General features: G+C 47.3%; 2 protein-coding genes and 1 long non-coding RNA gene across 8 annotated transcripts; 2 read left to right on the top strand and 1 right to left on the bottom strand.

Annotated features, from left to right (window-relative positions):
- The first annotated feature begins 499 nt into the window (after nt 1-499).
- Nucleotides 500-7,431, top strand: LOC308614675. Its single transcript, XR_014015420.1, has 4 exons — nt 500-914; nt 1,991-5,031; nt 5,864-6,004; nt 7,349-7,431. It is a non-coding gene; the product is annotated as an uncharacterized lncRNA (long non-coding RNA).
- A 2,061-nt stretch (nt 7,432-9,492) lies between these two features.
- ANKRD16 (ankyrin repeat domain 16) lies at nt 9,493-21,305 on the bottom strand. 5 transcript variants are annotated; one of them, XM_081229221.1, is made up of 7 exons: nt 20,976-21,305; nt 18,885-19,105; nt 17,382-17,424; nt 14,089-14,197; nt 13,215-13,376; nt 12,029-12,107; nt 9,493-9,667 (listed from the first exon to the last, which is right to left on the bottom strand). In XM_081229221.1, exons 1-7 carry the CDS (start codon nt 21,293-21,295, stop codon nt 9,591-9,593), a joined length of 1,011 nt encoding a protein of 336 aa, XP_081085347.1. In that variant the 5' UTR covers nt 21,296-21,305; the 3' UTR covers nt 9,493-9,590. The 5 variants fall into 5 exon arrangements, with proteins under 5 accessions (XP_081085347.1, XP_081085346.1, XP_081085348.1 ...); XM_081229220.1 differs by lacking the exon at nt 9,493-9,667 and adding an exon at nt 10,017-10,321; XM_081229222.1 differs by lacking the exon at nt 9,493-9,667 and adding an exon at nt 10,017-10,150.
- A 599-nt stretch (nt 21,306-21,904) lies between these two features.
- Nucleotides 21,905-66,167, top strand: FBH1 (F-box DNA helicase 1). Of its 2 annotated transcripts, none has more exons than XM_081227915.1 (21): nt 21,905-22,026; nt 31,607-31,762; nt 33,846-34,429; nt 38,461-38,591; nt 38,698-38,833; nt 40,358-40,548; nt 41,052-41,144; nt 41,499-41,593; nt 43,367-43,535; nt 44,222-44,444; nt 45,066-45,153; nt 45,232-45,318; nt 46,008-46,144; nt 50,196-50,295; nt 50,385-50,506; nt 52,453-52,528; nt 53,081-53,278; nt 53,815-53,940; nt 55,237-55,343; nt 65,058-65,189; nt 65,678-66,167. In XM_081227915.1, coding segments are annotated over exons 1-21 (3,123 nt in total). In that variant the 5' UTR covers nt 21,905-22,025; the 3' UTR covers nt 65,849-66,167. The 2 variants fall into 2 exon arrangements, with proteins under 2 accessions (XP_081084041.1, XP_081084042.1); XM_081227916.1 differs by having other exon boundaries at nt 21,912-22,046.
- The last annotated feature ends 3,667 nt before the right edge of the window (nt 66,168-69,834 follow it).

Here is a 69,834-nt window from a genome sequence, read left to right as displayed (position 1 = left end):
TTCTCTGCCGCCCAAGCCTGGTTCCTGGCGTTCATCCTACACACCTGCTCTGACTCGGCATGGGTGAGCTTGGGGGCACCTGAACATGGCATCTTGAGGGGCTGAGATGCCCACAGAGGAGTCACATGACTTTTCACACTGTCTCTGTCCCCGGTTTGTGAGACGGGAAACAAAGGGGCCACTGCTCAGCAGAAACTGCCCAGCAGAGGCAAGGATGCTCCGTGAACTGGAGTCTCACATAGGGTCACCAGACCCGGCAAGTGAAAACCCGGGACACCCACTTAAACCTAAATTTCAGATAAACCACAAATACTTTGTTAGTGTAATTATATCCTGTGAAATATCTGGGACATATTTATACTAAACAGTACCTGTGGTTTACCTGAAATTCAGATGTAACTGCATCTTCTCTGGCAGCCCCAACCTCATGATGTCATATCGTTGTTGTGGACTCCGCTCAGAAAGCCCACAAATCAAAATTATATCCATCCTTCAAGCCCCAGCCCAGATAACACGTCTTCCACGAAGCTGTCTCCTCTCCCGGCCCCTAGCACACTGTGCCTGTCACGTAGTCACAGAACAAGCCTTGCTCCTCTCTCAGACATCAGACTCGTGAGGGCGGAGGCTGGTCCTTTTCCCACAGCTCCTCACTGTGGAATTCATTCATTCCACACTATGCCAACCGCAAAGCAGATGTGGATGCTGATCTTGTGGGGTTTTGTTTCGTAGGAAAGCACTGCATTATCCGGGCAGTTATGAACAGCTGCGTGAAGGGATGGGACAAAGTGCTGCAGAAGGGCTGCTCTGAGGCTGGGGTCCTGCAAGGCTTCTCTGGGGGGTGGTGCTCAGGGGCCAGGATGAACAGGAGGAACCCACATGACAAGTCAAGAGAAATTTCCAGAAGACACTGAGGGGTAAGAAAATCTGGTCAGTTTGGGGAACTGAAGGCAGGCCTTCGACATGGAAGTGGGACCCAGAGAGGGGTTTTCTATGCAGTGGGTGGCGTGGGACTGAGCCCCACCCCAAATGAAGATGGTGAGTTGGCGGTGGGTAGTGGGGCCACGATATAATGTTATAAGCTTTTTGGGCTGCTTGTGAGAATTACACAAAGTGAAGCACCAAAGTGGAAGAAGCAAGACCAGTCAGAGGCCATTATAGGAATTCAGGTGAGAGAGACATGGGGGAGGCAACGTGGAAAGGGGCTCACTTGCTGTCCCACCGGTTCTGGAGCTTGTCCACTCCCCCCAAGAAGTGGAGGCTGTCTCCCTTGGCTCCTGGGTGAGATTTTCCCAGCCGGCCTTGACAGATGGCAGGTGGGGAGGTGATGCTGCGTGACTTTCCCAGGCAGGTGGGGAAAGGCAGTGTGGATTCTGCCCGCCCTGCACTCCCCTCCCTGCATGCTCACCCCTGGGACCCCAGTCTCACTCTGTGAAGAAGCTCACACCAGCCCACAGGGAGAGGCCTCCGGTGGAAGCCCCTGCGAAGACCTGTGGCCGCCAACCAGCCACATGGATGCCAGACGAGCCAACCGCTGTGCCTGGTCTGAATCCCTGACCCACGGCATCCATGAGCGCAGGAAACGTTGCTTCGAACCGTTAGACTCTGGGGTAAGATGTTGCGCAGCCATAGTAACTGGAACAAGAGGATCCTGGTTGGAACTTGAGTGGGTAGCAGGGGACCTGGAGAAAAGTGGGCCCACCTGAGATGCTGAAAGGAGACAATGTTAACAAGACATAGTCATGAAAGGGATGGAAAATGTCTCAAGTAGGAAGATAGGAGGAAAGGCCCAGATGGAACACATTTTTTAAATCCCTCTTTACATTTTGAATGGTGCATGCATTTCAGCTTGAGAGCTTCATTCGTTCAGTTTAATAATTTGATCCCTGGTAAAATGCAGATTACTCAGGGACTGATAAAATTTGAGTTTTTCATTCATTTATTAACATCTTAGCATGGATAAAGTTTTTTTTTTTTTTTTTGCGGTACGCAGGCCTCTCACTGCTGTGGCCTCTCCTGTTGCAGAGCACAAGCTCCGGACGCGCAGGCTCAGTGGCCATGGCTCACGGGCCCAGCCGCTCCGCAGCACGTGGGATCCTCCCGGACGGGGGCACGAACCCGCGTCCCCTGCATTGGCAGGCGGACTTTCAACCACTGCGCCACCAGGGAAGCCCATGGATAAAGATTTTGAGATGAAATTTTCTTTTCAGTAAAGAAAATGGAGGGGGACTTCCCTGGTGGTGCAGTGGTTAAGACTCCACGCTCCCAATGCAGGGGGCCTGGGTACGCTCCCTGGTCAGGGAACTAGATCTTACACGCATGCTGCAACTAAGAGTTCGCATGCCGCAACTAAGGAGCCCGCAAGCCACAACTAAGGAGCTGCCAAGCCACAACTAAGGAGCTCGTGAGCTGCAACTAAGGAGCTGGTGAGTCGTAACTGAGGAGCGCGCTTGCCGCAACTAAGACCTGGCGCAACCAAATAAATAAGTAAATTAATTAATTTTAAAAAAGAATGATTAAAAAAAAGAAAATGGAGGCACCTGAGGGCCAAGTGGGGAGATGTCCCCAGGGAAGGAAGAAGAAAATTCGGGACACAAACTACAAATGATGCCTCCATAGGGCATCAGCCCTGACTCTTTATCCTGCTGCTGTTACCGGGGAAGATGCCCGCAGCTGACATGCATGTGCTTACCATGTGCTGGTCACCTCAAGCACGACCCCACTGAATCCTCACGATGAACACGGAAGGCAGTGCCACTGCCACACCTTCCACCAGGAAACCGAGCGCAGAGAGGGGAAGTAACTGGCACAAGGACCCGTGCGTGCTCCACGCGGGACAGAGCCTGCCTCTCCCCCCACACCGTCTGCACAGGTGGCCTCTTGTGTCTGTCCGTCACGCATCTGTGAACGAGTGGGCTGGGCTCTGCTCCTCAGGACTTGAAAAACTGGGGTTAGGGAGTGAGTGTGTGTGTGCGTGCAGGGTGGGGGGACAGGTGACTGCACACAAACAGCCCTCATCAAGGCAGCTCTGAAAATGGCAGGTGGCAGAGACCCCATCTGGCCCCCAACTTTGATTCTCTGCCAGCTATCATGGCTAAGCTGTGGCCAGCGGGACGGGAATGGAAATGATACACCTGCCTTCCTTTGTTTTTAATTTTTTAAAAAATTTTAAAAAAATTTTAAAGGTTTTTAAAAACATTTATTTATTTTTATTTATTTATTTTTGGCTGCGTTGGGTCTTTGTTGCTGCGCGCGGGCTTTCTCTAGTTGCGGTGAGCGGGGGCCACTCTTCGTTGCGGTGCGCGGGCTTCTCATTGCGGTGGCTTCTCTTGTTGCAGAGCACGGGCTCTAGGCGCACGGGCTTTAGTCGCTGTGGCTCGTGGGCTCTAGAGCGCAGGCTCAGTAGTTGTGGCGCACGGGCTTAGTTGCTCCGCGGCATTTGGGATCTTCCCGGACCAGGGCTCGAACCCGTGTCCCTTGCATTGGTGGGTGGATTCTTAAGCACTGCACCACCAGGCAAGTCCCTACACCTGCCTTCCTAAAACGGGGGTGCAACTCCCTTTACAGGCTGGTGAGCAGTCTTAGGGCCTGGACCACTGACACCAGGGGTCGGTCTATCCTCAACTGTCCTAACCTACCCTAGGTTGGCTTTGCCCAGGCTTTTACCTGGGAGAGAAATACACTTGTGCTTATGCCTCTGTTATTTTGGGTATTTGCTATGGGAGAATTTATATTGTAACTAATGAAGGCAACAAAGGAGGTGTGAATAGAGTGGATGGAAACTCTGAGAAGGAAAAGTTATGTGTGTAAATGTTTTATTGATCTTCCCTCCCCACATGCATGTGTATAAGGTCAGGAAGGTGTTTTTGAGAAAATATGGGATCCACACTAATGGAGGTTCATTCTTCTTTGCTTTTGGAGTATGTGTTTTTCTTTACTTGGGGACCTTTTTTTTTTTTTTTTTGGCGGTACGCGGGCCTCTCACCGCCGTGGCCTCTCCCGTTGGAGAGCACAGGCTCCGGACGCACAGGCCCAGCGGCCATGGCTCACGGGCCCAGATGCTCCACGGCATGTGGGATCCTCCCAGACCGGGGCACGAACCCATGTCCCCTGCATCGGCAGGCAGACTCCCAACCACTGCGCCACCAGGGAAACCCAACTTGCGGACCTTTCTTACTAAGCGATTTTTGTTTCAGTCTAATGTTAAATGATTAAATTGAGCTAGCTAAGCCCACGTCAGCTGGAACAATGGGGAGAGAGCGAGACCAGAGCTGTGGACCAAGGGACAGGGTAACCTGCAAGCTGGACTTTGTTCCTAGGTCTTTTATGTTCATCTGAACCTTAGTTGATTGTGGATTTTCAGCAAAATGGGGAAAAGTAAAGTCCATGCATGCTGTAGTCTGGCACAGGTGAATGCTCTAGAACCTGAGAGGTGCTCTGAAGTTATCAGAGACTAATCCAAACAGACATACTCCACTGCATCCAGGCGGTGTCTTTCCACTCCAAGCACTTTAGTTAGCCTCTATGTACGACCATATCTATTCAAAAGAGGTTTTCTAAAAAAGGAGATATGTAGGAAATTACCTCTGCAATGCTGTAGTCTGTTTTTTCTTCACTTATAAATGCACACCAAAAATTGTAGTTACCACGTGAATTTTGTGTAGAGCTAATTCACTCAATATAAAAAAGGCTCTTACAAATCAAGACAAACAAAACAGTCAAATATAATGCAAGACGTTGATTTCACCAGTGGTCTCAGTCAATGGCCTCCTAGTATCCAGGCTCTGGGTGGTGCCCTCTGGCGCATGCTCTGCTTGGCAGGAGGACTTGCTTTGGCTGATGGGATGGGAGTGTCTGCACACACAGGGCAGAGACAGAAGGGCCCTGGAGTCTCTTTTTCCTCCATCCAATCCCTGCCACTGTCAGGAGAGCAAGCCCGGGCCAGCCTGACTGAGGAAGGGACCCACACAAAGCAGAGCCGACTCCATCCTGCACGGCTGGCTCAAGCGACAGGACGCCACCCCCCTGGCTCAGGTAGGATCAGCAAACCACCGGAGGACCCGAAGCCTCTGGAGAAATCAACAGTTGTTTTCTAAGCCACTGAATTTTGAGGTAGTTTGTTGTTGACTAGGTCATAGCTAACTAATGCTGATAAAAACTGAAAAAATGTAAATGGCCAGTAAATCAATCTAAAGATCTTCGATCTGATCCATAATTAAAGAAATGCAGGATTACAACAGTGAGATGGTATATCAAGTTAGTAGAAATTAAGAATGTGGTAGCACAGCTCTGGTGATGGTGTGTGGGAATCAGGCACTTACCCAGGTGGTAGATTTTAATTAATTAATTAATTAATTTCAATTTTTAAATTTGTTTCAAAGTTAAACTCAGGACACATTGACTTCATAGGAAATCCACTGGAATGTTTTTCTAGGCTGAACACCTGTTTCCCCTTAGTCTCCCCTAACAGAGCACGTACATGCTAATTACTTTCATTTTGCAGTCACTGCTGTCCCACTCCTACCAGTCATACTAAGACCACCTAAACTGTGTGTGTGGTATTCTGAATGTTCTTAGTTATGCCCTAATTTCAATAACTGAAAAAGATTTTCTGCCATAAGCTGTCACTTGAATTCTTTGGCTACTTTTGAAGTCCAAAGAACACTGAAATGATTCTCCTTTGGGGGGATTATTTTACAGGCATTAGTGACTAGCCCCTGGGGCTGTGCTGGTCCCAGGTGGTAGATTTGCTAAGTATTCCGAGTATGGTGGGTGTGTGGACTCAAATGCCACCTCCTCATTATGGGATTTCCTATGCTGCAGAACCAGGAAGATTATAAACCACGTTTCCTGGGCTCCCTTCCAGCCACACTTCTGGATGTGAGTTGGATTCTGCTAACTGCAGAGCCTGGAGAGGCGCCCTGATCCTGCCAGCAGCACCGCTGGTCCTCAGGCCATCCTGGTAACTGGGCGAGGAACGCCTGGAGCAGTGAACCCTGAACAAGAGGTAATCACCACTCTGCGGTGTTTTTCATCTTGTTTCATGTGCCCCCTGGGATGCCACCCACCCTTAAGTATGCTCTGAGTCTTCCAGAGACGGGCAAGAAGGAAAAAGAGGTTTAGCTCACACCACAAGGCTGGCTGAAATGCCTGCATCCACGCTGAGGTTGACGTTCTCGGGCCAGAAAAGGCCCCGTGGCAGCGCCTGGGTGGCTGATGAGTGTAAATATTCCCCAGCGCTCTTCTCAGGAAGGCCTTGGCCTGTCCATGTTACAAAGTCAGTCACCTTTCTGGGGGATGTTACAAATGCTTTCCCATAGGCCTTCCTCATGCAGGCCAAGCAAATCCTACTGTCACGGCTCAGGTCAGAGGCCAGGCCCCACTTCTACTTCGTTTTTCTCGATAAACATCACATCCCTCTTTCAAATTGGGTCTTGAACCCTCCACACCCTTGCCGGCTTATGAAAGCAATTTTAACAAGTCTACAGACCGTCAAATGTAAGTTCACATTGTTATTCGTGATGGTAGAAAATGTAACACACGTGTTCCACCAACCCCACTCCCTCTAAATACCGATGTCAGTTGAGGTGTTGGTGTGGGTCCACCTGAAGCGGTCTCCTTACCCTCCCTCCGCTCTCCTATGCCCCTGGAGCTTGGCCTCCACGGGCTTCCGGTCCCCCTCCCCCACCTCCCGCAGGACCCGCTCCCTAACCCTGCTTTTTCAGTCGAATTTGACAAAGCTTCACTGGTTATCCCATCTACATCTCATCTTAACGAGACAAAAGAACCCCAAAATGACAACATAAAGGAATAAGTGTGGACAGTCATACGATGGGGCATTAGACAGCCATTAAAGTAAAAGGTCACAGAATTCTGAAGAGTATTAGGATGTGCTTGAGATGTAAAGTTGGGGTAAACCGCACATACAGCATCATCTCAACTTTGTACATTTACAAAGACTAGGAAGAAGTAAGGGTGGTCATTTCAGGGCAGCGGAATGATCGGTTTTGTTTTCTCCTTTACTTTTTTATATTTTACAATGGGCTCTATATATATATAAAAAAAGCCTGGATGAATAAAAGGGACATTGCTCTGTGCCGCCACCTGCTGGCCGATCTAGGAACGGCAGGCTGGATAAAGTGCTGCTCCCCCCCAACAGCAGAGCTCTCATTTTCTGGGGGTGAGTTTTGTGCTTTCTTTTCCATGTTGCAATCCCTTTTCTACTTTTGTCTTGTAAGTACTTTCTTGTATAACTTTTTCTGGTAATGTGTGTTGGGTCCCAGCTATTTTCAAATGACAGCAATTCTTTGTATCCCTTCCGGCTTCTGCTTTGACCTCTCACGTGGATCAGCTGTGCTCTCCGAAGGACCAGCCACGGTCTCTGGACTTGGGTCGTGGATGAGGCGCTGGGAACCCTGGTGAAGGTGGCGGCCAGCATCGGCGGTCAGTGCCCTTGGTCACATCAGAGCCCCGACGGCTGCGTGGGGAATGCATCTGAGGGGGCGCAGGAGGAGAACTTGGGGGGCTGTGGCAGCAGCGGTCTGGATGTGAAGCCGAGGCCCGAACCAGGGAGTCACCAAAAGGATGGAGCCGACCAGACTGGCCGGGCCTCCTGGAGAAGGCAGGCACCCGGGGAGGCGGAATGAAGGGTGGTGTCACAGCTCAGGCAGCAGGTGCAGAATGAATGTACACAGTTTGGGGGAGGCTAGGGTTTTTTCTTGGTTTTTTTTACAATTTTTTATTTTATATTAGGGTATAGTTGATTTACAATTTTTTTTTAAAAATTTTATTTTAGGGGGAGGCTAGGTTTTGAGCGAGTTGAGTGTGGGGCAGCCTTGGGACGTCCATGCAAAAATGTGCAGCTGGCAGCAGAGGGTCAGGGCTGGAGGGACTCAACAGTCAGGGGGCAGTGAGATGAGAGTGGATGAGACGGGTGGAGGCACACTCGGCACAGGGACAGTGCTGAGCGGGGACAGAAGCATGTATGGGACAGGCCCTGACAGAGGCGCTCGCGAAAGAGACGGAAAAGGAAGGTCAGAAAGGAAAACCCAGAAGCGTGTTGTCGGAGGTGACAAGAAACGAGCTTCCGGAAAGTGGGAGTGACTGATAATTGAACTGAAAGGATCAGTAACATGAGGGCTAAAGGCATGTTACTTGATTTGGCAATTGGGTCCCGGTGACCTAAGAGCAGCAGTGAGGAAGCCGGGCGGCAGGGGCCGGCAGTGCCCATGAACCAGGAACTAAGCACAGGCTCTTCTCTAAGGAGGTCGGGATGAGAAAGGATGCTTGAGATGGAGGATAATCAGGAGGGGCTGCCCCTCGTAAGAGCCAGGGATGGAACAAGACGGGCCAGGAAAGGCACTCGGCACAGCATCCAGGACACAGTAAGTGCTCAAGAAACAGAAGTTATCGTTCACTTGCTGGCTATCTCATGATCTACAACCTTACCATGTGCCAGGCATTGTTCCGGGTCCTGTGGATATAGTGAGCAAGAGACACAAAAACCCTGGCCAAGGAGCTTACATTCTCGTGGGGGAGACAGACAACAGAGAAAATAAATAACTCAAGACAGCTGGTATATTCCACAGTGGTAAATGCTATGGAGAAAACATGAACTAAGGGAAGAAGATATAAAATGTTGAAGGAGGGAACGAAATTCTAGATCTGGTGGCCAGGGAAGGGCCCCACTTTTAAGACCCAAAGGAAGTGAGAAAAGTACCTATAATTAGGAAGTGAGGGAATACTACTAATGATCACCACCATTGTCATTAGCATTCTCAATATATTACTCCTGCGGTAATAGGTTGTAATTATATCATCACCACTATCTTTGCCACATGAATGTTACTATCATTACTGCCCTCTCTGGCTCTCGAGTAGCTTTGGCAGCAGCATCCAGCAGCCCTGTCCACGCTACAGGGGCGTTTTCAATGGAGAGCCGTGTACTGGAGAACCAAGCATAACCTGACAGACCATCATCATGGGGAGTGTGTAAGGCAGAGGCACAGCTCGGGTGGAAACACACCTGTGTGTAGTCACTGCAAAGAGAAGCTGCTTCACGTGTGTGTTGAGGGGAGAAGCGCAGCCCTAGACCGGTCTTTCTGTCCCACCTGCAAGTAGGGATGCATGTAACAGGCCATCCTCAGCCCCAAAGGCAGGGACACGAAGACATCTCTGGAGCAACAGGAAACGGTAACTGCAGCTGGAGGAGGTGCAGATGGAGACAGTGTGTGATTCAGAGGTACCAGTTGTGTTTCTACCAGAACATTTATCTGGTTGTTAGGGATAAAAATCAGCCAGTACCACCTGGGAATAACAGAGAACTGGACATTCCTGCTATTTGCCCAGCCTGGCACAATGCTGAGAACGGGGGTGAGGGCGTGTGATGAGTTCTTACCAGATGACACTGAACGAGGGGACTGAGTCTTTCTTGTGATCGATGCAAACGCTTTTTTAACAGATTGACTTGGACTAATAATTATTATTTGCATATAAAGAAAAAAAGAAAAGGAAAAGAAACAGGAAAAGAATCCAAATGCCTGAGGACTTATCCTTTCTTCAACCTGTTTAAGTTGCTACAAAATTTTTCTAAGTTACAATGTCGAGTGTTTCACTTCTCGACAGCCACAAGCTTCCGTGGGCAGGTGGCAGGTGGGACAGGAAATGTGACCTGTGGGACAAACCCCATTTTTCAAATGAGGTCGTGGAAAAGCTTTGTAAATATCTTCAATGCGTTTTGAGATGCCTTTATTATCCAAAGGGAGCCAATACAGAACTTGTCATTAAAAAAATAATAACCTCAAGATTAAAACATTATAGCTCCAGTAGCAGTGCTTAGACTATAGAAACGTTTCCATTCCTTGTAAATGTCTATGTAAACAGATCCCAGCATTTCCTTCCAGGCTTTGAAGCCAAAAGTTAAACCATTGCAATGCCAATGAAAAACCCATGAAAGAAGAAAGTATACAGGCCAATTATGTTTTACCGCTCAAGGTGATAGGAACTTGCTATATTCTAAATATTATTATCATGGCCTCACCACACACTCTTTATTATAAAACATTTCACACCCATACATAACAGTATGTACACTGTATTTTCATGCTCCTCTAAGGATTCCAGACACCGACTTCATCAACATTATCTGACTCCACTGGAAGGGCAGAAAAAGTGAATCAGAGATTATGGAAAGATTCCAATCGTGTGATGTGCAGTCATACAGCCAGGAAGACAGCCGCCTCATCCCCAGGGAATCCGCCACCAAAGTGGGGAGTGCAGGAGAGGGAGGGCAGAAAACACTGGCAACTGGCCCATTTCACTGCGTCTGCAAACGGATTCAAGCAGCAGGACGGGGATTACTGTGGGTTCACTGTTTTCCTCTGGAAACGCCCTCAGCTGTTGCGCTGTGGTTGAAGCACTGAAGGACGTCCGGACTCCGTGTGAGCTGCTGAGCCAGGGTGCCCGTCATGTCCAGAGAGTCCCCAAGCCCAGAGCACAGGAGGAACTTGACGCAGGCCGCGTGCTGCCCCGCGCAGGCCAGGTGCAGGGCTGGGTGGGGACAGAGGCACCCAGCTCAGTGCATCACCTACAGCAGTACTGACTGGGGAGCAGGATGCCCCTGATAAAAGCACTGATTCTTTCAATTGCACAGATTTCATAGTTCCATATTCTTCCCTATGACTTTGCCTATTCTGGATCAAAACATTTTTCCTTTTAACCTGACTTGGTCACAAATGGTTTTAAAAGTCACCAAACCAGTTGGAGAGAATTTGAGAGACTTGTCTAAAACAAAGTAAGTTAATGAGAAATCGGAGACTTTAAATAGTACAGGAGACATTTTCAAAGTTTTGTGAATTCTCTGTGTAAGTAAAGATATCACCATGAGTAAGAATGATGTAACAGAAAGAAAAACTGCAGACACATCTTCCCATTCTGGTTGGAAATTGGCGCTGAGGGTTTCTGATGTGCTGTAGCCATGATCCTGGGGCCTGCTCCCCTGTCGTTAGGAGAAAGTTTGTGTCCTGGGACTTAGTGACCTTCCTCTGCAGCCCTGGAGTGAGTTGTGAAGCATCACAAGGTCCTACTTAACCCTTGCAAGATGGACACTGGTGCACAGAGTGCTACTGAGAAGGTTTATTCTAAAGTCCAAGTCTAAGGAATTAGCTCTGAAAATATCTTTCTGAGCCCGAAATCTAAAAAATTATAGTGATTAAGGTTTTTTTTTTTTTTTTTGCGGTACGCGGGCCTCTCACTGCTGTGGCCTCTCCCGTTGCGGAGCACAGGCTCCGGATGCGCAGGCTCAGCGGCCATGGCTCACGGGCCCAGCTGCTCCGCAGCATGTGGGATCTTCCCCGACCAGGGCACGAACCTGTGTCCCCTGCATCGGCAGGCGGACTCTCAACCACTGCGCCACCAGGGAAGCCCGTGATTAAGGTTTTAAAATACATTCCGTAGAGAGAAGACCTATGAAGAATCTATGTAACACCTGGGGAGCTGGTGTGATCATGGATTAAGATAGAAAGTGCTTTGATGTCACATACGTTGTGTGGTTTAAAATAATCAAAACAACAACAGTAATACCAGCAGCAGTAAGTAGTAGGCATCATCGTTACCATGGTAACAGCAGTAGTTCTATAGCTTTGCAAATGGAGGAGGTGCTTTTTTTTTTTTTTTTTTTTTTTTTTTTTTTTTTTTTGCGGTACACGGGCCTCTCACTGTTGTGGCCTCTCCCGTTGCGGAGCACAGGCTCCGGACGCGCAGGCTCAGCGGCCATGGCTCACGGGCCCAGCTGCTCTGCAGCATGTGGGATCCTCCCAGACCGGGGCACGAACCCGTGTCCCCTGCATCGGCAGGCGGACCCTCAACCACTGCGCCACCAGGGAAGCCCGGAGGTGCTTTTTTAAGGAAACGTTGCTGAACTACTAGAGGAATAATATTAAAAGTAATGATTTTAACATAAAAGTCCATTGTTTGCATTGTTTACATTCAGTTTACTAATAATTTTCAAAGCACGTGTAAAACGAGGTCGTACCTGATCGATTTCTTTCGTCCTTGGCGTTGATGTCGGCACCCAAGGATAAGAGTGTCTGGATTGTGCTTACGTGTCCTTCCTGAGAGTTGAAATAAACTTGTTACCACTGTAATGACGACAAAAGCAAGCCTTAAACACAAACTCTAATGCACATTAGGTGCTTTTTCTAAAATACTCGACTGCTGAAACTGAATTTTCATATCCAAAGGAAGGCTCGTCACATTACTCTCGAACTTCAGCATAAATCATTAAAGATGTAGGTGACGTTTAGTTATTAGAATACAGACGATCAATTTTGTAGCCAAATCACTGACCATTATGGTTGGGTTTCCCTCAGTGTAAGGAGTATAAATCTTGTGATTTACTCAGAAAACACAATTCTAAATCTCCCAAGCAAACACACTCTTTGCTAAATCTTTAGGGGAGAAATAAACTGGAAAAGAGTGTAACCTCCCCTGGATGGGATTCTTATCATAGCTGGCATTGTCCTTTGTAAAGCAATCGATATACCTTTGTCCAGCCAGTTAGCCTGTCAGTACCTGCTGAGACTGAAACCAAGGCTGCAGGTTCAGTCTTCCCACTCGCTTTTATCCCTGTGGCCACAGACCATGCTCTTAGCCCACCCTCAACTGTATACCCACGTTCTCAAAGGGGGAACACAGGCAGGAGAGTGCAGTTCACCAGAAAAATGTTTATTCCTGTTGCTAGGAAAACAAGGCAGGCGGCCAATAATATTAAAGATAGTGGCTACTTTTCTAGCGAAAACTTTTGTGTGTCTTCAATACTTCATACATCAGAGAGCCCAGTAAATGCAATTCCCTTTTCTTACTTAAAGAAATCTTCTGAAATCCAGTAAAAGGATAAGGAACTAGGAATTTCATACGATGGATTTTTACGGCTTCAAATAACATTATTCCTGAAAACAAAAAAGGGCAGGAGGGAACACAGAGCCCAGGCATTACATGGAGTAAAGGGCTCTTCTCAGTTTTTACCCAGAAACAAATAAAGGCAAGTTTCTATATAAAGGGCCACAGGGCTTTAGAATCATGACCATTTTAAGAGTATGTCATGGCCAATTTCTTTTTTCCATAGAGATCGAGCAAAAGAACCACGACTACAGGGTTACTCATCAACAGAGTTAGGCAAGCCTCAGGAAGCAGGAACACTGTTCTGGAAAGAAACAAACCTTAGCTGCGTAGTGAAGTGCTGTGAGGTGGGTGGAGGCCGCTCTCACATCTACGTTGATGCCAAGCTCAGAGACCAGGAAGTGGACGGCCTCATTCTGCCCAGTGACTGCTGCCCGGTGGATGGCCTGGGCCCCCAGGGAGTCCTCAGCAGAAATGCAAGCCTAGGGGTTGGGAGAGACGTGAACAAAAGGAGTAGAGATACCTGGGTCCATGGACTTCTGACATTTTGGCAAAACTCTGTGGTCTACATACATTTTCCTGGGCACATGATACATACAAAGCTTTTGTCAGATTCTCAAAGGATGCTCTAACCAAAAAAATGGTTAAGATTCAACGCTGTAGGCTAAAGTGCCAAACAAACAGAGTTACTGGGGAGAGTCTGCTGTTATTATTATTATGAAACAACTATTTATTTATTTATTTATTTATTTTGCTGTACGCGGGCCTCTCACTGTTGTGGCCTCTCCCGTTGAGGAGCACAGGCTCCGGATGCGCAGGCTCAGCGGCCATGGCTCACGGGCCCAGCTGCTCCATGGCATGTGGGATCTTCCTGGACCAGGGCACGAACCCGTGTCCCCTGCATTGGCAGGCGGACTCTCAACCACTGTGCCACCAGGGAAGCCCAACAACTACTATTTATTGAATACTTATTTTGCTAACTGCTTTATGTACATTATGTTATTTAATCCTTATAGTAACCCTGTTTTACAAATGGAAACACTGATGCTTAAAGAGGTAAAGGGGACCTCAGAGGGGGGGACGTGGCAGAGCTGAGATTTGAACCCATGATCTGAACAACAATGCTTCCTGTTTATCCCATGATCTAAAACTTGTAGGAAGAACTCAAGGGATAAAACCAAACCATTTCTATACCTTGTGTTTTTTGAGGAGCAGCCTGGCTACGTCGATGTGTCCACACTGAATAGCATCCATGAAGGGTGTGAGGCCACACTTGTCTCTGCAGTCCGGTTCATACTGGCACCTAGAGCCCAAACACAAAGTAACAGCTGGGAACAGTCACCGCTTCAAACTCAACGGTGCTGACTCTTGACCACCTGCCTTATAGATGATCCGTGAGAACCTGGAGTGCTTGCCCTCCTTCCCTACCTCAGTATCTGTACCGAGCTCTTCGAGAGCAGGTTGGTTTCCCCAGCACACCTGCTCCTCCTCTAAGCCTCTTGTCCCATTTTAGGGACGTGATCTCTCCAGCTTCTCATGCAGAGCCTTGAAGTCACCCCTCATCCTTCATAGCCAATCTATTACCAAAACCTCTCAATTCTACATCCAAAATATTAAACAAAACTGTATCCTTGTCTCCATCTTTGTCTTCACCCCTTAAGACCAAGTCAACAGGGACTTCCCTGGTGGCACAGTGGTTAAGAATCCGCCTGCCAAGGCAGGGGACACGGGTTTGGGCCCTGGTCTGGGAAGATCCCACCTGCCGCGGAGCAACTAAGCTCGTGTACCACAACTACTGAAGCCCGTGCGCCTAGAGCCCATGCTCCACAACAAGAGAAGCCACCGCAATGAGAAGCCCACGCAAGAGGGATATATGTATATGTATAGCTGATTCACTGTTATAAAGCATAAACTAACACACCATTGTAAAGCAATTATACTCAATAAGGATGTTAAAAAAAAAAGAAAAAGCCCACGCACCACAACTAAGAATAGCCCCTGCTTGCTGCAGCTAGAGAAAAGACCATGTGCAGCAACCAAGACCCAGTGCAGCCGGGAAAAAGAAAAAAGAAAAAAAAAAGACCAAGTCAACAGGCAACAGCCTCCTACCCGTTTCTCTCTCTTTGGTTCTGGCCCAGCCATTCTGTTCTCACCACTAACACAGTAATCTTTTCACCACGTAATTTGGGTACAGCCTCTCCTGGTTAAAACCTTTAACTACTTCCCAACCACAAAGGACAAAGCCTAAAACCTCAACATGACCTCCCATGGTCATGTGGCATCCACTCACTTCTCCGGGATCCTCCGGCCCCTCCTCCCTGTGCTTAAGGCGACCCCCCTTCTGTCCGGTCCCACCTTCTTCTCGGTCCTGCAGCCTATATGTCCTCCTTCTTCCGTTCCTATTGCTTCATGGTCCTACCTCCTTCCATTCCTACCCGTTTTCCCTTCTCCCCAGTCCTCCCTTCTTCCGTTCCTACCTTCTTCGTGGTCACACCTGTCTCCCCTTCCTCCCGGCCCTACCTCTCACCTGTCCCATCTTCTTATGTTCCTACCTTCGAAGGTCCTGCCTGTCCCACCTCCTTCTGCTCCCCTGGGTGCCAGGCTCTTTGCTGCCTTTGTACTTGCTGGTCCCCTCTGCTTGGAATATCCTAGTGCCATTCTTCACCTGGCCAACTCCAAGGCATCCTTCAAATCTCAGCTTCAGGAGGACCTCAGAGGCCCATCTTCTCCCCCAGATCTACAGGACGACGCCCTGCTTCCACACAGCACTGTGGACTTTCCCTTTGTAGTATCATCACCATTTGAAATTTTATGACATTTCTGTGATTGTGTGTCTATACTTGGCTTCCACACTAGCCTGCAGGCTGTTAGGGAAAGAACTGTGTTAACTGCTTATCACCCAGTGCTTAACACACACAGGAGGTGCTTAGAAAACATCTGTTGAATGAAGGAAGTAGTTATGACTGCAGGTATACAGTCCCAACGCGTAGGAGGCAAGCCCTACACAGTGATGCTTTCGGGGCACTACATTAGGCCACCTCCTCTTCACTCATCGTCTCCTAGGTAACCACCTCCATCCTACGGATTCAATTGTCACTTCTATGTTGACGAGGCCCACTCCTATATCTCAGCCCACACCTCTCCTCTGGGCTAAAATCTGTGTCTAACTGCCCACTGGATGTCTCTGCCTGGGTGTCTCACAGGTACATGTGACTCAACATGCCCGAAAGTAACACTGCCAGCTTCTCCCCAAGCCTGCCCCTCCTCCCCAGGTGTCATCTACCTCGGCAGGTGGCACCAGCACAGCACCAGCTGCTTAGGCAAGATACCTGGCCGTCATCCTAGACTCGTCCTTCTCCCTCATTCCCTTTGTCCCTTTGTTCACCGAGATCTGGTGATTCTACCTCTCAAGTATCTCCAGACCTTTCTCTTCACCATATAGTCAGCATCGTGGTCCAGCCACCACCATCTCTCCTGTTCAACTGCAACAGCTGCCGGACTGCGTTCACAGCACCCACGCTTGCTCCCCCTCCAATCCATTCTGTTTTGCAACCGGGGGGTCTTTGAAAAATGCAAATCTCTTATTATTCAGTGGTATCTTATACGCTTAGCACAAGATCTGGAATCCTCAGGTGGCGCCCAGCGTCCCACTGGACCTGAATCGCCCTTCCTCTGCAGCCTCCCCGTCATTCTTGGGACACAGCATATGCCTATCTTCTTTTGGTTTCTTCCGTGCACTGTGTTTGTCCCCGGACCTGAGCATTCACGGTACTGTCACCCCTGCCTGGAATGCCCCCTCTACCCTGCCCCCATTTTCAGCCTCCTCCAGGTCATAGTGTCAGTGTCACTGGGGCCGAGATCCCTCACCCCTAGGCCACGTCCCATGCTGCTGTGGGGACCTCGCAATTCCCTGTAACGCTCATCAGACTCACACGACGTGGGCAGCGTCTGTCTTCCCTGCCCATCTGTGAGTTCCATGGGTTGGGGGGGAAACCACGTTATCTTGTTGCTGTGGTAGCCCCTGCGCCTGGTACTGTGAGTGCTGAGTGAGTATATGAATGTCTGTTGAATGAACACATAAAAGGCTAATGTTGGGCTTCCCTGGTGGCGCAGTGGTTGAGAGTCCACCTGCCGATGCAGGGGACACGGGTCTGTGACCCGATCCGGGAAGATCCCACATGCCGTGGAGCGGTTGGGCCCGTGAGCCATGGCAGCTGAGCCTGTGCCTCCGGAGCCTGTGCTCCGCCACGGGAGAGGCCGCAACAGTGAGAGGCCCGCATACCGAAAAAAATAAAAAAAGACTAATGTTTCCCCAGGTTTGTTAGCTATTTTTGTTTCACCTTCTTTATCTGCTTAAGTCCTTTGTTCATGTCTGTTTGGTACCTTAGATTCTTTATGAACATTTTGTCTGAGCTCTGATATTATGCAGCACTGATATTAACTGTCAATTAGCAAATACTTTCCTTAATCTGCTGTCTTGTTCTTACCTCTGAAGAAGCACCTCTACTGCTTCTGAACAGCCATGCATTGCTGGGTGGAGAGAGTTGAGAATGAGAGCTTTTTAGCACAAAAATAAAATGCTTCTTCCCTCCTGGCACCTCTCTGTGCCCCATCCCTCTAGCTGTAACTTCCAGGAAAGAGTATTAAGTTAGGTACACTGCCACCGCCCCAGAAAAAGACAAATTTAGCTGGATGAGTGGTAAAGGGTGATGTTTTCACTTAACAGGTACAAGGCTCACACTTGATTATCTTGTCTTTATGAGACTTTGATGGCAAACATTCAATCTTAACCTGCCTCCTCACTTTTGTGCTACAAATCCCTAGGACCAGTCAGTTTTTGCCCAAGAAATGTAAAACATTTTAAGAGTAATCCATGACAAAATAACCAGGAATTTAATTCTCCTGCTAGAAATAACTATCCTCTATAATAAAGATTTCGAGGGAGTTCCCTGGTGGCCTAGTGGTTAGGATTGCGAGCTTTCTCTCCTCTAACCAGGGTTCAATCCCTGGTCGGGGAACTGAGATCCCACAAGCCACACAGCATGGCCAAAAAAAAAAAATATTTTGACTATCTGTTTTCCACTATTTTGTGTGAACGACTGGGCACTGACCGTTTCTCCACAAGAGCAGGGTAGTTCGTCAAACAATTCACGAGCAGAGAAGTTTTTCCACTCATGTGCAAAGTTTTATAAAGGATTCTTTGGTCCCTAACTGTGGCCAGAATAACTGTGTGCCTATCTCCTCAATGACATCATGTCACAGGTATTGATTTCAGAGAAACCTAAAAGCCCTGTATTCTAATTCAATGTGCTACCCAAAGGGCTAAAGATTATGTTCTAAATGTCTTGATCTGGACTCTTGGTCTACTTAATGCCCCTTTTGTCTTATACCATGGTGCTTTTGCTTTCAACTAAGATAATCTACAAATAAACAGTTCAGAGTTAAGGATAATTACTCCAAACAATGAAAATGGTAGTCCAGATTTATATTCAACATTGTCACCAGATAAGTCACATCCATTGAGCCCTGGTATTTAATTAGAAGCACCTGTATTTATTTAAATGGACGGCACCATAGTAGGTATTACTGAAGATACAAGGAAATAGTCCCCTTTCCTTTTGCTTTTAATAATAATAACACTGCACAGAGGGCCTTGCATGTGCCTTAATCCCACGACCTTGTGATACGGGCATCATCGTTATCATTATTTTGTGGCTGAGGAAACCTGCTCAAGAGACTAAGTTCCTTGCCCAAGGTCAAAGACTTAGTAAGGAACAGAACCAGCCTACCATTTAACTAACTGGGGAGGAGAAGACAAATGTATGTGAAAACTCACCTAAAACAAGAAAGAAGAGCATGTTAAGGGCCGGGTGACACTGGTTTAGAAACTAAGTGTTTGCCAAAATACCCCAAAGCTGCTCGTATTCCTTGCCATTTCCCCAACCCCTCGCGCCCTGGTGGGTGGCATCCCGCACAGCTCCGGGCCATACCTGCCGTGTGCAGCGGGGTTCTCCCGATCTTGCTCTCTGTCTTCCAGGCAGCTGGGCAAACAGCGAGCAGGTACTGGAGGATCAGAGGGTCGCCTTCTCGGCTGGCAATGTGGAAACTGTTCCAGCCGTCTTTGTTCTTCAGGAGTGGATTAGCGCCGTGCTCCACGAGGTCCTGGACCACCTCAAGATTCCTCCTTGTGCAAGCCATCATCAGAGGGGTCCTAAGGTCAATCGGGACAAGCTGTCAGACGGAAGGGCAGCTGAGGCATTAGAAGCACTTGACCAGGGCTTCAGAAAAATGCACACCCTTGGCAGAGACGGAAGACCTAGAGGACCCGGGAGTCTGGGAAGCAGGAACACAGCTTTGGCTGGCAACTTCCCTGCCTGTCGTGGGGGCCCTGGGAGAATTAACAAGGGGAAAATGATTGTGACGTGGGTGCCCCTACAGGTGGGGAATACTGAGGAGGCAAAGTTGTTTCTGAACTAGTTTTTAGTATGGCACTGAATTGGAACAGAACTAGTCAAAATCACAGACAGTTTGTGCTGAATATTTGCATGAGAGGTACTCTGCTGAACTTATCCCATTCACCTCAATCAGTAACCGATAATTAAACTGTTCTGAAAAGGAGTTAAAAAAGAGCATATGACAAAGTGCCTTGCCGTAAGGAGCCTGCATTGGTGGAGCAAATGAAACGGCGTGATTACAATAAGGTTCTGAACTGATGATGTGTGTCAACTATGGGACAGTGAACTACATCACTATCAACTACTCTTCTCCCACATCAGTGATTCTGTGCTTCTGCCTTCTCATCTGCTATGACTCTCGGAAGCCGGGGCAGGTCTCGTTTACCTCCTGTCTCAGGGTTTGGCCCAGCTGAAGCTCAACATAACTACATGGGTCTCAGCCAGGATCTGTCCTCTGAGACTGCTTTGATATTACTTAATTACCAACACTATTTTGATTTTTTATTTTTGGTAATGTAGTAATGATAGTGAATGAGAAGGGAGACACCCAGATAAATGAAGGCTGGAATCTTCAAGAAGTGCTTCACAGAGGGAATGAATCCAGGGAAGGGACTTGACAAAGCCAGCAAGGTGAGAACAGGCAAAAATGTCTCACTGTAACTGCACTTCCTAAGCACACAATCAAATGAAACGTGCCCTTTTAACGGTTGTTTGGGAAGACTGTTTCCTTACCCATAGAACTGGATAAGCATAAGAAAATCAGTTTTGTGCTTAGTCACAGCCAAAGTGCAAACCTCAAAAAGTCACCAGGTCTATGCACCCCGCCCCCCCATGCCAGTGGGCAAGATGAACTTTGTTTAGCTATCTGGCTGTCTGATGTGTTCCTTATTTATATCAGATCAGGAATCCCTTGTGGATTCATTCAGGAACTTCATTATGTTATGAATCTTCAGATGTTCATAACCTCTAAGGAGGTGGACATAGTACTGAAAACGATGTGGATCTAACACAATGCAATTACTTTGTGTGACGGTTACAGGTGAGCATCGTTGACTGTGGAGGTGGTCATGCAAGGCTACACGTGATAAAATCACACAGAGCACCCCCCCCACACACACGTGTACGTATAACTGGTGAAATCCGAGTAAGCATACTGATTGTAGCGATTGCGGTTCTTGTTACCTTACCGTGGCTGTTAAGACATTAACTTTGGGGGAAGATGGGGGAAAGGCGCATGGGACTTCTCCCATGTCTTTGCAAATTTCTGAGAACCTATAGATACTTATTTCAAAGCATAAAGTTAAAACAATGTCACTGGTGAAGTAATCATTTAGCTAGATCTTCCTAGAAGAACATCCCGCCCTGGGGCTCATGCTATACGTAGGACATATAGACAATTTGTAGTTTGCTTATATTCTACCTGATCATGTACTTTACTGTTCTCTGCTCTATCATGGGAGGCAGCCTGGAACAGAAGATCGGAGCAGTTAACCCCACAAGGGGAGCAACAATGTTCTGCTCAATAGGGGAAGGCTGAGGGGCTATGGCGTGGAGGCCGACCAAGGAGCGGGAATCTACGATTCTGCGGGGAATGGTGAGGGTCTCTCCGCAAGTTCCGCCACCTACCAGTCGGCCTTCTTCAGGCAGTCGACCGCGGCCCCTCGGCCCAGCAGATACCGCACGCAGTCCCGGTGGCCCATGGAGGCAGCCTCGTGCAGAGGCCGCTTGTAGTCTCGGTTGGCGGCCTCGATGTCCAGGTCCCAGGCCTCGACCAGATAGGCCAGGATTTCCCGGCGGCCGTGGCGCGCGGCGCAATGCAGGAGGGTGTCCCTGGCCGACCCCGCGCAGCCGGCGCGCCCCGCCGTCCGCAGCTCCTCCCGCAGGGCACACAGCCGGCCCTCCTGCACCAGCCGGAACAGCCGCCTTGGGTCCGCGGGCGCTGCCATGGCCCCTGGCTCCGCTCCCGGCCCGCCCCCGCCCCCGCCCCCGCCCCCCAAGGCCCCTCCCTGACCCTTCCCCCGGACACCCCCGGCCTCGCCCTGCCGGCTCCGCCCCGGGCGGGCGCTCAGGTCTCCGGCTGACCACGCGCCCCGCTGGCCGCCGCGAACGCACGCTCGGAGGCTGCCGCCCGCACTGGTTTCACTTTGGGGCGAAACATTAGGTGAACCGCGGGACCGCTGCTGCGGGTCCCGGTCACACGCAAAGCGGACCCGCGGGGACGGGGTGGGGCCCGCTCGTCCCCGCCCACAGCCCCGCCCTCAGCAGCCTGTCCCGCCCACAGCCTCGGCCCCGCCCCACCCCGACTGCCGCGGCCCCTCAGTGGGTCCCCGAGCTCGGAGGAACTCTGGGAAAGTTTCTGCTCGCCTCTTCCGCCCTAGCGGAAGCACGGACGGGGCGGGGCCCGCTAGAGGTAGCCACCCCTTCTCCGAGTGCGCGTTTCGAATGGCCGCCAGAGAAGTCCGTAAGCTCGCCCCCTCCTCACGCGCGTTCCAATTGGCCAGGGACTCATTCCGTCAGCGCCGGAGGCGGGCTCTTCCCTGGGCTGCGGCGGGGGCGGAGCTGGTGGAGGAAGTCTGCGGCCTTCTCGGGCTTACGCTGCCCGGGGGATGCTGGGACTGGGTGGCCGGGCGGCTCTGGCCCGGCGGCGGCGGTGGGACCCCCGGTGTGGAGCGCCATAGTGCGTGAGGCCGACGGCGTGTAAGGGGGCGCGGGCGGGCCCAGCCGTGTGGACGCTGAACCTTTGGGTTCCTCAGCGGGTCCCGCCTCAGGGGGTCCGCGGGGGACTGGGGGCCGGGCGCGGGCGCAGAGGGGCGCGGGCCGGCGGTGAGGGGCGCGGCGGGGCGCGCGCGCGGGAGGCCGAGGCGCCCTGGGACGCGGGGGCGCGGCGCTGCTCGGCCGTGTGGGAGTCGCGGAGACGTGGCCTCCGCTGGGGGCAGCCAGCGTTTCCTTTCCTTCTGCTCTGCTGTTTTGACCTTGGGCGAGTCATTTTATGGTATCCTTTTGCCTGTTTCGTTTGCAGTCGCCCTCCCCCTAACCTGAAAATTAAGGTGATGTGGGAGGGCCTTGAGCGGGTGGAGGGTACTTGAGGTCTGAGCAAAATGTGTGGGGTGACGGGAGACGTGAGGGTAGGTGTTGAGTTCTTTACCCGATTTTCCTGGATGCTCGTCATTTAACCCTCCTAGTGTTTTCAGTTCTTTTAGCGATAAAATGGGAGCAGCTGCTATTTACCAGGCCTGGAGACAATTATGCTTTACATCTTGTATTGTACTCTGGTTTACAAAGCACTTTACATTATCTCATCCGCAAACAACCCTGAAAGGAAGGCATCATGACAGGTGGGGAAATTGAGGCCTAAAGAAGTTAGCGATTTTCCCACGGGAGTACAGCTAATAAAGACCTCTGGAAGGAAGGATGGTAGCCCCTGGTTGAGAGTCTGCTAGTGCTTGGCACTCTGCTCAAATAAATTAAGGGAGATAAAACGAAAAAAGACCTCTAGTACGAAAACAAGCTCATTTTACTTGTGAGCGGATTGAATTTGGTTAACTGAGTGTAATATGGATAATCATCAGAGATAGAACCAAGTCCAATATCAGCTTTGCCAAAGTTATTGTCCCCTTGTATCTTGCCACTTCCAAAAAAAAGGAAGGTGTAAAAGTGCTTTGAAGTGCATTAAGTTTTAGGACATGCCAAGCACTGGTCTTAGTGCAGCTGTTGGTGTTGGTGCAAGTGGAAGTTGAGGTATCTGGTAGTTTCACACTTTTTGTTGTTAATCCCCCTCCACATCCTCATTGCCAGTGACTCCACCTTCTCTTGCCTTAGGCCTCCAGCTTCCTTGCTTTTAAAAACAAAACGTTTGCACTATAGGACAATATTTTAAATTCAGATGATTGGTTATTTAACTGGTTATTTAACTGGTTTCCCACATGCAGTTCTGCCCCTCCTGTCTTCTTTAGGAACTTATTTTGGTCTGCGTCCCCCTTTAGATAACTAGAAGACAACGTATGTTAACCTGTCCACAGCCCCTGTGGTTCTCTGGAGCAAAAGTTTGGTGTAGAGGGGACATATCTTGACAGTAAGCTAATGGATGGAGCTACACTGGGGTCTTAAGGTTTCCCAGTTGGTCTGCTCATTCCTTTTTGTGCAGGTGTTTGGAATTTGTGGTGTGCTCTGTAGTGACTCATTTCACATGTGGCCTTCATTGGCATTGTGATTTGCTGCTTGGCTGTCCTCTTTCCTTTATCTTTTGTTGTGTTTCGTGGTTCCGGTGTCGTGATCATTTCACATGTTTTGTGACCTTTGAGTGTGTGAACACCAAACTTGGTATTGGACTTAGAACTCTAATTTCAGATTTGTTGTCATCATCTTTCTCTGCTTGTCATTCCCCTCTATCCTTCCTAGGCTGATTTTATTTGAAGATCGAATGTGAATTCTGTCTTTGCCCATCTGTCAGTGGAATCATCTGCTCTTAGAGCATCTCACCAAAGCGTCTTGAGTCTTAGGTCTCCAGTTATCACTCACAGACGTTTTGAGGACAAGTCTCATATCTCAGAGTACCTCCTGGAGCTTAACCTGGCATGCTACAGATAATTTTAAAACAGAACAAACAGCCATTTTCAAAACTGAAAGCTTTCGTTTTCCCTTCATTCCCGGAAGAAGTGATTAAAACGAAAACACGATTTCTCCTTTACTCTTTAACGTGGTTAATGATGTGATCATTGAACTCTGGCTAGAAATGTCAGTTACCTGTGTTGTTTTTTCTCTTCCAGTCTCACCAGTCCAAAAAAACTTGTTAGGCTTCACTTTCCCCTTCTCTCTGTTTTTGCTGCTGCTGCCCTTAGGCCTTGACCACCTCTTGCCTTGGTTGGTAAAGTGACTTTCTGCCTTGTTTTCTTGACAGTCTGCATGTTTACTCATCCTCTGCCTGCCTCCAGAGTTACCATTCTAATGTGTAAATTTGGTTGGTCATTGACCCTGCTTAGAAAAGCGAGATGATCCGCTGAATTGCCTACATGATAAAGTACAAATTCCTTGGCATATATTTAAGGACATTTATCCTCTGTGTTTCCAAATTCTTTTCCATCCTTTTCCACAATCCATGAGCCTCTTGTTCTGATGAAACCCGGCTTCCCGGCACACCACTGCTGTGCTATTTCTCTGTGTTTCTGCACACATTGTTTCTTTTGCCTTCCCCGATCCTACTCATCTTGCAAGGCTGAACTCTTCATAAAGCCTTTTTCGTCCTTCCTAACTGGTCACTTTTCTTCATTTCATAAGTGCATTTGTGTAGCACTTATAGTGCATTATGTATAGTAATTTGTGTGTGTGTTTGTGTTTGTGGTACACGGGCCTCTCACTGCTGTGGCCTCTCCCGCTGCGGAGCACAGGCTCCGGACGCGCAGGCCCAGCGGCCGTGGCTCATGGGCCTAGACGCTCCGCGGCATGTGGGATCTTCCCGGACCGGGGCACGAACCCGTGTCCCCTGCATCGGCAGGCGGACTCTCAACCACTGCGCCACCAGGGAAGCCCTGTGTGTGTTTTGAGAGCTGCCTTATGGACAGGCGACATCATTTGTTTTTGAATCCTCAGCGTCTCAAAGAGCATTTGACCCCAGAGATGCCAAGAGAGGAAGCCCTCATGGTGTTTATAATGAACCTGGGAAATCATAGATACTTAAAAGTGGTTGTGGGTTGAACTGACAGTAGAAAAAAGCCTTTCAAATCTATAAATTCTAGTCTGTAAGTAGTGGTTATTTTCTTGTATTTCCATTCTTTCCCTGTTCTTTCTTTTCCTTGCGAGAAACACATAGAAAAGCTCTTGCCATCCTTGTTTGCTGTAATAAGTGAGTGCTGTTCCAAGGGAGGAGCAGGTGTTTGTGGGTGTGAGGGGACCTAAGTGAGGTTGGGCCTGCGAGCCTGGACCTTTGGGTTTGTAGGGAAGTGGGATGTAGTGCTGGCAGGGACCCAGCTCTGCACTGAGAGTGAGGACTTGCGTGTTGTGTTTCCTTTCTGCGTTTGCTTCTTATAGAGCTAATGGGGACAAAATATTTGGAAGTTTTTCCATTTTGAGTGTACAGTATTTTGTGATATTTTCCTCATGCTTGCCACTTTCTAAATACTTGCTATCTTTGGTTATGGTGTTCCACAGTGATTTCTAAAAAGGGACAGAGAAATTAAAGCTGAGGTTTTTAGAAGCTGCTTTGAATATTTCTGGATGTGGAAGAGAGAATATTACCTTCCGTAGAAAGAACTCTGGGCTTGAGGAGTCAGAAGACCTAAGTTCCATCACCTGAGCCCCAGTGTCATCTTGGCACAATTGCAGGATTGTGCAAGGATCAGATGAGAGTACGTGAAAGAACTTCCAAAAGCTGTGAAGCACGTTGGACCTATAACATAGTGTAGGATTTCAAAGCCAAATAAGACAACCTCATCTTCTTTAGAGGGAAGTGCCGTAGTTCTTGGCATGAACCCGTGTCCCCTGCATCGGCAGGCGGACTCTCAACCACTGCGCCGCCGGGGAAGCTCCCAGCTGGGTTCTTGCTACGAGCTGTTTCTCCAGTCAGGCACCTGTGCTGGTGAGTTAGCTTGATTTTTTTTTTTTTTTTTTTTTTTAATTTATTTTTGGCTGTGCCGGGTCTTCGTTTCTGTGCGAGGGCTTTCTCTAGTTGTGGCAAGCGGGGGCCACTCTTCATCGCGGTGCGCGGGCCTCTCACTGTCGCGGCCTCTCTTGTTGCGGAGCACAGGCTCCAGACGCGCAGGCTCAGTCGTTGTGGCTCACGGGCCCAGTTGCTCCGTGGCATGTGGGATCCTCCCAGACCAGGGCTCGAACCCGTGTCCCCTGCATTAGCAGGCAGGTTCTCAACCACTGCGCCACCAGGGAAGCCCCTTGATTTTTTTTTTTTAAGTGGTTTTTTAATAATCTTTCCTTCCAGGAATTGTAGACACTTATTATCTTCAGCTTGTCCATTTAGGTCTGTAACCTGTAAATTTTGGAGGCCTTTTGTTTGTTTGTTTGTTTTAATTAATTTAATTTATTTTTGGCTGTATTGGGTCTTCGTTGCTGCGCACAGGCTTTTCTCTAGTTGTGGCAAGCGGGGGCTACTCTTCATTGTGGTGTGTGGGCTTCTCCTTGTGGTGGCTTCTTTTGTTGCGGAGCACGGGCTCTGGGTGCACAGGCTTCAGTAGTTGTGGCATGTGGGCTCAGTAGTTGTGGCTCAGTAGTTGTGGCATGTGGGCTCAGTAGTTGTGGCTTGCGGGCTGTAGAGCGCAGGCTCAGTAGTTGTGGCACACAGGCTTAGTTGCTCTGTGGCATTTGGGATCTTCCCGGACCAGGGATCAGACCCGTGTCCCCTGCACTGGCAGGCGGATTCTTAACCACTGTGCCACCAGGGAAGTCCTGCAGGCCTTTTGGTATAAATTATGATTAACAAAGGTAAGGGAAGAAGGGAAGTGACTTGGTGTCAATTTCAAATGAACCTAGAATGGTTAGGGTAGGTGTGACCGCAGTAACAAACAGATCCAAACGTGTAATGACCTCACAATCCAAGCGCATTTCTCAATCCCATAACAGCCTCGGGTGGTTGCAGTTTGTGTGTGTGTGTGTGTGTGTGTGAGCATTGTGCGGGAGGAGCGGTGCTCTTTAAAGCAGTTATCTGAGGACCCAGGCTGCTGGAGGGTCCTCCTTTTCGAATGTGTGGCCTCTAAGATTCTCTGGGGTCACCTTTCCCTTCTCTGGACGGGAGCAGAGGACAGAGCAAGGAGCAGGAGAGGCTTTTATGGGCCTGGAAGAGGCGCACATCCTTCTACGCACATTCTGTGGAGCCTCCAGCTACCAGCACGATGGGCGTGGACCAGCCATGTGCCAAGGAGGAAGGGGCCCGACAGTCTTCACCACGAAACCAGGAGCACTCCATTCTGCTTTGTGTGACTTGTTTTTTAAGTTGTCTTGCAATCAAGAAGATGACAAAATGAAGCTAGGCGGATTACAACAGAATTGAGTCATAGCACGTACTTCTCCTTCAATAAGCGTTGGAGTAACTGTTATTTGCACAATGTCGTGCCAAGTGCTTTGAGGAAGAAGCTGATGAGACATGTTCCCTGCCTTTTCAGGGCTGGTGGTTTCATACAGGTTCCAAGGGGGGCTGAGGAGAGTCTAATCTCCAGCAGTGTGCCTGACTGGGGGCGGGGGTGGGCGGGACAGATCATCCTCAAGGTGAAGAGATCGGTGATCGGCAGAGGGCCGCACTCCAGGTGATTGCAACTTCAGAGTGAGATGCAAGGCTGGGACCTGCACCTGCGGTCCGGTGAGGCATCTCTCTGTGAGAGGACCATCACAGAAAAAGCAGTGTGGGAATGAGCAAAATTCTGTTTGACAAATGGTTTTCATACTTTCTCAGTGTTTTTCTATCGTTACATCTGAGGGATGTGACACATTTCTGTTAGTTACTGTGGTAGCGTCTCCAAGGGTACAGATACCCACTGTGGCCTCGAGATGATTCCGCTGGCCCTCTGGGGCCTCACGTAGTTTGGTTGTCATCTCCCTCCATCCCTTTAACGGTGCACGTTCCTCACCGACCACTTTAAGTTTGCTTCTTGAAGAAACGCGAGCAGCTTCTAATAATAAGTGCCCTTGGAGAGCGATGCAAAGGGCACCTGCAGCTCAGAGGACGGAGGAGCAACATGAAGTTTGGGGACTCAGGGAAGCAAGAAGTAGCATTTGTGCATCTTTATTTTGATAAAGTTATACTTGAGCTGCTGGTTTAGAAGTATATTAACAAGAACAGAAGGTGGTTAGAATTTTACTATAGTAATTTTAAATAACTTCACAAGAACATTGGTGCTGTTAAAATGTAGGCATCTTTTAGGAGACTCAGCACGGTGTGGTCCACGTGTAATTTTGAGCCACTGGGCTTTGTGAGCCTTTGCATGGGTGTTGCTAGGTACTTTGATCTGTCTTGTCTGGTTCAAACCACATGACTGTGGTGTGAACTCCGCATGGCAGCTTGTCAGGGTCCTCGTTGTGATAAGAAGGGAACCAAGGCTGTTAGGGAGGAGGTCTCCCAGCTCCAGATCCAAGTGCATCACACGGCCTTTGACTTAAGTGCCTTGTTAACTCCAGAGACAGGTGCGGGGGCCCCAGCTCCCCGTGCAGTGAGTCACAGCGCTTCATCTCTCAGAGACCTGAGAGGCAGAAAGAATAGTCTCGGTTTCTGACCTCTCACTGAAGTCAGAAAAGTAAGAACGTAAAAGTGCTACCTCTGCCTCCCAGATAAGCAGTCAGGGCTGCGGGGACCATTCCAGATGCACAGTGTAGGCGGCTGTGCTAGTACCCAGAGGCCAGATGGCCCAGTGTGGGCACCTCTGCCCCCAGCTGCTAGCCTTTGCTCTGTGATGGCTTCGTGCAGGACCGCTCTGGGCTGTACCAGGACTCTGGAAACAGAACACTTCCTGCAGGTCTGTGCCAGCACCAAGGTCCTGGGTCATATGAATTTGAGGGTTTGATATTCATCTTATTCATTTGTGATTTTATCTATGGAACCTTCTTTAAATAAGATATTCTCTGTTGATAATTTTTCTAGACTGTCTCCAGTTTTAATTCTGGACACTGTATTTGCCAGCTTTGAAACAGTTGGGAATGTTTGAAGAGAAAGCAGAGATCAGTCTCATATCTGGGATCTACAGGGTTAGTGGGTTTATTGGCTGGAATTCTTCAGCTGCTCCTGTAGTTGACCCAAGTGTGTTTGGAGCACCTGAATTAGGGGCCAGGATTTGCAGTATAGTCGGTCCAGGGTTTCTGCAGGGAATTCGTTCCAGGACCCCCTATGGCACCAAAATCTGAGAGGGCTCAGGCCCCTTAGAGTCCACCCTGTGGACAGGGACCTGTGGATCCCACATCCGCGGATTCAGCCCACCACAGGTCGTGTTGGTGTTTTTCATCTGCGGTTGGTGGAACTCGCAGGTGCGGAACTCACGGATCCCAAGGGCCAGCTCTGTTCTGCAAGGCCCATTGTAGCTTCCTTATCTCTTCTGCCAGTCAGCCCAGAGGTCCCCATTCAGACAAAATAGCAATTAGGTTGTTGGCTTTGTACTATGAAGGATTTTGAGCAGAAGAGGTAAACCTTCGTGTCTTATTTTTAAAAAGAATAATCAGACTTCAAGCTTTTTTTTACATGGAAAAATTTCAAATTTATTGTTTTAACATAGAAAAACTGCACATTCATTTTTTCTACCTCTGTAAGTAATTATAAAACCATTATAGTGGAGGGGATGTTTTCTGTTCATAATAAATAATTAAGATATATGACTTGGCTTTTTTTTTTTTTTTTTTTTGCTGCATTGGGTCTTTGCCGCTGCCCGCTGGCTTTCCCTAGTTGTGGCGAGTGGGGGCTACTCTTCGTTGTGTTGCACGGGCTTCTCATTGCGGTGGCCTCTCCCACTGCGGAGCACAGGCTCTAGGCGCGCGGGCTCAGTAGTTGTGGCGCATGGGCTTAGTTGCTCCGTGGCATGTGGGATCTTCCCGGACCAGAGCTCAAACCTGTGTCCCCCGCACCCGCAGGCGGACTCCCAACCACTGCGCCACCGAGGGAAGTCCCTTGGCTTTTTAAAAGGTATTTTCAGTAATACAGAATAGGCTGTAATTGGACTGCTGATATACTTCATGTCTTGCCATTAGGTGACATCTTTATAATTTGAAAGTTATTTCAATGTTTTATGCAAATCAGTCACATCTAAGCTTTAACACAATAAGCAGATGTGTATATTTGTGTAGGGTTTTATAGTTTAACAAGTCTTTTGGAGTGTGTTTTCTCATTTAATCATTGTAATGCCCCTGAGTCTTAGAGAAGCTAAGTGACCAGGGGTCCTCCGGCCACTATGTGGCCAGCTGAGGGCTCACACTCAGTTTTTTTCCTTTTAAGTCCATTGTCCCCTCGCTATGTGACACTGCTTTTATCCGGCTGAGCATTTTTATTTTTATAAATTTATTTATTTATTTTTGGCCGCATTGGGTCTTCGTTGCTGCGTGCGGGCTTTTAGTTGCGGCGAGTGGGGGCCACTCTTTGTTGTGGTGTGCGGGCTTCTCATTGCGGTGGCTTCTCTTGTGGAGCGTGGGCTCCAGGCGCGTGGGCTTCAGTAGTTGTGCCTCATGGGCTCCAGAGCACAGCCTCAGTAGTTGTGGCACACTGGCTCAGTAGTTGTGGCTCGCGGGCTCTGGAGTGCAGGGTCAGTAGTTGTGGCGCGTGGGCTTAGGTGTTCTGCGGCATGTGAGATCTTCCCGGACCAGGGATCAAAACCATCTCCCCTGCATTGGCAGGTGCTTCTTAACCACTGCGCCACCAGGGAAGTCCCTAAAGGGTCACTTTAATTCTCTTGTATCTGTTCTTGTCCTCTCTTTTTTTTTAAGTGTAACTATTCTGTTTTACAGTAGTGTAACCATTCTATTCAATGCCATAAGGAGGTAGTTAGATCTTACATGCGATAAAATGCAGAAATAGGAATGAAAAAATACCTGGCAGAAAAATGACTAATATAAACAAAAATATTTCAATACTCTCGAGACAGAATTCTAGGCACAGTCACTGCTGTACTGTTTTGCTGAGGGAGAATATGAAATTTCCTCCTCTGAAGATGCTGAAAAGTGGGCTCGATTCTCTTCTACTTGGGGGCCTTGCTCCTGTCCTCTTACATCAGTGCCCGATGTTGAGATGCTCTCGGGGCCGAGAGGGGTGCACGGGGTGGGGTGGGGTGCATGGGGAGAGATGTACAGCAGGGGTGGGGAATCTACTGTGACTGTCCGCTTAGTGCCTTCTGCTTCTCAGACTTGGGGAAGCTGGTGTATACAGGGGACGATGCATGAGTATTTTTTGAAAAGCTATAGCCAACTCTTAAAATATTTATGGTTATTATGATAGTATAAATGGCCTAGCTAAAGTCAAGGAAAAGTTGCCAGATCTCCATTTATCCATTAGTGGCAAATTCTTTTTGAATGAGCATTTCATGATCAGGGCTTCTACAAAGTATGATAGGTGGAAAAGAAGGTTATTTTAGGATCTTATTTTAGGATTCTCAAATCCTAAGGAAGAGATGGAAAGAAACTATAAAATGACTGAAAGGTGATGGGAATATGGGGAAGAGGGAAAGGGCTGGCTGGGGTGGCCCACAGCCACTGTATTCCTGAAAATTAAGGTTAATTTGCTGGCTAGCTTGTAGAATTGGTGATAACTAACAAGTGCCCCATTTCTTCTGCCTGTTGATACAAAACAGTGAGACGGTTTAAGCGGAAGCATCTTACAGCCGTCGACTGCCAACATCTGGCTCGCAGTCACTTGGCCGTGACCCAGCCCTTCGGTCAAAGATGGACAAACAGAGACCCGAACCACGGTCTCTATCCTAGACCCAGAACCAAAAGAGGGACTAGAGGTATGTCTTCCCCCAAAATACCTTGCGTTTCAGAATCTGTAGTGTGTGTGGCCTTTGAATGTCTCCTGGTATTTGTAAATACGGCTACTGTGATCTTGTGGTTCTGTTGCAATAGTTTGACACTTTTTCACTATTTGTGAGTTTTCTGTGAAAATTCCATCCTATCATAGTGGTTGGTAAAAGCCCCAGAAAAGCACGGCTGAATGAATTCCACTAGCTGGCTTAACTATAACGTGGTAGGGAACACGTCCCAGCATCACCACGATTCCATTCTGGAACCGTCGTGATTTCCTGACTCTTCAGCAGTCCTCCTTGTCCAGTCCATCACCAGGTCCACCGTATCACTCTTTTTCTCCCAAATATCCCCTCACTCAGTGCTTTTACGGTAGATTGTGCCCTCTGTCACCTCGTACCTGGGCTGCTGCAATAACCCTCTCCTTGCCTTCAGACTTTATTTTTTCCATATAGCTTGAATATCGAATAATGTTCCTGAATACCATTTTCTGTCATGTCAGTGCCACGCTCAAGGACCTCCAGTGTGGTATATGTTCCCTGTTACTCTTAGGGACTCAGTCTCAATCCCCTGACGTTATTACACGCAGGCTCTACTTCTGGCAGCTTGTTTTCCTTATGACCCGTCTAGTGCCAAGTGAATGCCCACTGTCACTAATACCTGTTGGTATAATCCGGATTGTCTTATTTCCTTGTGATATATCTCATTGCAGAATCCAACTCGGATCTCACTCGTCATCTTCAGTTCTTGTGATGTGATTGTAGTCTCTCTTTACCACTTTTTGGAACCACTGTAACCAATTGTATGAGGCAGTTTTAAACTCAGTGGTTATATAGTGTTTGACATTTTGTCTGTTTTGTGTGTATAAGTCAACTTCTCTGTGTTGTGAGTTCTTTACTGATAAAGACTTGTCACCATGTGTGTTTCAGTGTGGAGTCCTAGAACTGAGCAGGTGGTAGCTCTTCATAAATATTGGTGTAATTAACTCCACAATTAGGAAACATCACAATTTAACCCTGGCCTATTGACTTCAAAACTTGGGTTTCTATCACATTGCCCCAGAAGCAGTTATAATTTTTTTCTAACATAGAAAAAAGTAGTAAGTTTTATATCCTGTTAAAAGCTAAACGTAGTTTCATTCCACTCTTTTTTTACTTTTAATTTTTAAAACTTTTAATTTATTTTATTGTTTACTTTAAAAAAAGTTTATTGAAGTATAGTTGATCCACTCTTAATTTTTAAAGTGAAAATTCTGGCTACAGCCATTTCAGGAAGGTACCATATATCTTGTTGTATATTGATAAGGTGTTTAAATACTTCATTGGTATTTTACAGTAATTTATAGGAATTTAAAAATGCTGTGGTGATGTGTGAAATCACCAGTTGGATTCCTCTTGAGTGCCTGAAAAGTCTGTGAGGTCAGGGACTATATATACTGTTGTTTTATATGATTTACATACAGTTTATATTTGTTTCCAAATCATAGGTGCTTAGTAAATACCTACTGAATGAGTGTATAGAGTAGATTGGATACCACTAATAATAGGAAGAAAATTCTGACTTTTAAATAATGTGTCAGTTTCACAGGAGGAAATAAAAATCAATTGAAAGGGTTTTAACTGTCAAATGAGAAGAGTGGGTTTTACTGTATCCTGATAATGTAAAGCATTTTCCTTTCTACTTATGCAAATTTAGATTATTTTTTTTTAATGGTAAGAACAAGCCAGGAGAGATGAATCTTACGAGCAGATGTGTGAATGTGAGCAGTCATGTACTCCTGTCCGTTCAGGTATTCAGTTTGTATATATTACAGAGTGTAATGTGGTCCTCACACCATCCAAAGACTGGTCTCTGTCTCTTTCCAAATGTGTATCTGACTGTATGATAGAGCCCAATATAAATATTTTTTGGATTAAGCTATTTATAAAATCAGTTGACCAATAAAATACATCCTTGTCTCTTTCCTCTATTAAAATAGATAATTGAAAATTAGTTTGTCTTATTTGGATCAACAAAGGGTCATCAGTCATTATTCATTTCTCGTTCACCTTGTTTGGGTTCTCTGTCCAGGTCGAGGATGCCCGGGATACAACCCTGAATTCTTCCTTGCTGGCCAGCAGCGGTGCACCAATGACATGGCCAAAAGCAATTCTGTGGGCCAGGACAGCTCTAAGGACTCGGAGGACGAGATGATTTTTGCTGCAGAAGGCCACTGCACCCTGCCTCAGGGAGGTGATGGAGCAGCACGGCCACGCTCGTCAGGGAAGCGGTCTCGGTCCTTCGAGGACGAGAGGAATCAAGCCACAGGGACCAGTCAGTGGGATGGGGTTTCTAGGAAGACCCCACGGCATCATCTGTCCCTGTCGTGCACACGGCCCAGGGAAGGCAGGCAGGAAGCAGAGGACGGTGTGTCGTGGTTCTCTGTGCAGCCTGGAGAATCCAGCCAGGAGGTGGAGGACATTGGTCCTGATCCTGTTCCTGACTCTTACTATGGGCTTCTTGGGACCTCGCCCTGCCAGGAACCCCAGAGCCACATCTGCAGCCTGCCCAGCGAGGTCCTGAGGCACATCTTTGCTTTCCTCCCCATGGAAGACCTCTACTGGAATCTGAGCTTGGTGTGCCACTTTTGGAGGGAGATAATCAGTGATCCCCTGGTACGGAAAGCGCTTTTCGTTCTGTCATGTTTTCTCTAAAAGTCCATGGATTTGCTTCACTTAATGCGTACTACTGACAATGGCGTTTCTTCAGAAATGTTGGTGTCCATTTGCCTCCAGAATCAAATCCCAATCTCCCAGAGGCAACTGGGACCTTTGTGTATCCCACCTTATTATTCCAGGCTCATTGCTGACTTCATTCCAGTCCATCCCTGTATTCTGTACACAACCAATGATGTTCTGCTTCCCAACTGTGGACTGCACAGTACTTTGCTTATGTTGGTCTAATCTGCACCCCACTTCCCCCAGCCAACTGAAGGGGCCCCTCATAGCTCTGTTGCTGTCTTTCCTCTTCAAGGCTGCACTCTTAGACTAACGCTTTCCCATTCCATCCCATTGAAATCACTCTCTCACTCTCTTCCTTGTGCTACTATAGTGATTTATACCTCTGTTCAAGCTTATCATGTTCTGTTATGGTCTTAGAGAGCCTTCTTCCTCCCTTTAAATTATTAGCGCATTGCTAGAGGGCTGGCTGTCCTGTTTGTTTTTGCATTCGGCACTGTCTCACGATGTTCTGCATACAGTAGGTGATTAGTAAATGAGTGTTGCATTTAGTCACAAGAGTACCTTTTGAAGATGACACGGGGGCAGCCTGTGATCTCAGAAAGGATTTCCTGATACCGTTATCCTGCGCCCTGCCCTTCCCTTTGTCGTGTCATACTTCTCAGGTTCAGGTCTCCAGTAAGCCTGAGGGCTGGGAGAATGTTCTGCTTAGCTTGTATGTCCCTTAGACCAGACATTGGGAATAAACCAGAGGTAGAGAGTTTAACTTATTCTTCAAATGCACTGAAGTTTAAAACCTTGGAGATGGAGGGTAAGGTGGATATATCAAAGCTTAGTACATTTCTCTTCCAAGCCCACAAGATTTTGGAGGAAATTTCGTATAGCTCTTGCTCCATTCTTTGCCTGAGGTCTTGTCTCCTACTTTCTAAGAAATATCTTTCTGTTTTTATTTGTGAACTCTGTTTTGGTTCAATATTTCTACCCATATAATTGAGATCTCTCTGATGTGAACTGGGGATAGATGAGGTTTCCCTCCATTCTGCTCGAGAAGATTTTGGGAAGATATCCCAGCTTATCCTTACCTCTTGATGTTTTTTGTTTGTTTGTTTTTGTTTGTTTGTTTGCAGTACAAGGGCCTCTCACTGTTGTGGCCTCCCCCGTTGTGGAGCACAGGCTCCGGACGCGCAGGCTCAGCGGCCATGGCTCACGGGCCCAGCTGCTCCGTGGCATGTGGGATCTTCCCAGACTGGGGCACGAACCCGTGTCCCCTGTATTGGCAGGCGGACTCTCAACAACTGCGCCACCAGGGAAGCCCCCTCTTGATGTTTTTATCATCACCAGCAATGACTTGGTTATTTTCAGTGACCTTGTCACAGCTCTCATTTTATTTCTTGTAGTGTCTTTGTCTGGCTTTGGTATAAGGTTATGCTGGCCTCAGAATAAGTCTGGAAGTGCTCCCTCCTCTTCAGTTTTTTTGAAGAGTTTGAGGGGGATTGATGTTAGTTCTTCTTTAAATGTTCAGTAGAATTTTTCAGTGAAGCAGTCTGGTCCTGGACTCTAACTTTTGGGGAGGCTTTTGATTACCGATTCAGTCTCTTTACTCATTATTGGTCTGTTCAGATTTTCTGTTTCTTCATCATTCGGTCTTTGTAGGTTGTGTGTTCCTAGGAATTTATCCATTTCTTCTAGTATATCCAGTTGGTTGATCTGCAGTTGGTCATAGTATTCTTATAAGTCTTCTTATTTCTGTGACATGTAATGTTCCCCTCTCATTTCTGATTTCAGTTATTTGAATCTTCTCTTTTTTCCAAAATATATCTAAGGGTTGTAGATTTTGTTGATCTTGTAAAAAAAAAAAAAAAAGAAAGAAAACAACTCTTAGTTTTATTGGTTTTTTTTTTTTTTTTTTTTTGCGGTACACGGGCCTCTCACTGTTGTGGCCTTTCCCGTTGCGGAGCACAGGCTCCGGACGCGCAGGCTCAGCGGCCATGGCTCACGGGCCTAGCCACTCCATGGCATGTGGGATTTTCCTGGACCGGGGCATGAACCTGTGTCCCCTGCATCGGCAGGTGGTCTCTCAACCACTGCGCCACCAGGGAAGCCCTTATTGGGTTTTTTTTTTCCTATTTTTCTATTCTCTATTTCATTTATCTCCGCTTTTTAGTCTTTATTATTTCCTCCCTCCTGCTAGCTTTGGGTTTAGTTTGTTCTTTTTATAGTTCCTTTAGGTGTAAAGTTAGGTTGTTGATTTGTGATCTTTCTTCATTTTTAAAAAATATTTTTTAAAAATTATTTTATTTTTGGCTGTGTTGGGTCTTCATTGCTGCACGTCGGCTTTCTCTAGTTGTGGTGAGTGGGGACTACTCTTCATTGTGGTGTGCGGGCTTCTCATTGTGGTGGCTTCTTTTGTTGCAGAGCATGGGCTCTAGGCACGTGGGCTCAGTAGTTGTGGCTTGCAGGCTCTAGAGCACAGGCTAAGTAGTTGTGACACATGGGCTTAGTTGCTCCGTGGCCTGTGGGATCTTCCTGGACCAGGGCTCAAACCTATGTCCCCTGCATTGGCAGGCGGATTCTTAACCACTGCACCACCAGGGAAATCCAGATCTTTCTTCTTCTTTAATGTAACGTTTTATAACTATCAACTTAACTTTTAGCCCTGCTTGCACTTCATTCCATATGTTTTGGTATGCTGTGTTTTTGTTTTCATTTGTCTCAAGGTATTTTCTAATTTCTTTGTGATTTCCTTTTTGACCCATTGGTTGTTTTAAGTGTGTTGTTTAATTTCTACATATTTATGGGTTTTCCAGTTTTCTTTCTGCTACTGATTTCTAGTTCTGTAGTGATTGAAAAACATACTTGCTATAATTTCAGTCTTTTAAAATATGTTGAGACTTACTTGTTTTGTTTTCTTGTACATGATCTTTCCTGGAGAATGTCCTATGTATACTTGAGAAGATTGTATATTCTACTGTTGCTGGATGGAGTGTTCAGTATATGCCTTTTTGGTCCAGTATTGTTTGTTCTATCCATTCTTGAAAGTGGAGTATAGAAGTCTCCTGTTATTATGTTGCTGTCTGTTTTTCTCTTCAATTCTGTCAGTGTTTCCTTCCTAGATTTAGGAGCTCTGATATTTGGTACGTGCATATTTATAATTGTTATATTTTCTTGGTGAATTGACCCTTTTATCATCAAGTAATATTCTTTGTCTCTTCTAATAATTGTTTTTAAGTTATTTGTTTGGCTGCGTCGGGTCTTCATTGAGGCACGCGAGATCTTCATTGCAGCGCTCGCTGTGGTGCGCGGGCTCTTTGTTGTGGCACGCGGGCTTCTCTCTAGTTGTGGTGTGCAGGTTTTCTCTTCTCTAGTTGTGGCGTGCAAGTTTTCTCTTCTCTCGTTGTGGCGTGGGCTCCAGGGCGCGTGGGCTCTGTAGTTTGCAGCATGCAGGCTCTAGTTGAGGTGTGCGAGCTCAGTAGTTGTGGCACGTGGGCTTAGTTGCCCTGCGGCATGTGGGATCTTAGTTCCCCAGCCAGGGATCGAACCTGTGTCCCCTGCATTGGAAGGCGGATTCTTCACCACTGGACCACCAGGGAAGTCCCTCTTCTAATAACTTTTGACTTAAAGACTATTTTGTCTAATCTTAGTATAGCCACAACTCTCATGTTATTTAATCCTTGCTGAAGCTCTGAGCCATTAGTGTCCCAACAGGGACAGGACACTATTTCAGATAGGGAAATTGAAGCACTAGCTCTTCCCAGATTCTGTAAGAAGTAAATGTTGGAACCAAAACCAAGAGCCCCCCCTTCTCCTACTTTCCAACGAAAATTTGTGTAATGTTTCTACCCTATTTGCCCAGCTTTTGAATTGTAGACTGTGATTGTTTTTCAAACAGTTATCTATATGTTTGTGGCCTGATCAGTTCTCTAATAGCCATTGCCTGCATGTTGTTTTGGATTTTTTAAACTGTCTAGTTCATTCCTTGGAAAAAGCTGTATCACCGATACCTGATGAATGAAGAGCAAGCTGTCAGCAAAGTGGACGGCATCCTCTCGAGCTATGGCGTAGAGAAGGAGTCAGACCTGTGTGTGCTGAACCTCATCCGGTGAGTCCCCGTTTCCTGGGAGGAAGTCGGTTTCCAAAGTCCTTTCCCAGAAATCAGCACTTACTGGATCACCTTTCCCATGGACGCTGCTGTGAATGTCTTACAGCTACACAGCCACCACTAAGTGCTCCCCGAGTGTGGACCCTGGACGGGCGTTGTGGAGTCTGAGGGATCACCTCCTCCTCCCCGAGGCAGAGGCCTGCGTGCGCCAACACCTCCCCGATCTCTACGCTGCCCCTGCCGTACGTGAAGAGGCTGCAGGGAGGGGAGGGTTGGGGAGGCGACACCTTTTCTCTTTGGAAGAAAGTGTATTGGTGATCAAGTTTGGTTGAAGGTTATTTTAGATTTATTTTCAAAATCTTCCTTCAGCCTTTGCTTTGAAGCCTTAATCTTGTCATTGGTCCCACAGAGACATAAAAGGCTACATTGTTACAGATTCTTTAATTTGGAAGGAATTTTAAAAAGTATTTCATCCGATTTCCCATTCTGTTGAGCAGTTCCAACAGAGGATGGTCATCTAGCCTCTACACACTTTGATTAGTAAGGATTTCTTTACCAGGCAGCCCTTTGTATTGTTGACACCTTGGGTTATTTGAAAGAACCAGAGAAAAGAAGGATTTTGTACTGACACACAGTGAGTTAATGAGAAGCTGGAAATAGTCTCCAGTTTCCTTTGTCTTGTGGCTTCTCATCTGGATAGCGATTCTTCTTAAATTTTGTTTTGGAAGCCACATGCAACCTCAGCCTCATTCTGCAGCCAGTTGAGGGTTGGAAATCCAGCCATGTGCATTTCTCTGTCCATCTTAGTGAAGTGATTGTCGATGGAGTGAGATTTGTTTCCCAGTATGGTTGTAGTGAAAGGTGTGTGGAACTTTGCTTTTGTGTATGCATTTTTAACAGGGAGGCTTGCAGTAAAGTTAAGAATGATAGTTATATACTTATATGTCCATTATTATTTTTTTTATTTGGTTGTGCTGGGTCTTAGTTGTGGCTTGCCGGCTCCTTAGTTGTGGCTTGCAAACTCTTAGTTGCGGCCTGCATGTGGGATCTAGTTCCTGGATCAGGGATCGAACCCAGGCCCCCTGCATTGGGAGCGTGGAGTCTTGACCACTGAGCCACCAGGGAAGTCCCTATATGTCTGTTATTGATATTTCCATGTTAGTGAACATTTTCTTAGACATTAATAAATGGAGCATATTGTGTCCATAATAATAAATTTTCAATAATTTAATATTTAGTTAACTTAATATTTAATAAGTATTAAATAATAATAATATAAAGTAAATAATAAATTAACATCTTAATGCTGTTGATTTGTCAGTCTTGATTTCCCCCTAAAGACTGCTGTCTTCTTTTGTATCCCCCAATTTTTGTGCCTCCCAGATGGGCACCCATTTAATAGTGAGCTTGTTTGACTTGAGTGTCTGGACCTGAGAGCTCACACTGACCTGCCGGGGGTGGGGTGGGCTGGTGAGGCGGGAGGATCACGTCTGCGCGGGGTCTTGCATTAAGTACTTTATAAATGTTACTTAATCAAAGAAAACTTAAGAACTCAAACCCAAAAATGATGAGAAAGAAGGAATCCAGGGTAAAAGGAGACATGCCTGGTGTTTCCCAAATGTCATTCGGGAAGTTTGCGCTCCGTTTAGACGGTCTGAGGAAGGTACACGAACCCCAAACCTGGCTTTCTTCACCAGCTGTCCCATGTGATTCTTATTGGTTGTGTTTTGGGTCTCGTCTCCTGTCCTGTCCACCTCCCTCCTCAGGGTGTCAACGTGTGGGCCTTGGTGGCGGCCATTGTCCTCCTGTCCAGCAGCGTCAATGACATCCAGCAGCTGCTCTTCTGCCTCCGGCGGCCCAGCTCCACAGTGACCATGCCAGACATCACCGAGACCCTGTACTGCATTGCCGTGCTGCTCTACGCCATGCGGGAGAAAGGGATCAACATCAGCAACCGGTAACTGGCCCCCACTCTGCCCCTTCCCCGCGTTACCGCTAGGCGAGCCCCACCACCCACTCCTCTGCCAGGTTCTCCCTGAGGTTTGAGTGCAGTGATGCAGGCAAGCGGGCTCTGTGAACGTGAGGTGCTGTGGGGTCGTACACCATCCCCGAGATAGTGTCTACCTTCAGGGCTGTTGAGCCTGGAGTGGACGGAGCCTTCTCTGTTCATACGTGGCTACATTTTGTTCCCCAAAGAGCACATCCTGGTCTATCTCCTTTGCCTCTGCCCACCGCAGCCAGGCATCTCTCCCAGAACCGTGCTCTCCAAATATTTACCTCCAACAGTGCAGGTAAATATAGCTCAGCTCTAGGTATAGTTAAACCCTTTTCTTCCCATTTTTTCATAAAATGGTGGTACATATTTTATTTTTAGCAATGGTTAGGAGTCTAAAAAACATCTGAGGAAAAATAAGATACAGACTGAATTTGAAAATCTCTAATCTGCTTTTTTCCTGTTAGGATTCACTACAACATTTTCTATTGCCTGTATCTTCAGGAGAATTCCTGTGCTCAGGCCACAGAAGTCAAAGAGGAACCATCGGTCTGGCCAGGGTATGTCTGTAAGGGTGTGTGTGTGTGTGGACGTCTTTGATTCCTGACTCTTGTACTTGAAGAGGAAAAGGTGTTTTGTTTTAACCACTTTATTGAGTTATAATTTACATTACATAAAATTCACCCATTTTAATTGTATAATTCAGTAATTTTTAGTAGATTTACTGAGTGTGCAACTAACATCATAACCTAGTTTTAGAACAATTTAATCACCCTAAGGGGGGCGGCCCTCCCCTTTTTTCTGGTTAAATTTTATTCATCCCATTTGGTTTCCTGTTTCATTTTTGACAGTCTATCACCTGATCTTTTCAATTCCTTATTCTTTTCCTAATTTCTCTTCTGTAATGATTATAGCAAGAAAACAACCATCCAGCTGACACATGAACAACAGCTGATCCTAAGCCATAAGATGGAACCTCTTCAGGTGGTAAAAATTATGGCATTTGCAGGTAAGGGGGCTGCCATTCCTGGAATGCCTCTTACCACCTTACCCGCCACCTGCCAGAATATCTTTACCTTAATCTATTATTGAACTGCTGCAGTTAAATCATCTAAAAAGCAGTTGCCAAGGAATAATTGCTTTTTCTTACCACTCCGGCGGGGCATCCACACTGGACTTCCTGGTGAACAAATGGTCCATAGGAGTTTGTTTGTGGGGTAGATGCTACTGGGATTGATCCAGCCTATTATGTATCATCATATCTGCTCAGACACTGATTGCTTATGGGGCGGTAGGTCATGTGAATCCCCTGTTCAGACAGTGTCAGGAGCTCCTTGATCTCTATAGGGTGAAGTCTAGAAGGGCCTCCTACCTTTTGGTTCTAACATACATTCCTCAGTCAGCTAATTGTGCTTCCTGGCTCTTAGAGTACTTGGTTGCTCTTTGAACCTTTGCTCATGCTATTTCCTCTACCTGGAATGCCTTCCTGCCTCTTTTCTGCCTAAATATCCTACTAAAAACAACAGCCACTTTATTAAATGTCTGCCCTATGCTAATCCTAACATTCTGTGAGGTTGGTTTATTTATTTATTTTTTGGCTGCACTGCATGGCATGCAGGATCCTAATTCCCCAGGGACTGAACCCACGCCCCCTGCGGTGGAAGTGTGGATGGCCAGGGAATTTCTGGTTCATTTTATGTATGAGGTTTTAAAGCTCAGGGAAATTAAAATGATGTGGTCCAGATTAAATGAGCAAATACGTGGTGGAGGGAGAATTCAAAGCTGGATCTATTTCTCTCCAGAAACGTGCCTTTTCCCCTCCCCGCCCCCTACTTCCTCTATCTCTCTGCCATCCGATGTTGACCCCCGTCACTTCTGTGTCTTCTCGGTGGAGGCTTCCTCAGCCCTTTGAGACCTCTGTGATTCTGAACTCTCACTGTGACTAATCTGTATTAACTGTTTGGTGTCTGATTACATGGGAAGAATAGCCAGCACACACCTTCTGTAAACACCTCCACACTATGTCATTGATCTGTTGATCTTCAAACAGCCCTGGTAGGTAGGAAAGGAGGTGCTATTTTTCTTCTTTTATAGGCGAGATTTTCTTTTTTGTTTCCAGATCCATATTCTTTTTCACTCTACTGTGTTATCATTATTCTCTTTTTTTTTGTTGTTCCAATTTTTCCAACTGTGTTGGTGTTTTATTCCCAACTAGATTGTAATGCAGGAACCTTGCTTTGTGTTTGTGACATGCTCCCAGTGCCTAGTGTAGGGCTGGATGTGCAGTAGGTGCTCAGGAAATACTTGTTCGGTGGGTGACAGTTGACTAACTGAGTAACTGAATGAAAGGTGGGGAGGAGGGGCAGATAGGATATTTCAGAACGGGTTGGAAGGATCCTTGAATCTCATTTTCATGCTCTTGCTGTCGAAGCATGAATGGTTCCTAGGCCAGCATAGCTACCGTTTATGAGTTCCTCTGCTGGGTACCTGGGTAATTATCCTGTACACCCTAAGAGGTCAGTGTTACCCACACAGGCTGAGGAGCAGACTGAAGTGGCCCGTCTAGAGCTGCAGGGTCTGCAACCCCAACCCAGGTGGCTCTGTCTTGAGTCTGCTGCTCCCTTCACAGCACCGTTGTTAGTTTTCATCAGTACTGGAGAACTTGCCACTGTGTGGTCCCAGACAAGCGGGGAGATAGGCATGGGTGGGACCCGATTATAGCATCTGTGGGAACCGTTATTCCTGGTCAGAGGGTCACCTCCCTTGCTCTTGGCTTCCTCAGGCACTGGGAAGACCTCCACCCTGGTCAAGTACGCTGAGAAGTGGTCTGAGAGTAGGTTTCTGTACGTGACCTTCAACAAGAGCATTGCCAAGCAGGCCGAGCTCGTCTTCCCCAGCAATGTCATCTGCAAGACCTTCCACTCCATGGCCTACGGACACATCGGGCGCAAGTGAGCATTGTGGTGCCACTGTTGCCATTACGTCCAGTTACTGCTCTCACGTTGCAGTCAGTACGCCACAGAGACTTGGAGAAAACTTAGTGCTTTATCTTACAGGCAGGGAATATGGCCATAGATTGAGTAATTTTTACTTCACCCCATAGAGATATATTGCTACTGAGGGAAGCTTAACACTATCTCACTGAGGCAGGCATTGTCATGTCTCTGGAACTGAGGCACAGAAGGTCAGAGTGACTTGCCTAAAGTTCAGGGCATCACCAGTCTGGTTGACCCATTCAGGCTTTCCTCAGAAGCTGGAGGGGAGAAGTCGGGGCTGAGGGGCACTTGTTTCAGGCACCCAGGGCTTCTGAGCCATGTCCCCTTGGACGAGAAAGCTTCAGGGAACTTCAAGGTTCCCCCCCGGGGCTTCCTGGAGTCTGGTCCACACCTTGGAACAGTGCTATGTGCTGTGAGCCACTTCGTCTCCTGGGTTATTAGATGTGAATTCTGGAAAGCATAATGGAGCCCTTTCCAATCCTACGAGGACCTCAGCTCCTCTGGCTTATTTTCGTCACCTGTATGTGCCACTTCCAGTGACCTGGTGGTGTCATCGGAGAGAAGGGGGCAGGCCTGGGGGAGACACTAAATCGCGAGTTGCCACAAAAGCCAACCCTGTGCCTTTGGGACGTGCGTTGCAGGTACCAATTGAAGAAGAAGTTGAATCTCTTCAAGTTAACCCCCTTCATGGTCAACTCTGTCCTCGCCGAAGGGAAGGGTGGCTTCATAAGGGCCAAGCTAGTATGTAAGACTCTGGAAAACTTCTTTGCCTCCGCTGACGACGAGCTGACGATCGACCACGTGCCCATCTGGTGTAAGAACAGCCAGGGACAGAGAGTCATGGTCGAGCAGAGTGAGAAGCTGGTGAGTGTCTCAGTCCCTTTGGAGTTAGGGCTCGGGAGGAACAAGGGCTCGACACGGTGCCAGCTTGTGCTGGTCTTAGATGTCTTTAGAGCTGCTGGCAGGAGGTGGAGGTGGAGGGGAGGCCCTAGGCCGGTCGTGCTGGCTGCGAAGTGTACAGGGTTTTCTGTGAAGAGCGCTCATCTTGCTCAGTCCTCAGCCTGGTCCTCCATTTCACAGATGGGGCTCCTGCCCAGGGTTTATAAGAGCTCGTCGTGGGGTCTGCTGGTCCAGGGTCTAAAGATGTGATTCTCTTTTCTAATTTTTATCAAGTCTTTTCAGTCATTGGCCACACTTTTTAGGAATTAACTGTCGGTCATAAATCTAGAGGAGTCATCCAGCCTTTCTTGGTTCATCAGATGCTGTGCCTCCAGAGCGATGTTCTACCTCTGAGTGTGGTCCAGCACCTGGCTTTTGCCCATCTGGGCACCTGACGTTGACACGAGGCCCTCGTGGAGCCGGGGAGGTCAGGGAGGGGCTGCCGTTCACCGTGAGCTTGGGCCTTTGCTTTGACCCCTGCACATGGACATGAACTCCTGATTTCAGGGTCATGACCTTCACATCACCGTGTCACTTGCTTTCTAGAACGGTGTCCTCGAAGCGAGCCGACTTTGGGACAACATGCGGAAGCTGGGCGAGTGCAAGGAGGAGGCTTACCATATGACGCACGACGGTACGCACGTGCCCAGTCCTGAGCCCCACCGTGGACCCGCCGCATTCCGAGTTCTGACTCTTCTGCCCCTTCTTGTAGGCTACTTGAAACTCTGGCAGCTCAGCAAGCCTCTGCTGGCCTCTTTTGACGCCATCTTTGTGGACGAGGCCCAGGACTGTACCCCAGGTGATAAACCATTCAGGACACCAGTAGTCCCAAACACATAGCAACAGTGTTGTGAATGTGTACGAGGACACGTGTGTGCATAAGTCGATGATTCTTGTCTGTCATGAGGAGGAGCGCGTGACGCTTAGTCGTTCAGAAACGCTTTGCTGTCTGACTGTGGATTTCAGCACTTGTCTCCACCCCCACCCCTTACCCAAAGGAGACTTAATTTTCTCTAAATGTTTTGCTTGCATTATTCTTAAAATATTGCCTGAGCCTAGGTCACCAGATGATTGGCTTGAGACTCATGTGGAGGGGGAAAAGGTAGTCAATTTAGAGTGAACAATTTGTGTTGTGTATTTTTCCAGTGGCTGATAGAAAATAGTGTGACTTGGTAGGTCATTTTGGGGCCTTAAATTATAATATCAGAGAAGATAACTTGCCTCATTTTATATTTGCCTGTGTGGTTTCTTATACTCAGTAATTTATTCAGGAGTAAAAATAATCTGCATTCGTAGGGTTAGAAGCTGTTTCTTTTGTTTGTTATAAAATCATTTCTTTGGACTGAGTGCACCTGTGCTGGAGGGAAAGATAACTCTGTTGTCCAGTGTGCAAGCATTTTCATCCTTTTCTGTCTTAAGTTTGGTTTCTTTTTGCTCCGTGGGTTGGTGTCGCTTCAGAGCCCTTACTTTCCATCTTCTTGGTCGCAGCGATCATGAACATAGTTCTGTCTCAGCCATGTGGGAAAATCTTCGTGGGGGACCCACACCAACAGATCTATACCTTCCGAGGTGCAGTCAACGCTCTGTTCACAGTCCCTCACACGCACGTCTTCTATCTCACACAGGTAAGCGCTGTCTTTGCTTCCCAGTCCCCAGACGCGTATATACACGCAAGCCCTGTGGCTCCCCGCCCTGGTTCTCCAGTGTTGACTACGTGCCAGGCCCCGTGTGAGGCTTTTCATGAGGCTCACTGTGTGTAGCAAATCCATGCCTCTAAGCAGTGGCTCTCTGTGGTTCTCAGGGGGTCTGCAAACTCAAAACTGTTTTCATAATAGTTACCTGCCTCTTGCACTCTGTTGACATTTGCACTGATGATGCAAAGTCAGTGGTGAGACTGTGGCTGAGAATCTCGGCTTCGGCACCAGCCGGTCCTAGCAGTTGCTTCATTCTTCACTGCAAGGCACTGAGTCAAAAAAGAAAGCAGGCAGTTCACTAAGAACATCTTTTTTTTTAAGAATACTGTTTTTTAAAAATCTTTATTTTTATTTATTTATTATCTTCATTGCGGCACACAGGATCTTCTGGTTGCAGCATGCAAACTCTTAGTTGTGGCATGCATATGGGATCTAGTTCCCTGACCAGGGATCGAACTTGGGCCCCCTGCATTGGGGGCGCAGAGTCTTACCCACTGGACCACCAGGGAAGTCCCTACTAAGAACATCCTTGATGGCACAGGAAAAATGATCAATTTCATTACTGTAGACCCCTGAGTCCGTCTCTCTCACAGTCCGTGTGATGAAATGGGAAGTCGGAGGAAGTCCTTCTGCCCCTGCAGTGTGCTGCTGTCTGACCAGGAGCACTTCTGTGATTGTGTTGTGAGCTCCACCGCTGCTTCTTTCGTTTGTGCTTGAACGAGCAGCTGATGGACCAACTCTGGTTATTCAGACTTGGGGATTTGGCATTTTCTCAAAAATGCACGCTATGAGCTGTGACTTCAAGGAAAACAGCTGACATATGTATTGCCAAAGATAAAATTCTTGCTTTCAAGTGAAATCCAGATTTTGGAAACCTTGTTTCCAGCATGAGCATGGCAACTCCTGGGGCCTTGATTGTCTGGAAAAGCTGTTACATGTTCCTCCCCTTTTCAGCACTCATCTTTGTGAGGCTGTCACACCAGGCTGGATGCAGACAGAGCTCTGAGATTCGGCTCTCTCCCCTTAAGCTGGGCACTAAAAACATTTGCAAAAATGTAAAAACAGTGCCACTCTTCTCTCTAACTTCTGTTTTGGAAAATAACATTAAAAAAAATCTTTTTTAATTTTTTGGCTGCGTCGGGCAGGTCTTGTTGCTGCGCGCGGGCTTTCTCTAGTTGCGTTGAGTGGGGGCTACTCTGTTGCAGTGTGCTGGCTTCTCATTGAGGTGGCTTCTCGTTGCGGAGCACAGACTCTAGGCATGCGGGCTTCAGTAGTTGCAGCATGAGGGCTCAGTAGTTGCGGCGTGTGGGCTCTAGGGCACTGCCGTGAGCTCAGCAGTTGTGGCTCACAGGCTCTGGAGTGCAAGCTCAGTAGTTGTGGTGCATGGGCTTAGTTGCTCCGTGGCATGTGGATCATCCCGGACCAGGGCTCGAACCCGTGTCCCCTGCATTGACAGGTGGATTCTTTTTTTTTTTTTGGCGGTACGCGGGCCTCCCACTGTTGCGGCCTCTCCCGTTGTGGAGCACAGGCTCTGGACGCGCAGGCTCAGCGGCCATGGCTCACGGGCCCAGCCGCTCTGCGGCATGTGGGATCTTCCCTGACCGGGGCACGAACCCCTGTCCCCTGCATCGGCAGGCGGACTCTCAACCACTGCGCCACCAGGGAAGCCCTGGAAAATACCGTTTTAAAAATATGTTCTGTATGTTATCATGTAATGGGGTTATTGTTATATTGAAATGCACTAAAGTTGCTAATGTGGTAATTGTAGGTAGGTACAACTCACGTAAATGATAAGCGTCTTTGGGTGCTCACTAATTTTTTAAAGTATGAGGAGTCCTGAGACTAAAAGGTGTGAAAACCACTGCTTTTAAGAAACTCACTTCTAGTAAGAGGATGTGAGACTGCCAGCAAAAGTGCCAGCATCATCTCAACTGTGTTCTGTTCTTTTCTAGGAGGCCCTGTAGCCCACTCAGTGACCTCATTTCCTGGAGTTCCCCTTGTTTGCTGTAGTGACTTAGGGTGGCGTCAACCCAGAGGAATTTTTTTTAATAGACATTTTTTAGTTTCAGATTTATAGGAGAGTTGAGAAGATAGTATAGAAAGTTCTTACACATCCTACATTCAGTTTCCTTTATTATTCACGTCTTACATTCGTGTGGTACATTTGCTACAGTTAATGAACTACCGTGGATACATTATTATAAACTAATGTCCATAGTTTATTCAGATTTCCTTGGTTTTTTACCAAATGTCCTTTTTCTATTCTAGGATCTTATTCAGGTGACCCTATCTGCATTCAGTTGTCAAGTCTTCTTAGGCTTCTGTTGGCTGTGCTCTGTGGTTTCTCATACTTGTCTTGTTTTTGGACCTTGAAGAGGACTGGTTAGGTGTTCTGTCGGATACCCCTCTGTTGGTGTTTGTCTGGTGGTTGCACTGATGTTTTGGGAGGAAGGCCTTGGAAGAAAAATGGCTATTTTCATTACAAGGTATTGGGGGCCCATACTGTCAACGTGGTTTGTTTATTTATTTATTTATTTAAAAATATTTATTTATTTATTTGGTTGCAGTGGGTCTTAGTTGCGGCAGGTGGGCTCCTTAGTTGTGGCATGTGAACTCTCAGTTGGGGCATGCATATGGGATCTAGTTCCCCAACCAGGGATCGAACCTGGGCCCCCTGCATTGGGAGCGCGTAGTCTTACCCACTGCGCCACCAGGGAAGTCCCCCGTCAACATGATTTATAACTGATGATGTTGTCTTGGTCCCCTGGCTGAAGTGGTGCTTGGCAGGTCCCTTCACCATGAAGTGACTCCCCCCGCCACCCCTCCACACTGTGTGCCTTGGAGGGAAGTCACTGCCCTCAGCGCTCACTCGGGAACAAGAGTTGGAGTGTCTACATAGATTATTTGGAATTCTTCTGCAAAGGAGATTTTGTGTCTTCCCTTCCATTTATTTATTCATTTATTTATTTGTGTCAGTATGGACTTGTGGATCTTTATAATTTGAGTTATGTCTCACTTAGAATAGTTCTATAGCAACAAAGTACTGTTTGTTGAAAGTCTTGCTTTCCTTAGGCTGTGTTATTGATATTCACCAAAGTACATAATACTTCATTACCTTAAGTTATAAGTGAATGGAAAAAGGCAATAAATACCACGAGTTTGGGCAAGAATAGTGTCTTTCCAGTTACAGTGGTCAAGGGATTAGTGTGTTGGGCCTCGTTTTGAAGGGTAAGAAGTTACTGCCATGCAGCACGGTAGGGGGAGGGCAGGGAACGCTCAGGAAATGATGATTAGTCCCGTGGCCAGTTACGTAGGGTTTGAATCGATGTTGAGGGAGCCTCAGGGGGCAGGGGGAGGCCCCCTTCCTCCCTTAATTTTCTGTATAATATACGCTTCTTTGTTAGAGGCATTTGGAAAGAATGGTAGATTTGCTTAAAAGAAAAGTTTGCTGCTGGTCTCGGGGAACGAAGGGGCTAAGGCTGTCCAGGCTGCGGGAGTCCTGCAAGTCCACATGTCACCTTTTCTTCGTGGAGTGCTCTTCCTTTTTGTGGCGAGGCACAGGGCTTGATGAACACGTGAGGGAAAGATTCAACTGGCAGAGGGAAAGAGGCCAAGTTGGGGAGGCATGAGGTAGGGGTCTCTGAGCTGCGTTGGGAGCAGTGGTAAGAAAACGACTGTAGAAAACATGGTGGAAGATTGTCAAGGTTTGGATTTGGGGGCAAGAGATAAAGAAAAGCAGGTAACTCTCAGGTTTCAAGATAGAAAATGCTATTCTGAAAACTTAGAATGGTGATTCTTCGCTTGCCAAGCTCCTGTTCTGTGTAAGTCGGTTTACAGTAGGGAATTTCCAAGTACCCATTCCAGGTCGGGTGAGTCAGAGATGCTCAGTGGGGTTTGGCGAGGCCAGGCCTTGGCGGTGGTAGCAATGCGCTCACGTTCTTCAGGGGGTGTTAACTCCTTTCGTTGTGTTGTTCTCCCACAGAGTTTTAGGTTTGGTGTGGAAATTGCCTATGTGGGAGCTACGATCTTGGATGTCTGCAAGCGAGTAAGAAAAAAGACTTTGGTTGGAGGCAACCATCAGAGTAAGGCTTTCAGTTACTCGTATTTGTTACACAGATTACCTTCCCTCTTTATCTGGATTTGCCCTAGAGTTTGTGCTCTCTCCCAAAAGGTGGCATTCGAGGTGACACGAAGGGGCAGGTGGCCCTGCTGTCCCGGACCAACGCCAACGTGTTTGATGAGGCCGTCCGGGTGACGGAAGGAGAAGTGCCTGCCCGGATCCACCTGATAGGGGTAGGAGTGCGTTTCTGTTCTCTGCTCTCGCCCGGAAACATTGCCGACACACAGAGCTGATGAAAATGGCCCACATATCCAGGCTTACTCTGCACACAGGCATTTGGGTTTGTGACTGTTCCCAAGCCTGCGCTGGGAAGTCCTTCCCCCTGGCCATTCTGGTCCAGTGAGTCCTGTAAAGTCTGGCCCAGCAAGGACTGTGGACCTTTTCCTCCGTTATTTAAAAAAAAAAAAAAAGATTGCCCTTCTCACCTGTGTGCACGCGGGGCTGCCGGCTGCCTGTGAGTGTCCTGGGGTGTGATGATCAATCGTGTAAGACAAGCGAGGTGAGGGCACAGCTGGGAGGTGCCCGGGGCTCCGGATGCAGAGTGTGCACTGGTTCTAGCTCTGCTTCTTCACTAACTGTGTGTGGCTTGTGGCAGTCGACTCAGCCCCTCTGTCTCTGGGACAGCGGCACCACTGCCTGTTTCACAGGGAAGCTAGGAGGGTTGAGTGACATGTGTATGGTGTTTTTAACTCTTGGAAGCAGAGTTTTATGTCTGAGAGACATTCACCCATTCATCTATGAAAAAAATATTTTCCAGGGCCTACTATGTGTAGGCCCTCAGTACATACAGTAAGTGAATCAAAATCAAAAAATTTCTGATGCTCCTTTTTTTAATTTATAAAGATTATGTAACCAAGTTACAGAAGTTTTGGAAATTAAAAGTAAAAAAATCACCCTTAATCTCAGTGTTTTATGTAAAAATTCTCATTTTTGCTAATTATTTATGTCTTTGGCCTTATGGTTGTGTATTTTTACACAATTGCATTTAGAGTATACATAAAAGAGTATGTGTTTTTTTACTCCACCCACGAGCATATTTTCTCCCATGTTGCTATTTGAGTGACTTTACAATACTTTCTCAGTGGATGTAGCATAGTTTAGCCATCTTTGTTATTGTAAGGAAATGGTACTGTTGGAGCATCTTCCATGCCGGACAGGATGTGAACTTGTTCTCTCCCCTCTCTCACTCCCACATGTGTCATCCTGCTTGATCACTTCTGGTTACGTTATAATCTGTACTGTCTTACTTTGGTCTCAGTTTGATGTTAATGTTTTATGTGTCCCTTCCCCAAATGATCTAAACCCTTGGAGTGTGGAGCCTTTGTCCTGGGCCCCAGTCAGCACTCAGTACACGCCTCCCAGTAGAAGTGGGCTGAACTGGGAGGGTCAGGCCCTCTCCTCCAGGAGCTGACCTTTTAACAGATCCAGTACCTGTAGACAGTCTAGTTCTTTCCTCAGAAGAAACAGCAGCGAGTGTTTGTGCTCCACACTTGGTATTCAGGTCTCATCTGTCTTCTTTGCTGCAGCTGTTTTATATTCCTGGAAGGTAGATGATTTAAATTGCCTTCTTTGACATGAGAGCAACATGCAGCTAGTTCTTGCCTTTTAAAAATTTTTTTTGTGTGTGTGTGCGGTACGCGGGCCTCTCACTGCTGTGGCCTCTCCTGTTGCGGGGCTCAGGCTCCGGACACGCAGGGTCAGCGGCCATGGCTCACAGGCCCAGCCTCTCCGCGGCATGTGGGATCTTTCCGGACCGGGGCACAAACCCGTGTCCCCTGCATCAGCAGGCGGACTCTCAACCACCGCGCCACCAGGGAAGCCCTTGCCTTTTTTTTAAACGTAGGAGAAGTCTGAGGGAGCAACCAGAGCTTAGCGCTGGGTCATCCTGAGTTTGCAGGCTGCGTTGTAGCCTCTGCTTTTGTGCGTGATGAAGGTTCCCACTCGCTGTCTTTATGCTTTGGGTGCAATTTGAGATCTGTTTCCAAAAAAAAAAGTGTCTCATTTCAAAATCCCACCGCTACGTTTGCTTTACTTTGTCCTGTTAACAACAGTAACAAAAATAAGACAAAAAATTAAAAACAACAAAACACCAAAAAATCCCACCGAACAACTTTTTCAGGGGATTAAATCATTTGGATTGGACAGAATCATTGATATTTGGACGCTTCTTCAGCCGGAGGAAGAACGGAAGAGACGTGAGTGTCCTCCTTGCTGTGTGGGGTGGACGCAGGCGGGCAGGTTCTGAGTCAGTTCCCATTTGCTCTGGAGGAGCCGGTGTGGCTTCTTCTCATTAGCAGTGGGATGCCGGAGACCTCCTGTTTTCAGAGGCATCGATGGCTCTTTCCAGACCCTTTTCTCAGGAGTCACGCTGGCCCCTAGGCCGTCTTCCCCACCATCTTTCTGTCTGCCCGGGTGACCTCGCACACCGAGACTTCTGCATGGGCCCCATGTGATCCTTTCTAACATTTCTGTAGCGCTTTCGTTTTTTCATTACTGCGCAATTTCGAATCCCTGAGAAGCAGACAAGGATGTCAAAGGCAGGGCTCTTGACCCTGAGTTTGGAGCTGGAGGGGCTATGGCACAGGTCACTGTGCTGACTTGCCCAGGCGCCCGCGGCAGGTTAGTGATGCCGTCGAGCCTGGACCTGGGGTCTCCAGCTCTGAGACCATTCGTTTATCATGTGGTCAGTTAGGAGTGCACGTCGGTGCAGCCTGTGTCACTTTGACCCCTACGCGTGTTCCCTCTAGGAAACCTCGTCATTAAAGACAGGTTCATCAGAAGGTGGGTGCACAGAGAGGGCTTCAGCGGCTTCAAGAGGTATGTGACTGCGGCCGAGGACAAGGAGCTGGAAGCCAAGATTGCAGTCGTGGAGAAGTACAACATCCGGATTCCAGAGCTGGTGGAAAGGATAGAGAGATGCCACATAGAGGACTTGGACTTTGCAGGTGAGGGACACAGGGGCTCTTCACTTCCCCCTGGGGGCGGGGGCAGCCGGCCTCCGGTGCCTCTTGCCAGCGTGGACATCATGGGTGACCAGGGGTGGCTGTGTCAGCGGAACAAGGCTGCTGTTCTCCTGTGGCCCCTTTATTTCTGTTCTACTTCCAGCCCGTAGAAGGGGCTCCCGAGTCCCATCTCTGCTACCGGCTGTCCCTCGGCAAACCCCCAGCCTCTTCTGGGCCTCTGGGCCTCTGTCCCCTTGTGCGTAGGAAGCAGGCGGTGGGCAGCCGCCGTGAGCTGTGGACTGGGACTCGGCCATGTTCGCAATACCTGCAATGAATTTCTACTTTCCCCTCGTCTTCTTTTTGTCTCTCCCTTTTTTTTTCTGACTGAGGTTTCCTTTCCCCCTTTTTCTGCAGAGCCGCACCCAGGCAAGAAAATGTAATTAGCGTTTTGGGAGTGGTGGGCAGTGTAAGCCTTTCTCCTCTTTCTTTTCTTTCCCCGTCACCCCCTCATCTGCCCGTCCGCTGTGTTTCTGTTCCAGAGTACATCTTGGGCACTGTGCACAAGGCCAAAGGCCTGGAGTTTGACACTGTGCATGTCCTGGATGATTTCGTGAAAGTGCCTTGTGCCAGGCACAACCTCGCTCAGCTGCCCCACTTCAGAGTTGGTAAGGAGACCGCTGGCGCTTCACTGCAGGGCTGCCTTGCTTTTTCTTGCATGGTGTGGCTCCTTGGAAGGATCCTTCTAGAACAAGAAAATCCTCCTGCTCCTAAATTTGTTGTTCTTAGACTGTGTGTTTAGAAAAACTGAGCCTCCAGGGTCCACCTCTCTCAGGGCTGCTCAGAGGGCAGCTGTGTTTATTGCGTCCTGTTTAACCTGCACCAGCTCTTCAGCTGTGGGATTTTCCCCATCAGACAGAAGCTCTAAAACAGTTTACCTGCTCACCAAGGTGTTTTTTCTTTAATTAATTCTCCTTTTTATTAAAGAGGCCCGAAAATCATACAAGGGATTAGTGTAAGCACTCTATCATTTGTCTGCTTTTGTATCAGTTTATACTCAAGGCTACCTGTTAAACTCTAAGCATCTAAGCATCAGTGCTGTTTTGGTTTTGTCTTATAATAAAACCATTTGAAGTTTTCCCACAAACAGACAAACAGAAGCTCTCTGTTAGTCATGGAGTCAAAATTTGGGTATTCTGTGCCCCCTAGTCTGTTAGAGTTTTGTTTGTTTTCAGAGTTGGTGTTTGTAGGAAAATTTTGCTTATAAAGCCAGCAAATCCTGAGGGATTTTTGGGGCGATGGGGAGTAGTAAACTTTTTTTGGCTGTGTTGGGTCTTTATTGCTGTACGAGGGCTTTCTCTAGTTGCGGTGAGCAGGGGCTGCTCTTTGTTGTGGTGCACGGGCTTCTCATTGCAGTGGCTTCTCTTCTTGCGGAGCACGGGCTCTAGGCGCACAGGCTTCAGTAGTTGCAGCACGTGGGCTCAGTAGTTGCGGCACAGGCTCTAGGGCGCGTGGGCTTCAGTAGTTGCAGCACGTGGGCTCAGTAGTTGCGGCATGTGGGCCCTAGAGCACGCGAGCTTCAGTAGTTGAGGCATGTGGGCTCAGTAGTTGTGGCGCAGGCTCTAGGATGCGCAGACTTGAGTAGTTGTGGCGCATGGGTTCAGTAATTGTGGCTTGTGGGCTCTAGAGCACAGGCTCAGTTGTTGTGGTGCACGGGCTTCAGTAGTTATGGCTTGCGGGCTCTTGAGCTCAGGCTCAGTAGGTGTGGCGCATGGGCTTAGTTGCTCCACGGCATGTGGGATCTTCCGGGACTAGGGATCGGACCTGTGTCCCCTGCATTGGCAGGCAGATTCTTAACCACTGCACCACTGGGGAAGACCCGAATAGTAAACTTTTAGATAAGAATATAAATTTCTGTAAGCAGTCTTCTGTATTGATATTTTTTTTCCCTTTGCTTTCTTCAGAATCGTTTTCTGAGGACGAGTGGAATTTACTGTATGTAGCAGTAACTCGCGCCAGGAAGCGTCTCATCATGACCAGGTCACTGGAGAACATCTTGACTTTGGCTGGGGTAAGAGGACAGCACGAGTTAATTTAACAACGTCCGGATTTTACCGGGTTTGAATAAGGGATCAGCCAACCCGGGGCCTTCGAGGCTTTTGGTTGGGGGTCTGCATCAGAAGAGAGGGGCTTCTCTTTCTTGGGTGCTTGGAGGCCGATTGCCAGTGGGGGAGGGTCCTTGCTAACCACAGAAACGAAAACCTGTGTTCTTTTCTACGTTCTTTCCTGAGTCAGTTTTAGAAGTTCTTTTTAAAACACTAACTGTGCTCACGTCTTTGGTGAGTTCTCCCTGCTCGGTTAACAATCAGCACTCTTCGGGAAGAACAGCAGGAATGTCCTCTGGGTCTGCAAGCTCTCCTCCTGCTCCCTGGTCTCTTTTGGACTGGTGGACTCCAGACTTGGACAGAATGTGTCCTGCCAGGGAGAGCGCGTGTTCAGGCACCTGTCCTTGTCACTGGTGAGAAGCAGGAAAGTGTCAGCCCTCCCTCTTTACCCCTCACAGACCAGCCCCCTCCCCCACCCCCTCATTTCCACGTCTTTTCTGCCTTTGGAGGTCTGGAGGATAAGCTGTTCAGTTTTTTCAACCCTGTTGGGTTGAAACTAGAACAGAAATTTGAGCTAATGGTTACTACTTCATCTTTCTTTCCCTGAACCAAAGATTCTTAAGCCTGAAACGTACACGTAAAAGAGACTGTAAATATTCTTTTTTTTTTTTTCTTCTTCTTTTGTCTGTGCTGCATGGCTTGCAGGATCTTAGTTCCCTGACCAGGGATTGAACCCTGCATTGGAAGTCTTAACCACTGGATTGCCAGGGAAGTCCCTATAAATACTCTTTTTTCCTTAGCCGTCTCCCAAACGTGTGAGGTTTCGTACAGTAGGAGGATTTAGTCCAAGTGCCGCAGTGCGTGTTCTCTCAGAGGTGAGAACACAGGGAGCCGCGGAATCTCAGCTTTGCTGCTCATGGCTTGAGGCCTGGGCTGGAGGAGATGGGGGGCAGTGGTCCTTTCTAGTAAGTGGCGTTCACAGTCTCAGAGTTGGTAACACAGAACCCTGATGCTCATAATTGAATATCTGTTGAGTGATGTGTTCCAAGTGCGTGTCTAGGCCCTGGGGGTGTGATAGTGGGCAGGAGAAATTCCTCCCCTCACAGAGCCTGAGTTCTAGGACGAGAGGTAGATGGTAAACAAGTTAGCAAATAGCATTTCTCTTCACATTCTTGAGGAAGAGTGTGTCAGCGCTTAAAAGGGAGAAACTGCAGATGAATACTCTGTATGACCTGTCGTGGCAGCAAAAGCTTCTTGCGTGAGACTGATGACCTTGCATTTTTATCGCACTTTTCTCTGAACCCTCTCTGGCATTTGTCTTCCGTGCCTCTCTAAGACAGGCCTGTTTGGCCATAAGAATACTTCTGGAATTTGAAGTCAGCTGCATGCTTCCCCAGCAGCTTTGCTTCGCCTGGGCCTCGCTGTGTGTAACAGCTAATGTGTCAGCGCTTAGAACTGTAAGCCTTTTTCTTTGGCTTCACCCTTGATGGCACCTGGGTCACCCAGTGGGGTGACTTAGAGCAGAGTGCTGCCATCTCTTTCTGTCAAGGGCCAGATGGTAAATATCTGAGGCTTTGCAGGCCTGTGGTTTCTGCTGCATCTTCTCAACTCTGCCACCACAGCAAAGAGAGCCGTGGGCCATCTGTTAACAAACGGTGGGCCACGTCCCAATAAAACTTTGTTGACAGCAGCAGACACTGGTCTGGATTTGGCCCCTGGTTGCAGTTTGCTGACTCCTAGTGTAGAGATAAGCATGGCTTTTTTAAACCTCTAAAACCAGTACCTAGGGAGTGAAGTAGGAGAGTAATTTTTATGTACAAATAATCTGTACCTACTGTGTGAGTTTTTGCATAAACTTTGATCATAAGTAATTTTTTTTTAGAACCTGTAGTATGGTTTTCTTGTAGAACCTGTGTTATGGTAGTGGTTAGATTTGTAACAAAAGCAGATTGTCACATCCGTGACTTTTTTTTTTGCGGTATGAGGGCCTCCCACTGTCGCGGCCCCTCCCACTGCGGAGCACAGGCTCCGGACGCGCAGGCTCAGCGGCCATGGCTCACCGGCCCAGCCGCTCTGTGGCATATGGGATCTTCCCTGACCGGGGCACGAACCCGTGTCCCCTGCATCGGCAGGCGGACTCTCAACCACCGCACCACCAGGGAAGCCCACATCCATGACTTTTAATGGAGGTCTTGTAGAGCAGTGATATTTCACAACATGGGCTACATAAGGAAAATTTTGAGACGTTTTAAAGTTGAGAAAATGGTATATCGAATTTCCGTGTACAAATCACCCTTGTGTATATTTGGAGTCCACGTCTCTAAAACACCACGGTTTCTCTCGTAACCACGGTCTCATTTTATATCTTATAAAATTTATGGTGGTTCCTTATGGGCTCTACTACCCATTCTGCAGTCATACTTTTATGATTATCTCAGAAATGTCTTTTTACAGTTGATTTGTTCAAATTAGGACCCAAACGCATGTTTGGTTATAAGGTCTTTTAAGCTTCTTAATTTAGAGCAGCCTAGGACCTCCTGCGTCCTTTCTGACGCTGCTGTCTTTTTGTGGAAACCGAGTTTGTTGTCCCCCAGAACATCTCCCATTCTGGGTTTGTTCTGCTGTCCCCCGCCCTGGGCTCCCCATCACTGGAAGTCACTGCAGGGACATGACTGGATTTGGGTCTAACTGTTCTGGCCAGAATCCTCCATTGGGGGGTGGGCAGGGGGCTTTGATTTGTGTTGCATCCCATCAGGAGGCAGCGATTTCAGATCCTCTCCCTCTTAGTGATGCTCAGACTGTTCACCTTTTTAGTAGACCGAGCTAGAAAATCCGTATTTTTGAAAAGAAAAATCAACAGTTCTGATTATTATCATACTGATAATTCCAATCGCAATTTTTAATTTAAACTTCTTGTTGTTAAACGTGACACAAATGTATAAAACACATGGGCGGGTGCAACTAGGGGTGAGGTGGGTGTCCACCCAGGTCAGGAGAGAGGGTCTGCCAGCTGTCCCCGCTGCCTTCCTGGTGGCCTCACAGCCAGCACCCCCACCCCACCCCCACCCCCGGGAGTAGCCAGCACCCCAGCTGTGACCACGAGCACTTTCTCACTTTCCCTCAGAGTTTTTTGCCGAGTGTGCACCACGGCCAGTGAAAACCTTTTCTTCACCTTCTGTCCTTCTGCTCCCATTTCGTGAGGCTGCTCTGTGTCCACACTGTCGGAGCCGGTGGCCAATTACATTTAAAAACCTCATCACTTGTGGTTCTCCAGCCCAATCAGATTTAACCTTTAAGGATTTTTACTTCTTTTAAACGCTTGAATCTTTTCTCTTACACTGAAAATCTTGGTTCCGAACAGTATTTATTAATTACTTATTTACACTATTCTGTGTATAAAAGTTTTAAAGTAATACCAGTATTACTGTTGGCAGAATACTGTATGGAATTTAAGATTTCCTACCAGCTCTGTTTCCCCACATTCCACTGAGGATGTGCAGTCAGAACAGCATGTTCTGAAGGTGCCTGAGATGAGTCTTTTCCTCTTTGTGTGGTTTGATCACCAGTTTAATTGCAGGCAGGTATGTTTCTTTGTCTACACTTCTTAAAAGAATTGCTTTCCTGTTTGATTATCTTTTTTGAATGTATAAAACTTACATTTTCAAAGTGAAAACTTTGTAACAGGTGTATCCCCGAGAAGTCTCATTCCCTCCCTGTCTCCTGCAGACTTTCTCTCCCTCCATTGTTGATAGCTAGTTTTTATTTATTTTTTAATTTTTGGCTGCGTTGGGTCTTCATTGCTGTGCACGGGCTTTCTCTAGTTGCGGCGAGCGGGGGCTGCTATTCGTTGTGGCGCGCAGGCTTCTCATCGCGGTGGCTTCTCTTGTTGTGGAGCAAGGGCTCTAGGCACGCAGGCTTCAGTGGTTGCAGCATGCGGACTCAGTAGTTGTGGCATGTGGGCCCTAGAGCACGTGGGCTTCAGTAGTTGCGGCACGCGGGCCCTAGGGCGCAGGCTCAGTAGTTGTGGCACACGGGCTTTGTTGCCCTGCGGCATGTGGGATCTTCCCAGACCAGGGATCGAAGCTGTGTCCCCTGCATTGGCAGGCAGATTCTTAACCACTGTGCCAACCAGGGAAGTCCCGATAGCTAGTTTTTAAAAATTAGTTTTTGATTTATCCTTCAGTATTTCTTTTTGCAAATATTGACAAATATGTATATATGTATTCTTCTATTCTCCTTTTTCACAGAAAGTAGCATTCTGTAATGTTCTGTACCTCACTATGTCACCGAGAAATAGACATGGAAATCACTCTTTATCAGTTCCTTTTTTTTTTAATACATCTTTACTGGAGTATAATTGCTTCACAATGGTGTGTTAGTTTCTGCTGTATAACAAAGTGAATCAGCTATATGCACACACATATCCCCATATCCCCTCCCTCTTGCGTCTCCCTCCCACCCCTCTAGGTCATCCCAAAGCACCGAGCTGATCTCCATGAGCTGTGCAGCAGCTTCGCACCAGCCATCGATTTTACATTTGGTAGTGTATGTATGTCAGTGCTACTCGCTCACTGTGTCCCAGCCTCCCCTTCCCCGCTGTGTCCTCAATCTGTTCTCAACGTCTGCATCTTTATTCCTGCCCTACCACTAGGTTAATCAGTACCATTTTTCTAGATTCCATATATATGTGTTAGCATATGGTATTTGTTTTTCTCTTTCTGACTTACTTCACTCTGTATGACAGACTCTGGGTCCATCCACCTCACTACAAATAACCCATTTTCGTTCCTTTTTATGGCTGAGTAATATTCCATTGTATATACGTGCCACATCTTCTTTATCCATTCGTCTGTCGATGGACATTTAGGTTGTTTCCATGTCCTGGCTATTGTAAATAGTGCTGCAGTGAACATTGTAGTACATGTTATCTTTTTGAATTATGGTTTTCTCAGGGTTATATACCCAGTACTAGGATTACTGGGTCATATGGTAGTTCTGTTTTTAGTTTTTTAAAGAAGCTGCATACTGTCCTCCATAGTGGCTGTATCAATTTACATTCCCACCAACAGTGCAGCAGGGTTCCCTTTTCTCCACACCCTCTCCAGCATTTATTGTTTCTAGACTTTTTGATGCTGGCTCTTTATCAGTTTCTAAAGCTCTTTCTACAGCTGAGTAGTATTCACTGTGTCCATTTATCATGATTTATGTAGCTCCTCACTGATGGGTATTGGGTTCTTTCCAATCTTCTGGTTTTAAAACTAATGCCACAATGCATAATCTTATGCACAAGTCACGTTCTGTCTTTGTCAGTGCTTCTTGGGGATACATTTCTATAGTCTAAATTTCTGGGTCAAGGGTAAATGGATATGTCATTTTTCTAGGTATTGCTAAATTCATCACATGGATTTTATACCTTAGAGTCCCACAAGTTATGTATTATACATGAGTCTAATAGGCTTTTTAAAACTAACTGGAAGCTTATCAGTTGGTCACTGCATATATTTTATGGGGAAAATGAATTTTCTCCATGGAAAAAAGAACACAGACTCTATAGAAATACTTCCCTCTTACTGAGGCTGGGCTGGGAAACATCTGTTGGCCCACAGGGGGCCTCTGAGGAAGCCTCGGAAATATTGCCCATTTGCATGACTAGATGTTTCTAAGTGTGAAGGACCTTGCATGAGGACTTCTGCTTTTTCTTTATCGCAGCTGCAATATGAATCAATTTGGGGACATCCTGTTTCAGAAGTGGCTAAGTCTACCCTCAGCTCATGGGGGATCTTGGAGGCTCTGGAGGGGGAGAGGAGGGTAGTCACTGGAGAAGGTGAAAGCAAGTCGTGCCTGGTGAGGATTTAGAACAAAAGGGAGCCCTTGTTTCCTGCCACCTTATCACCTGTAAGGTGACGAGCCATCCTGGTCTCCCCTGTAACCAAGAGTAGGGCAGGCAGACTCCTTTTTCTCTGACCCCCTTAGAAAATCTAGGTAAACACCTTTTGTTTCTTTAAGTTTTGAGGAAGCGAGGGGATCATTACATTATTGAATTATTAAATGACGTGGAGTTATGCTGGTTGCTCAAAGACGCTTCTCAGCCTCAGCATCTTGGATTCTGAGCTCAAGGCTCACGGGCCTCTCCTTAGAACAGGGCCTGCATAGAGTCAGCACTCAGTGCACGTTTGTGGGATGAGGGACAGCAGCATCTCCTCCTGTTGTGAGGCTTTGCGGGGGTGATTCTACAGATCCGGGTCAGACAGGGTCCTCCACGTGGGCGCTCTGAGACCTTGGCAAGTTACTCATTGCTCTGTACCTCTGTTTCCTAGTCTGTAATACTGGCAAAACGGTGATCACCGCACCTCAGAGGAGGCGGTTGGAGAAGGGTTGTGATGAGCTGATGAGATAACTGCATTACAGTCGATTGGGAGAAGTGTCGGGGTCCTCAAAGACGGCTACTTGTCTTTGAGACTTTGACCTCCAGGGGCAGGGGCCAAGGGAGGCCTGGCATTTAGGAGGAGATTAATAATAAGCAGGACATACAACAGTAAATCATAAAACAGGTAAATCTGACAGCATCGAGATGTAAAGCTTCAATGTGATAAAGTAATAATAGCTAACATATAGTTAACCCTTAAAAAAAACATCTTTTGTGATGCAGTTGTTGTTTTGCCAGTTTTACTGATAAGAAAACTGAGGCACCGAGTAGAGTCACCTGCCCAAAGGTGCACTACCCCAAAGGGGGTAGACTGGGCTGTGAACTGAGGTGAGTCTGCAGGGCCTGTGCCCTTCACCGTGCCGGCCGCAGCTTTGCATGAAGTTAAAAGACCCGTCATGGAGTGGAGGGAACACTTCCCCCATCTGTCCTGCATGTGCTTACTGAGCGCAGCTGTACTCAGCACTGTACTGGGCACAGTGCTGAGGTCCTGGGCATGAGCCAAGCATAACTCTGCCCTCCTTGAGCTTATGTGATTGTGGAAAAGAGGACCCACACAGTCATAAAGAACCGCACATTCCTGAGATACAGGCAGCCTAGTGGGTAAATGGGCAAAGGAAGCCCCAAGAGTCAGGGAATCTGTTAAAAAATATATATTTATGCAACCTCCTTGATGGTCAGGGAAATGCAACCTAAAATTGTCTGATGGGTGAGAATGAAGAAGTCTGTCCTTTCAGATTCTGACCAGGATGGTGGGGGGTGGGCACTGGTTCTCGAAGTGTGGTCAGGGGAACCTTCTGGGAACCTTTCACAATACACACTGTACGTGTACTCCGTGCTCTTCTCATAATACTGAGTAGTTACTTGCCCTTTTCCCTCAGTGCTCTCACAAGTGTACAGTGGAGTTTTCCAGAGGCCACATGGCATGTCGTCACCACAGATTGAACCCAGAGGCAGAGATGGGAGCCCGGTTGCCTTCTTTTAAGCCAGACATGAAAGAGATTTGCAAAAATGTATAGCAATGCTACTCTTCTCATTAAAGTTTTTTTTTTTTTAATAAAAACCCTGCAATTATTTGAGCCATTATTTAAGTCTTACAGGCAGTAGAACACAACGCCTAATTGACATATTAGCTGTCCAGTCTGTTTATTTACGTTTATTGAGCTGGTTTGTTTTCATGGTACCCTTTGTTTTTTTTCTTTTTTGGCCACACTGCATGGCATGTGGGATCTTAGTTCCCCAACCAGGGATTGAACCTGCGCACCCCGCATTGGAAGGCAGAGTGTTAACCACTGGACTGCTGGGGAAGTCCCTTGTTAAGGTTTTTTTTTTTTAAGACAGTTGTTTTTCATAAAAATATACAGGTTAACATATGATAGGTTTATTATGTTTTAAATGAATTAATAAACATTTAAAAACGTTTGGGACTTCCCTGGTGGTGCAGTGGTTAAGACTCCAGGCTCCCAATGCAGGGGGCCTGGGTTCGATCCCTGGTCAGGGAACTAGATCTCACACGCGTGCCGCAACTAAGAGTTCGCATGTGTCAACTAAGGAGCCCATGAGCTGCAACTAAGACCCGGCACAACCAAAAAACAAAAGTTTCAATTTCTAATCAGGTAAACATTAGTAGCTATAACTCATGGAAGCAATACTTCTTTGGAGCCTTTAATGTTTATTAGTGTAAAGGAGTCCCAAGACCAAAATGTTTGAAAACCGCTGCTCTGCAGCAGTGTTTTTCCAACTGTACATTGCAGTTTATTAACAATTTAGGAACCTAGTTAGTGGGTTATGATGATCTTTTAAAAAAAAAAAAAAGGGAAGTGGAGTAAAGTCTAAAGGAGGAATCAGTCCACAGCATGTGAGGTTACATACTATTTTGTGAAATTGGTTTCAGTCTTTCATACATGCATGTGTGTGTATGTAGAATTGTAATGCTGAGTGGGTTTCTTGGCGTGGATTGGGGTCAGAAAAGGTAGAAAGCCCTAGAGGACCTCTTGCATGTGTGGGCGGGAAGTCATGTACAAGGATGTTCATTGCTGCATTGTTGGAAATAATTTGGTAACATCAGTCTCCACACAAAGGGACTGTCTTAATAAAATGTGGGAGAGTGAGATGATTGAATCCTGTATAGCACTTAAAAGAAATGTACTAGATGAGAAGCAAACTAACAGTATAACACTTACGTAAATAAATACCTATAAGATGACACCTTATGTTCTTAGAAATATATGTTAAGTGTAAAGCCAGTTTAGAATGGATTGGAAAGGATGCATGCCAGATTCATGATGCTGCTTTCCCCTAGGGAGGGAATGTGATGACAGATGGGCAAAGGGGACTCCAAGAAAATCTCTAATTTTATTTTAGAAAGGATTTCCCACAGTTAGATTGGGAACACTAGTGTTTATTTATTTTCTGTTCTTTCCTAAAGCAGGTAGCCAGATCCTGAAAGAGAGAAAAACCACATAAATCAGAACCTTGGACACGGATTTTGCAAAAATTGGATAAATAGCCAGTTGTAATCCAAAACAACATGAAATCATAATTATTTTGTCAGCAAGTATTTGCAGTCTTACTGGTATTGCCAGAAGCTTGTTAGCCTCCTGTGGGGCAGCAGCAGACCAGACCCCGGTCCTTGTTCTCACGGCATTTCCCATCTGGCGTTTGATCTGGGTGCCCATCGTGTGCAGCCGCTGGGCACTTAGCTCTCGGTGTTGTGTGTCTTCCTCACAACAGCCGGGTGAAGCGGGTGCTGGCTTCTGTGCATTTTACAGATGGAGAAACTGGGGCTTAGAGAGGTTGGGTGTTTGCCCCCTAGGACAGCCAAAGGCTTGTGGGATGGTAATGGGCAGGACTGATGTGGGCAGGCCTTTTAAGCCATCTGGGCTGTAAAGAGAATATACAAGTCATCCTTAATGATTCAGGGACAGGTCAGCCTAAGATAAAATCCAGAAATAGTCCTGAACTATCATTATAGCCAAAAGTTTCACATTTGTCCATTCAACCTTTCTTTTTTAAACTGGCCGTTTTAGCAAGAATCCAGCTAGACTGGGTCCAGCTGTGAGTGTTCTCTTGGAGACGGTGCTACAGGCAGGAAGAAGGTAGAGAAACGGAGGGAAGATGCAGGGGTCAGTGCTCTTCTCATTCCAGGACTTGTGCAAGGTCTACAGAGTGTTGACAGCCCTCAGCCGTTGGGGTGTCCAAGTAGGAAGTGGCAGAGGCATTGAGGTGACTCTCGTCCTCACTCTTTCCTTCCCAGGAGTACTTCTTGCAGGCAGAGCTGACAAGTAATGTTTTGAAGACAGGCGTGGTCCGCTGCTGCGTGGGACAGTGCAGCAACGCCATCCCCATGGACACCGTGCTCACCATGCGGAAGCTGCCCATCACCTATGTACGTGTCTCGGCCGCGACCTCTGCTCTCCATAGGATTTTTAGTTCAGTCATCTGTGTGCCCATCTGGGTTGTGGGTGAGGGAGGTGAAGGGGAAGCTCGTCCAATCCTTCCACGAGGAAGGCCCGGAGGTGTCCGGTGGGCGTCAGTGTCACAGACGCTGGACACAGTGGGGCCAGGCTGGGTGACCACAGTCTGGGAGGTGGGCTTGTGTGGACACTCAGGTGAGGACTGTTTACCTGGGGGCCCAGTTAGGTTTTTCTTGGCTCTTCATCCCTTGCCTTGATACGTTCTGGGGGATTTGATAGAGCAGAGTCCACCCTGGGCGCTTGTGCTGGGGGAGGTACGGCCTCAGGGCCACACGGGCGGGTCTGAAAGCATCAGTCATGATGGCAATACTGGTGGTGGTTGGTTCACGCTTCTTGGTGGGAAACGCTTGCCCTTCAATTGTTCCCCCCTCTGCTCCCTTTTTCTCATCCCGCGCTGCAGAGCAACAGGAAGGAAGACAAGGGTGGGTACCTGTGCCACTCATGCGCGGAGCAGCGCATTGGGCCGCTGGCCTTCCTGACTGCCTCCCCCGAGCAAGTGCGCGCCATGGACCGCACCGTGGAGAACATCGTGCTGCCCCGGCACGAGGCCCTGCTCTTCCTTGTCTTCTGAGGTGCAGGGAACTCTCCTCCGGCCGGGATGCTGGGCAGACTCCTGCCTCCGTGGACGGCGGCATGGGGGGCTCCCTCCCCGAGACCGGACTCACTCACAGAGCATCTTCTGATGAAGATGAAGCCGACTGGAGCTGGACTTGCCGTGTCTCCACCCCTGGAGGTAGCCAGACCCCACTGCCCCTCCTCCACCCCAGCAGGCCGGGGATGCAGGGGATGGTCTTTTGATAAAAAAAAAAAAAAAAAAGAAAGAAAAAAAAAAGAAAAATTATGTATTTAAACTTTTATTACAAGGTTTCGATTAAACAGGCATTGTAGCACTGGCGTTCCACTGTGTGACGGCCCCTGCCTTCAGCCCTGCTGTTTCTCTGGACTTTCTCCTTTTCTCCTCTTACTCTTTTCAAAGCTCTGTAACTGTTCACAGTGCACACCAAGCAGAGTAGGAGGCTTATTGTCCAGGGTGACAACTAATGCATCAAAAATGAGATTTTTCATGCTGTGGGGAATCACGCATGGATAAGACACAGGATGCGCCTTTGTCATCACGGGGTTCACAGCCTGAACAGGGAGGCAACATGACATATAACAAGTACAAAGTGACACTAGCTAGACACCTTGTGTTCCCACAGGTAGAACGGAAGACCAGAAATACCTGAGAGGGAGGTGGAGTAGGCCAGCCATGTTGTGGGGGAGACAGGAGCAGGTGGAGATGGGCAGCTGGTACCTAGTTCACTGCCTGGGGATGCTGGGTGGATGTCGTAATAAAGCTGTTTACTTATAGAGACCAGTGGAAAAACCCACGTCACTTAGCCGTACATGGATCTGGTTTTTTACATTTTTGCCATGCAGCACTTCAGGGATGCAGATGGCAGGTGAGGGCATTGCCCAGAGAGGTCACCAGCTAGTGTCTGAGCCCAGTCAGCGGAGTGGAGAGCAGACTCCTAGCCTCATTGTTGCGGCCGCCCCTAACCTCTCCCACGTCAGGCCTCTAGTGGAGTTTAGCAAGCAGGCTGGTGAGTAAAGCAAGGGTGCTGTTGGATCGGGCTGGGGTGCTTGGAAAGGGTGAGGGACACGTCTGCATATGGCAAAGAATTCACAGAACGGGCCCTGAAGACAAAGGTGGGATGGGGTGCTTTCATCTGCTCCGCCGGCATTCCTGGCCTGGCCTCGCCTCATTTGGTGCTTTTGGTTAACTCAGAGCAAAACAGCACATGAAAGAAAATGGTTTGGATTTGGAGGTCACAGTGCTCAGAGTCGTTCAGAAGAGGGGTTTGTGGGGGTGGGTGGCAAGAGGGGCCATGAACATGTTTTCTGGAAATCTGCTTTTACCAACCAGAGAGGAAGCAACTTATTTATTGGGGAGAAGTCATGAATTCTCTAGGCCTTCTCAGAGCACCTGATGCGGGGCAGGGCCCTGGTCGCGGGCGTCTGCAGTCAGCCGTGGTCCTGACTCAGAGGTGACAGTAAGAGGTGTGATGGGTGTGGGTTGTTTGGAGGCGGGCCGCTCGGGTGTGGGGCAGAGGGCATCCGGAGAGGGGGCCGCACTGCTGCTCTGGGGCGGGAGGGGTGTCTCTCTCAGAGGTGAGGTTGGAGGACCACCAAAGCGGGTGGTGCTGGAGCTGTTTTTAATAACGGGGTGAGTCGTTAGCTATTAAAGAAAAGAATATTCTAGAAAGAAGGAACAACATGAAGGTGTTGGTGGTCATGGCACTACCAGGGCAAAATGTCAGCACTAGTATTTTGGTACTTATTTAAAAAATAATAGGATCCAGGAATTGATGCTGGTACTTTATTTTTTAAGTGTTAAGAATTTCTAAAAAATCAGTAAAATCAAATGGTTGGTGTGTTTCAAATAGAAAAACAATTTTTAAATACACAGTAAAAATAGAAATGTTATTTATTTTAGTTTCTTATCAGTAATCAATTTAAGATAGAAATTCCTATATAAAACTTACGATTTTGTTAAATATACTTATAAAGTTAATTATATTCTATTTATTTTTATTAAAAATTTTTTATTGAAGTGTAGTTGATTTACAATATTATATTAGTTTCAGGTGTACAACATAGTGATTTAATATTTTTATAGATATACTCCATTTAAAGTTTTTAAAAATGGTTATATTTCCCTGTGCTGTACAATATATCTTTGTTGCTTATCTATTTTATACATAGTAGTTTGCATCTCTTAATCCCATACCCTTATCTATAAGTGTTAAATATCCATTATCACTTTACTATAAGTGATTAGATGGAAAGAGTAAAAGCATTATTCAAAAATGTAAACTAAACACTACATGAAAATGAAAATCTTTAGATCTTTTATAAGGTATAGTCTTTAAACTATGGGGCTTCCATGATTTCATTTAGTTGTTAATGTATTTTTGTGCACAGTTTTCTGTAGAAGTTTGTTTTGTTTTTACACCACGTAAATTGGGAGAAAAAAATAATTATAAGCTAGTTCCAAATATTTTTCTTTGGTTCATTAATTTTAAAATAATCCCTCTTATTTGATAACTTAGAGGAGTTTTTTCAGTTGTTTAAGAATGTGCAGTCTACTGATAGCAGGTTCTAGTTTTTTTGTTTCAAAGTTAGGATTTCTGATTTGTCTCTGTCTTTGACTTTATCATGTATATAGAGGTTCTGATGCAGAGTTACTCATATAAAAACAAATTCTGTTATGTCATATCCATTTGTTTAGAAGGTATTTGAAATAAAATAAAAATTATTCTTGGAATAGAAGTGTTAAAATATCATAGTGCATTGTAGACTATGCATTAGTTTTTCCTTTCACATAATCTCAAAACGTATTTCAGATTTTAGATTTTTTAAAAACTAGGTGAGAGTATTTGACCAACCTGAAATGTTGGCATAGAGAAATTTTAAAATGTCACAGAACATCAGCACCTGAAATTGCATTCACTAAAGGTACGCCACTGTAGGAAAGGCTTGGGGAAACAAGATGTGTGTGGCTGGAGAATGTATATAGTAGGAGCCCACTAGCTAGGGCCCCTGGACACAAAGGAGTTTGGGTGGTATCCTCAAAGATTATGAGTCAATGAGAGATTTTAAGACATCAGATTTTGTTTTCAGGAAGAACATTCCAGTTGTAGATTGGAGGATGTTTTAAGAAGGTCAGATCAATTAAGAGGCTCAGACTTGTGATCTCTGCAGGAAATGACAGCTGCTGGGCTGGACCAGGACAGGCAAAATGGGTCTGGTGAGGAAGGGATGGATCTAGGTGAGTGGTCCTCAAGAGTGTGGCCCCAGGTGAGCAGCGTCAGCATCCCTTGGGAACTTGATAGAAATGTATATTCTGTTCTTCACCCACATCTACTGGATCAGAACCCATGAGACAGGCCCAGCAGCTGGCATTTAACCAGCCCTACAGTGATTCTGATACACACTGAATTCTGAGAACTTCTGCTCTCAGGATTAAAAGGTAGAATCAGTAGGACTTTGTGCTTCAGTGGGAGTGGCGAGTTGGTGATAGGAATCCCGATGGGACCCCCGGTCTTCTGGCCTGTTTTCAGGATGGGTGAGGGTACCCATCATTGGAATAGAAAACATAGGATGTGGTAGGTTTGTATAAAAACAGTGATGGGTTTGGTTTTGACATGTTGAGTTTGGGTGCTTATGAGAAACCCAGGTAGATGTGTCCTGGAGGCTATTGGGGGAAACAGGTGTGTACATCAGCAGACCCGTTTGGGCTGGAAGCAGAGGGCTTAGAGCTGTCATGTGTAAGTGGTGGGTGAGGTAGATCAGTGTAGGGGTCTCTGAGCTCACCCCAACATAGGGTCCAGAGAGAAAAGAGCAGAGGACAGCCAGGCTTGGGAGGAAAAAGGAAGAGGATTCTGTGAAGGAAGTGACAGCTAGTTCCAAAAGATAGAGCTGCCGCTGAACTCAGGAGAGGAAGGGGTTTAAGCAGGAGTGGGCTTCAGCATCCAGCACTGTCCAGACCGAGGGGAATGAAGGTACAGCGCCAGA

Source organism: Mesoplodon bidens (assembly GCF_964165515.1).
Source record: "Mesoplodon bidens genome assembly, chromosome: 3".
Lineage (NCBI taxonomy): Eukaryota > Metazoa > Chordata > Mammalia > Artiodactyla > Ziphiidae > Mesoplodon > Mesoplodon bidens.
Note: the sequence above shows the minus strand (reverse complement) of the source record. Positions and strands in the feature narration are given on the sequence as shown.

What these genes read in the sequence shown, in the direction of transcription:
- ANKRD16 (XM_081229218.1), bottom strand. Translation starts at nt 21,295, where the DNA reads ATGGCAGCGCCCGCGGACCCAAGGCGGCTGTTCCGGCTGGTGCAGGAG. An exon ending in CACTTCACTACGCAGCTAAG is followed by an intron (nt 12,108 to 13,214) that starts GTTTGTTTCTTT and finishes TTCAACTCTCAG; the next exon opens with GAAGGACACGTAAGCACAAT. An exon ending in GGACGAAAGAAATCGATCAG is followed by an intron (nt 11,048 to 12,028) that starts GTACGACCTCGT and finishes AACTCACTCCAG; the next exon opens with GGCTGCAGAGGAAGGTCACT.
- FBH1 (XM_081227915.1), top strand. An exon ending in GGCCCAGGACTGTACCCCAG is followed by an intron (nt 45,319 to 46,007) that starts GTGATAAACCAT and finishes TCTTGGTCGCAG; the next exon opens with CGATCATGAACATAGTTCTG. An exon ending in CCCGGATCCACCTGATAGGG is followed by an intron (nt 50,507 to 52,452) that starts GTAGGAGTGCGT and finishes CAACTTTTTCAG; the next exon opens with GGGATTAAATCATTTGGATT.